The following is a 60,948-nucleotide window of genomic DNA, read 5'->3' as shown; positions in this document are numbered from 1 at the left end:
TCTGGGACCTTAGGCAACTGACTTTACTTCTCAGCACCTCAGTTCCCTTAACTGTAAAATGGGACTAATAATAGTATATACGAGGGTACCTTCAAAAAGTTTGTGGATTGATCCCTGTACCAGCCAGTTTCCAGGAAAAAAAGTCTGAGGAAAAATGGAATTGAAAGATAATATGAATCTTTCTGTGAACTTTTTGAAGTACCCATGTATATATGTATGTGCATACCCATATATCGCTAAAAGCTCACACAAGATGGTGCAACCAATTTGGAAAACAATTTGCCAGTTCCTCAAAAGGTTAAACAGAGTTACCATATGACCCACAAATTCCACTCCTAGGTATCTACCCAAGAGAAATGAAAATATATGTCCAGGGCCGGCCCGTGGCTCACTCGGGAGAGTACGGTGCTGATAACACCAAGGCCCCGGGTTCGGATCCCATATACGGATGGCCGGTTTGCTCACTGGCTGAGCGTGGTGCTCACAACACCAAGTCAAGGGTTAAGATCCCCTTACCGGTCATCTTTTAAAAAAATAAATTAATTAATTAATTAATTAATTAAAAAAAAAAAAAAGAAAATATATGTCCACACAAAAGCGGACACCCAAATATTCCTCACTGACAAACAGATAAACAAAATGTGGTATACCCACACAAAAGAATATTATTCAGCCATAAAAAAGAATAAAGCACTGATACGTAGTACATTTGTTGATGAACCTCGAAAATATTAAAGAGAAAGAAGCTGGACAGAAAACCATGTATTGTATGATTCCATATATGAAATGTCTAGAAAAGGCAAATCCATTGACACAGAAAGTAGACTAGTGGTTGCCAGGGACTGGGAGAGGGAGTGACTGCTAATGGGTAAGTTTCTTTTTGGGGTGATGAAAATGTTCTAAAATTAAGGCCTGGCCTCTGGCTCACTTGGGAGTGTGGTGCTGATAACACTAAGGCTAGGGGTTCGGATCTCTATATAGGGATGGCCGGTTTGCTCACCTGGGAGAGCGTGGTGCTGACAACACCAAGTCAAGGGTTAGATCCCCTTACCGGTCATCTTTGAAAAAAAGAAAAGAAAAGAAAATGTTCTAAAATTAGATTACGGAGATGGTTGCCCAACTCTGTAAATATGCTAAAAAATCGTTGGATTGCGAATTTATGGTACATTAATTATATCTCAGTAAAGCTGTCGGGAAAATAACGATTACAAAAGAAAGCAGGTAGAGCTTAGGGCAGTGCGTAGCTCAATAAACTTTGGTCATTATTCTTACTAATTGGGTCCACCACCAGCTAATTTAAAGCCCCAGAAGCAGTGAGCGGGGGGATCGGGTTGCCAAACTTTTAGCTCAGGCTGGGCCTTCAAGCTGCTCTGTGTCCCTGGGAGAGTACCTGAAGACATGAGTCTCCTTGGAGTTCCTCATCAATGAATGGATGAAAAAATCCCCACCCACACCCCTTGGGTCTCGCGAGAAGCGAGGCTCAAGAGGCTGATGCGGAATCCCAAGCGGAAGCCCTCGGTCTCCTGCCTGCGCGTAGCTGCAGGTGACAGGTCCGGCCCCGGGCCAACCCGGAAAGGAGGGGGGAGCTTGTCCAGGTGAATTCTTGTGATTGGCAGCCCGGTGGGGGGGGCCTCCTAGTGACGGCTACCCCGCCCCCTCAAGTCCAGCCTGTTGGCGCCAGCCTGGGAGAGATGGGCGGAGCCTGGGGGAGGGGGGGGGGGGGGTCCGCGGTCCGCGGCGCCCATTGGGTGTGGGGTAGCTCGGGCCTAAAGACCCGCCCCCGGCTTTGCGGCGGCCAATGGGCGCTGCGCGCGGGCGGGGCGGCGGCGGGGTTGGCGGCTGCCGGGCGACTGAGGCGGCTGAGGCGGCTGAGGTGGCCGCTGGGGCTCGGGCGGCGGGCGCGGCCGGGATGGCGAAGAGCAGCGGAGAGAATGGGCCGCGCGCGCCCGCGACCGGAGGGAGCCTGTCGGGGACCCGAGAGAGCCTGGCTCAGGGCCCCGACGCCACAGCCGCCGACGAGCTCAGCTCTCTAGGCTCTGACTCGGAAGCCAACGGCTTCGCGGAGCGCCGCATCGACAAGTTCGGCTTCATCGTGGGCTCGCAGGACGCCGAGGGCGCGTGAGTGTCGCCGGGGCTCGAGACCGGGCGCGGGACCCGCGCGGGTGGGGCCTGGACTTGGACAAAATCCCCCTGAGGACCGACCGACATGTCTCACTCTCAACCAGGGACAACCGACCCCTTCCCTCTCCTGCCCCACCCCCACTTCCCCCATTGCCCCACAGACCCGCCCCCCCATCCTACTTCCGACCTAGAGACAGGCCAACACCTCCTCTCCCCTACCCCCACCCCGCAGCCAAACTAACCCGTCCTCTCCCCCCCAAGGATGGACTGTTGCCCTCCTCTCAACTGTGGGACAGAACAGACATTTTTCCCAAAACCACAGCTGCCACCCTGGGCTTAGGGCTGATTGACTTTGCCACCCCCCTGACAGGCTCACAGATGACTGGCGGTCCCCCACCCAACAGAAAGATATTCTCCATCTCTCCCTCTCTCCCTCATAGATGTCCTTGTCTCATCACCCCCTCACCAGGAGATCTTAAGCAGACTTCAAAAGGACTGACTGCCCCACCTCCACCCTATTCCAGGACAGACTGATCCTTACCTGAAGGCACACAGATCTCTGGATGAACTGACACCCAGTCATCTGGATGTGAGGGTCAGCTCCCTCACAGACAGTCCCATCCTGGAACAGACAGTTCTTTACCCTCATGGGAGGGTCAGAGAGTGTTCTCCTCCCCCCTCAAAGGCACCTTTCTCCATTGTCACTGGCAACTGGTGGGCAGACGCTCCCTTCCCAGTACCTACAGAGTGACAGTGCCTCACCTCCAGAACAGACTGTCAGCTCCAACAGCCACACAAGCCAGCAGGCAGACTCTGTGTGTGCTGTGGGAACATGTACCTCCTCCCAAAACGCAGATCTGGGTGGGGGCAGGCAGGGAGACAGCAGGGTCCCTGCTTATATAGCACACCCAGATGCCCCATCCTAGAGCACCCAGGCACCCAGCTGGCAGGCGGAGAAATGTGAGGCAGTGGAGTAGCCCCTCCCTCCAAGCTGTGCAAGCTGGGCAGCCACACTGCCACACAGGACCCCCAAGCCTAATCTTCACAGAGATCAATGTATGGGCTGGAAAAATGGACTCTAGGCTCCACTCCCATCCCAGCTGTCCTGTCACAGGATACCAGTGCTGTGCACAGAACCAACAAGCCTCCCTTCTGATGTGCCTCCCATTCGACAGAGATAGCCCCTCACAATCACCAGTGGGGCCCATGGGGCCCAGTCATGCCCCTATTCTAGAGGCTGTTTTTCCTCTTCTTCTTTGACCAGTCGTGACTGCACAAGGCTCCCCCAGCCTCTCATGACTTATGGAGGTAACTTGACTATCTAAGAACCCTACCCCACACAAGCAGCCCCATAAAGGTCACTTCCAGGATTTTCCCCAGCCCCAAAGCCTTTTATTCACCAGGCCTCCTTTTGCCTTGGAAAAATCTAGGCCCTTCCCCTAAGGGGAGTTCCTATCCTCTGTCTCCTCCAGCCCCTCCCCAGTTGCTCACAGAAGGCTAAGCCTAGTCCAGTCCAGGACTGAGAGAGCACCTCTGATTCTAATTCCTCACCCTGATTTAATGCTTTGTCACAGTTTCCAAGTGATTACTTGTGGGAACCCAAAGGGGAGTTAGGGTTTTTTTTGTACTGGGGAGCAGTCACCAGGGATCAGGGCCCAGAGAGGGGTGGGGTCTTAAAAACTGGGAAAGTAGTTCACAGTTGCATTTGTGGGGTCTTGGAAGGAAGAGCTCAGATTTGTTGGCAAATTCTAGGGCATGAGAATTTCTACTACAATCTTATCAGGCAGTTTACCTCAGAGTGTAGAGAGCAGTGTGCTATAGTGGGAAAAGGCTGGACTTTGGAATCACACTTGCTGTCTGTGTGACCTTGGGCAAGATCCTGAATCTCTGAGCCTGTTTATTCATTGTAAAGGGCAAAAATAACACCTATTTCCAACATTACTGTGGGGATAAAATGAGATCTGGTATGTGGAGGTGCCTAGCACAAATAGTGGCCCAGAAAATGTTAGTTTCTTTTCTTTTCCTTCTAAGGGTCTGAGAATTGAGGAGAAAAATGAGGGCAAACCTCTGGTATTTGTGGGCAGAGAGAGGCCCCGGTGGGAGCACCTCCCTTTGGCTGTAGTCCTCAACCAGGCAGCCAGACATCTGTCTTCCCCACCCCTCAACCACAAACCCGGGATGTGGCTCTGCAGATGCCCTCTACATCACTGGTGTCTGTAGGGCTGGGGCTGCGGTAGAATCCCAGAACCACTCCTCTCACCCTCCCACTTTCTTGAGCCTATCGGTAAACCTAAAATCTCTGGTATCTGAAAGCTTGGATGTTCCCTGCTTTGTTTATCTTGTGGTTCCAAAAAAGCCAAGAGTAAGTCCCTGCCCAAAGCCATAAGAGGAGAAGTTATGGGAAGTTTCAGGGTAACTGCCCTGAACACAGTCTCGTGGTTGAGGGCTAGGAGTCCATGTGCTGTCACAGAGAAGTGAAACATTAGCACTAATGGTTGCAGTAGAGATGGAAGAGACTCTTGCTCGAGATTAAGGTCCATTTCAGCCAGCGTGGGCCAAAAGTTTCCTCAAAAAGGTCAGTTTTGGTAATTGCTGGGGGCTAGGGGTATGGAAGGAAAGCAGATCAGAGATCTCAGGTGGTTGTTAGGTACCTGACATGAGTAGATCATAAAATCATAGACCGTTTGAGCTGGAAGGGATCTTAAGAGATTGACCAGCTTAGCCCTTATTTATTATACACATGAAGAAATTGAGGCCCAGAGAAGAGAGTAACTTGCTAAAGATAACTAGCATATCAGTGGCAGAACTAGGACTTGAAGCTAGGGTTTCTGACTCCCAGGTCAGGACCGTTTCCACTGCCTTCACCATCCGTAAATATGGCCTGTGGCCCCAGCAGGAAATCAGGTGTCAAACAGGTGGAACAGAAGGTTACTTAGCAGGAACTTGCCTACCCTCACCTTCCCTGGCTTAGCTCAGCACTTTTGACTCTCCCAGCAGTGTAGGAGGCTAACAGGGATAGCCCAGAAGGGTAAGAGTGTGTTGTCATTAGCAGTTCATTAGACTGATCAGGTTCAGGACTGGACCAGGCTTAGTCACCTTTTTCTCCTCAGGCCTGCAGTGGTGTACATGCTCAACTAATATTTATTTACTGAATGATTTACTGATAGACGTTCCAAGTCAGAAAACAGAAAGTGACCTTAGAGTTGGCCATCATCATACAGATAGGTAAATGGAGGCCTGAGAGAAGTGGTTAGCCTCCCCTCTTCAGTCTATTAGGAGCAAAGCTGGGAATTAAACCCAGAATTCCTCATTCCCAGTCCTATGCCTTTCCACTTCTTCACCTTATCTGTCTTTTGAGCCTATTCTGCAGGGAACCTTTGGGGAGGACTGAGGTGGTGCCTGCCTGTTCTTGAGCAGTACGGGCAAGAAAGCAGCCAGCAGTGTCCCTGTGGGTGGTGTAGGCACAGACAGGGTTGCTGGCAGCATTAGTTCTGGCTTAGCTGGAGAATAAGCTGGACTTTGAAGCCCAGGAAAGACCAGATGAGGGAAAGAAGTGATCTCAGCAGGGAAGGGTGGGAGAAGTGATGTCAACCATTTCTATCATCTTGGGTTAGAAATGTTCGGTGTCCCTTGTGCAGCACAGAGGAGGTGGTCATGAGGAGAAAGGAGGATACAAGTTGTATACCAGGTCTCCCGGACTGAGAGAGAAGGCGTGAGAAAGGTGGGTCCCTGGGCTTGTTCTTTTTTTCCCGTGTGATTGTCAGGACTGGCCCCCTGAAGCTGGAATTTCCCACCCAGCCTAAGTCTGCTCAGTCTGTAGGCCAGATGAGGTGAGGAGCTATGCTCTGTAAAATCCCGTGGGCGTTGGCTTCCTGTTAGGGGAATGAGAGATCTGAGCTGGGCCCAGGGAGAAACATCTGGAACAGCAGTGTTGCCTTCTTCAGTTACCCTGTTCCCTGGACCTTGCACTACTAGCCAACTATGGCAGCCTTACGACTCTGGAAATCATAGAACTGGCTTAATTGGCATCTATGTAGTTTGAGCTGTGCCAGTTTTTGTTGGGGTAAGGCCAGGGCCCTCCTGGCAGGTCAGAGCCTGCCTCCCTGACTTGCCACCACCTCTCTAGTTTCTAAGTTCAAAGCATCCACTTTTCCTGATCCCAGGGGCTGGCAATGGTGTGGTGTCTGGGTGGCCCATCTGGAAGGAGGCAGCTACACATATGGGGCCCTGGTCTGTGACTCTAGACCACAGGCCCTCCCATTTTCTCTCCTCCTTCCCTTCTCTTAGTTTCAAAGGAAAATCCGGTTTGGTGGCCCTGTGGGTATTATAGGGACGCAGACAAGACCTGACTTGGTAAAGGAAGGGGCCAGCACACCAGTTGCTGCCCTGGGAAGGTACCTGTGTGTCTGCCTGCTAGGAAACCCTAAGCTGTGGGAAAGAGATAAGGCGGTGGGGCCTGCTTGATGTTTTGTCCTCCCAGTATCTGGGTCTGAAACAGGAGCTCCAGAGGGGTAGTGAGGCCTGGCTCTGGTCCAGCCACCCAATCTGCTTACATGGAGGTGGGGGAAAGAAGGTGCTCTGTCCTCCCTCCTTACACAAGCTCTGAAGCCTGGCTGTCTGTGTGACCTTGGACATGTTGCTTCATTTCTTTGAGCCTCAGTTTCTCATCTGCAAAATGGTTATGATAATACTGACTTTGCAGGATTGTTGTGAGGTTAAAATGAACTGATGTTTGAAAAGAGGCTAGCACAGAGTAGGTGTTCAGTGAGTGTTCTTCCCCCTTTAAACACTGGAGTAGCCAGTGGTCCTATCTTTTCATTTTCTGCTTCCCGTCTCTGGCTGTGATGAAGAGTGTCAGAGAGGCCCACCCACTTTGGGCAGGAATGAACCCTAACCCAGTGACCCCTCACTTCTCCTAAGAGGGTGGTTATCCCCAATCTGTAGATGAGCACACAGAAGACCTGAGAAGAAAGGGCCCAAGGTTTGCCAGCTGGTAAATGGCAGAACTGGGACTAGAACCTGTTTCTTGACGCTGAATCCAGTGACTAAGTCTGCTAAGGTGGCAACAGACAAGCGGCCAGGTGCTCATTAGTTCCTAAGGTCCTCACACCCAGGGCAGGAGTTAGCAGGAACCTGGCTACCTCCCCATCCTAGTGTGGAAGGTAAGGCAAGTCTCAGTACCATTAAAATTCATGGCCATCCAAGTAGGAGAAAGGTCCAGGGAGGAAGATCCTTGGAGACACCCTGGAAGCTTGGCCAGATCAGTCCTGGCATAGCCTTCCTATAGGTCAGAGTCCATACTGCATTGGTCTTGACTCCAGAATGTTGCATAATGACCATCTGACTTTGATATCCAGTCTGTGCCTTTTGGAAGAAGCATTTCTTTGTAGGTTAGGTAGGTGAGGAATCAGAAGCTTGAGATCACTTGAGGATAGTTAACAGTCAAGCCAGATCAGAGAAGGATCCCAGGTCTCCCATCTCTCCACCCAGTGCTCCTCCAGCTACATGGCATTGCCCATTCTCTCCCTCACTGTCAAGCCAGTTGAGCCTCCAGGCCCAGGATGTATTGCCCACCAGAGCAGAGCCCTGCCATCACCTACCCCTTGTCAGTACCCTAGCTGATCACTTTCTTTATCCTGCAGGCAGCACACTGGAGGGGGATGAGACCTTTAGCTGATTAGTCTGTGCCTGGTAAATCTGCTGCCATCCTGGGCCCAGGGACCTTCTCTGGCAGGGGAAAAACTGTCCTGGCCGCCCCACTGGCAAACCAACACTCCTGTTGCTTAACCTGCTTAGAAGTCCCCTATCCAGGATTTCAGGGCAGTTGCCAACTTTGGCTTTCTCTTTCCCATCTTTCCCTTCCCTGTCTCTCTTACTTCCACCCACCCTACTTCATTCCATGCCCCGTCCAGCTCCTCAGAAGCTGTCCCATCTTAGCTCTTTGCTCCTCAGCAGCCTGGGAGAGCAAGCCAAGGCTTACTTTTGCCAGCTTATCCATCTTAGCAGTGAGCTTATTTACCAAACATTTATTGAGCACCCACTCTGCCAGACCCAGTGATTGGGACAAGGGATACAGAACTGAACAAGATGTCTGTCTTTTTGCCCTCAAGAGGTTCACAGGCTGGTTGGAAAATATAACCACAAACAAATCTTTACAATGTTGAGTGATAAAGGCTGTAATTAAGGTGCATGGTTGCTCTGCAAATATATAGCAAGAAGCAGCCAGCTTCACCTACAGGATTCTAGAAAGAAGTGGCATTTGATCCAGGCCTCAGAAGGGGCAAAAAAGGGCATTCCATTGGATGGGAAGGGACCCCTGTGCAAATTCCCTCCAAAAGCCAGCAGTTTGAGAAACGTAGTGTGTGCCTAGAGCAGAGGTAACAAGAAAAGTGGGAAGCAGGACAATGACATGAAGCAAGGGTAGGCTAGGAAAGTAGATCGGGCAGACCCAGTCTAGCCTTGAATGTCAGGCTGTATTTTGTAAAGGTTAGTCTGGATCTGGCGTGGAAGATGGCATAAAGAGGAACCTAACTGCAGGCAATGAGACCTGTTGGGAGAATCCAGGACAGCCCAAAAGGGCTCTGGTTAAGCCTGGTAGAGGTCTGGAGCTATGAGGATGAAGAGACTTATAAGTCATTAGGGCTTGGTTTGTGACTGGCTGTGTGGACTGACGGGGATATGGAAAGGCTCCAGGCAACCTGAAGTGGACTGACCTCTTACAGAGCCCAGGGCCTTCTGGCTCCAGGGAGGCAAGGCCAGCTGTGGCCTTCCTCTGAAGTGGGCAGTGGGCTGCTGCTGACTTTGCTTTATCACAGCCCTGGGCTCCCCAAGGTGCCTGGCATGGCTGGCATGCCCAGGGCACATCAAGAGGTTCTCTCCTTCCAGCAGAAGAGTGGGTTAGCTGACCTGGTTGGGGAAGGAGTGGTTCTGAGTTGTGTGGGCTCTGCCTGGTAAACATATTGGATTGCAAGGAAGGCTGCAAGGAGAGCCAGGCTCCTCTCCAAGGGGAGAGTAGTGAAGACTGAAGGCTTGGAAAACCTGCCTTAGGGTGGCATGGCAGTTGGGTGTGTAGGTTTGGGCCTTTGGGTGCAGCATAAATCGATCAAGAGGAGGCAGATGGCAGCTGAGAGCTGGCTTGACCTCACCTAAGGTCTTTATTCTGTTCTTGGAGCTGGTGCCTTGGCTGGGACAGGTGGAAATAAGTCTAGCACCTACAGGAAAGCAAACTCCTCTGTGCTTAGGGGCTCTACCAGCAGCTCTTGGAGGTGAGAGATTCTGGCTGGAAATGTGAATTTAGGCCAGCATGTGGCCAGCCTCTGAACAGGCACAGGGGCTAGGGTGCTGGTGCTGGCTTTATCACTGACCTTTGCAGTTTGTGACTTAGGCACATTTCTTCACCCAACCATGGGGCTAATGCTCCCTGTTTTTCCTCCAGCACTACTATGTGTGCAGCCCTCTGCTAGGCTTAGGATATAGACCTGGTCCTGCCCTCACAGGACTTACAGCCTAGTAGGGAATTCAGACATTAAACAAGTAGTTCCAGGTGTGGCTGTGTACAAAGGATTGTGAGGATCAAACAAGATAACTGGATTAGGAGCATAGCGTAAACAAAGACTGCTGAACAGGGATTATGAGACCCGAATCCTGGGCCTCACTGAGTCATTAACCAGTTGTGTGACCTTGAGAAAGTAGTTTAATATTTCTAAACCTCAGTTGCCCCCACATGTAAAACAAGGCAGTTTTAATGGGACAATGTCTATTTCTAACATTCTGAGACTGACGTTGGAGTATATGAAAATTGCTTTGAGAAGTAAGTGGTACCACACGTGCAAGGGGTCATACAGCACATGCCACAGAAGCCAGTGCTTCCAGCATGCTCTGTTCCTCTTGTAAGAGGACCTCTCTTTGTGTGCAGGACCAGTGACCCTCATGTCTTTGGGGGCTTAATCAAATCAAAGGATACTTTGATTTGTCTAGCACTTTAGTCTGCAAAGTGCTTTCAATTCCCATTGCCTTGCAGTAACCCTTATAGGAGTAATGGGAAATTGGTAGGGGAAGTGTTATTTTACCCTGTTCACAGACAAGGAAAACCAAGGCTGAGCAAGTGATGGATCAGGGCCTAGAACCCAGGATTCCTCCTTTCCAATTTCCCATCTTGCCAAAGCTTCTAGCCACATGTGGCCTCTTCTCCCCTCCCTGCCCCAGTCTTAGGACTTCAAGTGTCTGTACTTCTCCTAACAGGCTTCTCAGTTTTATGTTTTGTTTTGTTTTGTTTTGCAGTTGGCTGGTAAGGGATCTGAACCCTTGACCTGGGTGTTATAACACCATGCTCTAACCAACTGAGCTAACCGGCCAGCCCCCTTGGATTATTTTTGTTGCTGAGTTGTTATGATGGACAGCACAACTCCTGTCCCATACACAGCCCCTCACGTGTACCCCAAGACAAGACAGGAGCAGTTGGATCGTGAAGGGCCCAGTGAGGGAGCATAAGTGTGGAGAACTCTTGTTTCTCCTCAGTGCACTCCGGGCTCTGGACGCTGTGTCCAGAAGCAATCCTTCCCAGGCAGCCACTTTTGGAGGATGCAGCTTCTTTCCCTTCCCTCTCCACCTTGGCTTCACAAGAAAAGAAAACCTAAACTTGGGCTTGGGAGAGCCCAGGTACAAGACACCAGCAGATCTGTTGAATCCTGGCTCTGTCACTTTCCAGGCATGTGACCTCTCTGAATCTGTAAATGGGGGGCCAGTGGTAGCTTCCGGGGAGGGGGGCGGTATTACGAGGATTAAGGGAGATGATACTGGTAAAGCACTTAGCACAGTGTCTGCCACGAGGTAAGAGCTCCATGGAACTTGGTGGCTCTCACAATCTGAGTGTGAATTACCTTCTAAGATCTCACTTTAGGCCCTTAGGTGAGGGAGCAAGGCAGCATGGGTGTAAAGATCTGGCTTCCCTCACATGCTCTTCCCCCCTCCCCCACATCAGGGACTTGGGGGTACAGTAGGAGCCAGTCCCACTCAGCTTGTGGTCTGGAGCTTCCTGGCCTGCCAGGGCAGGTTGGGAATCTCCCCATCACTTCCTCACTGAGTCACTTGGAGCAGGTCCCTCAGGCGACCCTGACTCTGACGGCCTGATCTTCCATCTCCTTGGCCTGTGAAAATAAAGCAGAAGTGAGAGCAGAGGTGGGCCTGCAGAAAGATTCAACTCAAAGCATGCAACCATAGCGCTGCCTGGGGCCTCTGCCCTCCTGGGTAGTGTCAGTCACTTAGGGAAGGAGTCTGAGTTTATTTCATAATTGCCACCACCTGCCTTCTGTGTTCGTTGTAGACTTTCATCCTGGGCTTCCTGTCCTGCCTCTGAGTGATCTGCTCCATCCTCCCATCATAGTCATGATGATGCCATTTCACAGAGGAGCCTGTATGATGGACCAGACTTCCACCTACACCACCTCATTTAATTCTGTGAGGTGTAGTCATTATCATAATCCCCATTTTACAGAGGCAGAAACCAAATCCCAGAGAGATAGAGTGACTTGCCCAGCATCATGCAGTTTGTGGCTCTTAGTCCACTGATCTCCAAGCTCCCCTGCAGCAAAGCTTATGTGCACCCAGCCTCATGGGCAGCACTCAATGCTAGAGTTAAGTGAGAGTAAGAGAAGAGCAGGGCCTGGATTCATTTCCCAGTGACATCTCCTGCTTGCCGTGGACCTTAGCCAGGTACTAGCTTGCTGAAAACCTGATTTTCCTCATCTGCAAAAGAAGGTTGATAATTAGAGGACCTGTCTTCATGGGCCTGTTGTCAGGATTAAATGAAATAATGTAAGTTAAGTGTTGAGCACAGTGTCTGCTACATAGCAAGTGCCTGCTAACTGTTGTAACAGATATTCAATTAAGTTAATTGAATGTTATTGAATTGTAATGTTGTAAAAGGCTGTTGTCAAGCAGATCTGTGCTCAACCCTATGCTGGCCTTCAAGAAAGATCTAGAGCTGGTATCAGGCCAGAGAGGGAGTGCCCTTTATCAGGCTCTTTACCCACCTGATCTCAAGGTAGAGGACAATATTTCCACCTCACTCCTGAGGAAACTTTGTGTCTGCTTTCACAGAGCTATTGAATTGGTCAGTACACATTTATTGAGGGCCAGCTAGGTACCAGGCACTGTTCTAGGCCCGGGACACACTGTAGAGAATGAGACTGTCAGAGCCCCTGCCTCTAGGAGCACACCTTCTCAGGGAATGCTGCCTCAGCAGAGTGGACAGTTGGGTAGAGAAACTGTACCCGCTTTACTGGGCTGCTTACATTCCCCAAACAAGCCTTGCCCTTTCCTATTAACTCGAACTTGCACATACTGGGCCTTCTGCCTGGTGTGTCCTTTCACCTTTCTCAGCCTGGCCACTTCCTGTCACCCTTCAAATCCCAATTCAAAAGTCAGCTCCCCTTTAAAGCTTTCCCTGAACATCCCCTGCCCTTATCCTGGGGACTTATTGGAGTCTCCTAGCACCTCTTACACGCTTCTGTGATAGCACTTCTATGTATACTGATTATTTACCTATCCATGTGTCCTCTTTGCCAGATTGACCTCAAGGGCAGGACTGCATTTTATTTATCTTTGTAGATTCAGGGCCTGGAACAGAGGCTCTAGAGAGATATGTGTGGAATAAAATGAGGTGCTGATTGTGCTCTGTCCCTGGAATAGTTAGAGGAAAGGCTTTGTAGAGATGAGAGGGAGTTCTGAACAAGGCCTCCCAAGATGAGTGGCACTGAATTAGAGTTGGTGGGAGGGCAGGTTTGGGGAGGGATGACTAGGGATAGGACTAGGGGAGAAAGGAGGGATGTGCAGGGAACAGGGGGTCCTGAAAGCCAGAGCCTGAGGCTTCTGTTGGACCAAGAGGGTAGTAGGGAGCCATGAAAGAGTCTGGGCAGAGGAAGAGCCTTATATGAACAGTGAGCCAGGACTCATTTTGGTAAGATCTATCAATAAGATCAAGTAATTTGGTAAGGATGGGTGAGGGGGCATACATGAGTCAGGGTGGCTCCTGGGTACCTTTGGTGAGATTATGATCCAAGAACCCTGTCACTAGCAGGGAATTTCAAGTACCACTCTGCATGGTAGGTGTTGGGTTTGGGAAAGGGATGTCTTCTATTACAAATAGTCTCTATACCTTTCTGCAGTTGTCAGGGAGAGCTGCTCTGGGGGAGCTGCTCTGGGGGTTTCTGATGTGGTCTGTGCTCTTCCCTTGCTGAATGGGCTGGAGGAGGGGGACTGCTTGCTTTTTCTAGCCAGCAAGACTGGTGCTTAAAGGAACCATTTCTTCCTTCTCATAGTAAGCAAGGTGGAGCTAAGCAGAGTGGAGAGCTGGGCAGAGGCCCAGGGCACCAAGGCCAGTGAAGGGTGGAGAGAAACCTGTTTACCATTGTGCACTGACCCAGGGCTAGAAGGAGCAGAGCCAGGGAATTCCTCATGGGAAAGAGAGGCAGGCCCAGAACTGGCCTGCACTGGGAGTGAGGGAGAGTAAAGCAAGCCAGACTCTCTCACCCATATAGGGATACTGGACACTTCCAGCCAGCTCCAAGGCGGGAGTGGCCTGGTCGTGAGAGGGAGTGCCAAGCTGCTGCAGACCATCTTCCTTTTCCACACAACTCACAGCGTGAACTTGCACAGATTACTATCCTCAGGGCCACAGGCCTCCCTGGCTGTCTGGGGAGGGGGTGGACTCACTGGGTGATCTCACAGCCTCCCAGTCCTGTCAAGCAGCCATTTGCACACCACCAACCTACCCTCTCTCAGACTCTGGTTTTCCATCATCACTTCTTATAGAACTGGTCTAAAAGCTATTTATACTTTTCAGTCATTCCCACCTCTTAGGGTAATGAACTCCAGAGGTTGTTACTCAGCCTGCAAAGTAGGTCAGCCTTTTGTTTATACTCACTTCTCTTTCGAGCTCTGTGTGGAAGAGGGAAACTCCTCCACCCTCATCTCTGGATCTGTGATTGACTGTGCTCTCTCTGTATATCCACTCCCTGATTTTCCACACTTTGGTGGGACTCCTCCCACTGCCTCCTCACTGTCCTGGAGACCCAAATGTGAGAGGCCACTTTTATGTTATTCACTCCTGCCCTTCTCAGCACAGAAGTCACCTTTACCATTGCTCTCTGAGGAGATGGTGAAGAAAAGGGAAGGGAATGTGACAGGGATTGAGGCCCTGTCATGTGTGGGATGCTTTATATGTATTGCATAAATTATTCTCAAGTGGCAGCTTCTAATTCCAAGCTGTGTAACCTTGGGCAGTTTACTCAACTGTGCTGAATCTTAGTGTTCTTCTATTAAATGGAGATAATAAAAGCTACCTCCTTGGGGAATTGTGTGCCTCTGCAGTCCTTGGCAGAGCTAGTACACAGGCAGTACTTAAAATGTGTCAGCTCTTATCCCTCACTTTATTTTACCACTGCTCTCTGAGGAGGTGGCATTGCCCCCATGTTATAGACAAGGGGAGTGGAGCAGCTTGCCTCATTTTACACAGCTGTAAAGTAGTAGAGCTGGGGTCAGAGGCCGGGAGTTATAGTTGTGTGTCACTGAGCAAACTACGTAATCTCTGGGAGCCACAATTGCTTCATGGGTAAAACAGGAACAATCTTGCCCTGCCTACTTCAAAGGTCTGTGCATGGGGACCAGTCAGATGAGAAAAGGGATGTGAAAGTGGCTTGGTGAACTACAACTACCAGCCACCTAATAGCTACCATTTGCTGGCCACCTGCCAGGCTGGGCCCTTGTACACATTTATTCCTCATTGCAGCCCCATATACGTGAGGTGTGTATTATGGTCGCACTTAAGGATGAGGAAGTTGAGGCTTAGGAGGTCTAGTGTTTTGCCCATGGTCTCCCAGGTAGTAGATGGAGGAACTAGAATAGATACCTAGGTTGGTTGGCTTCAAAGTCCCCACTCTGTTTATTCTCCCCCACGCCTCACTTGACCTTCCCAATGGGTGAGATGGGGAGGATCTATCCTGTGGTCTATGATGGCAAACTTTCTGCTTCGGGTGTGCTTCTTTTCGTTTGGGCCGGTTTGGTGAGTGAGGTTTGGAGGTGGGGGGGGGGTAGTTTGGCTCCTTGGGAGCAAGTTTATCTTCCACCATAATATAAAGGGGACATAAGCATAGGCACCACCCCTGCTAAGTCTACCAAGCTGGAGGGGCTGAGATCTGGTTTGGTAGAAAGCAGAGGTCTGGAAGGACAAGGGGGAGAGAGGGGCCTAGCCTTTCGTCTCAGTAGCCTTGGGAACTGGTCTTGTCCCTCTGAGCTTTTGAAAGCCTCTAGCTTCTGGGTTTCAGGAAAAGGCTAGGGAATGAGGAGCCTGCAGAGAATGGGGTCAGCAGAGTGTCACTGCCACCTTTGTCCATGACATGGCACAGCACGGCGAAGCCTAGCTCAACCGGGGAGCCTGACGTGATCTGTGATTAGGCTCCATCTTTGTCTCCTTAGCAAACGGGAGATTGCCTAAGCTTACCATCTCCAACTGACGTTGTGCTTACAAGCTATGCCCATCTAGCATATTGGCCTCACCAAGCATTACTAGGTATGGGCAGACCTCTCACTGGGGCAAACTCTAGAGGAGAGGGTCAGACTGTCTCCAGGGACTTGGGGGCCAGAGATCAAGCCACACAGTGGCAACTGGAGAATGGTTTGATTTCCACACATCCTTCCCCAGGGAAGTCAGAAGCTGCACACCAGTCACTGTGGCAGAGGGGAAGCCTTGGTTCAGCCACTTACTAGTTTTGTCACTTTGCCCAAGTCATACAACCTCTCTGATCAGGTCCAGTCTCTCATGGGCCAAATGGAAATAGTAATTAATCTATGAGGGCTCCACCTCACTGCACTATTAGAGGAACAGAATTGCTGTAGGAAGTGGCTTGCAGCCCCTGAATGCAGTGCAGATGAAAGTAATGATGTCATGGAGGCAGGTACCTGTTGAGAACCTGTGAGGTATGTGGTGGGAGTTATAGAAGTTCCAGACCTCCTCCAATTAGTGGGGAACCACGCTGAGCCATATGAGCCAGTTGTAATGAAGTGCTCACTTCAAACTTCATGTTTTGACCCATTCGTGAATTGGTGCTGAAATCAGTTTCAGGGGATGGTGACCAGAATTAAAATAATAAATAAGTAGAATAGAATAATATAAAATTCAACTGAAAATATCAGAGTGCATTATTAGTACGTGTAAGAGCAACTTGTTTCATAAAATGTGTATTTCGGTTGATGTGTGTAAAGTCATTATAAAATGTATTTCTTACTGTGGCTCTCAGTTTTAAATGTGAGAAATGATGTTCTAAGCCAGAGTGAAGGTCTTTAGGTTGGAGGACAGTTAATGAGATCAGGGCAGGCAGGCCTGCAGGCTGTGTGGAGGCTGAAGGTTTGGCCTCTGGAGGCAGAAGAGTGTAGTGCAAGGGTCAAGAGCATGGGTTGTGGAGTCACACAGGCCTGAGTTTGAGTCCCAGCTCTGCCACTTAAACTACATGGTCCTAGGGCTGGCCCATGGCTCACTTGGGAGAGTGTGGTGCTAATAACACCAAGGCCACGGGTTCGGATCCCTATATAGGGATGGCTGGTTAGCTCACTTGGGAGAGCGTGGTGCTGACAGCATCAAGTCAAGGGTAATCTTTAAAAAAAAAAATTAAAAAAAAAAAACCGGAAAAAACCTACATGGTCCTAAACAAGACACTTAACCTTACTTAGTCTTCGATTCTACTGTAAAATGGGGAGAATAATATTATGGTAGGGAGATTATGAAATGTACATGTGATAGAAATTGGTAAGTAGTAAACAACGTACATATGGTCACTGCTATTACTGATGCTATTATTGTTGTTGTAGTTGTGGGGTTTTTGGGTTTTTTTTTTGTTCGGGGATTATAGTTGTGGTGTTTAATGTTATATTGGGGCTGAAGGGTTACTGTGACTTGGAGAGGGTAGAAGGAAGGGCATTCCAGGTAGAGATAGACAAGAAGATGACAAGGGATGAGCATGTATGTGCTTGCTATGAGAGGGGCTGAGAATTGTGTAGAAGGGATTCCTGTCTCAGACAGCAGTTGGATCAGGTGCTTTCTGAGATCCTGAATGACTCAATTGAAGGATAAGTGAAACTTCTGATTTGTAAAAAATGAATAGCCTACAATTTTTCAGGAACACATCCTGTGCAGAAAGAGATGTCTAGCTGCAGTTATAAAGCATGTGGTATGCTGAGTGGTGGGTACAGCCGGACTCCAGTGTTATCCTTTTCACCATCCTGAGGTAGATTAAAGTCCTCTGCAGTTGAAGGAGAGCCATTCAAATGACCATATTTCCTGAAATTTTCTCCAATTTAAGGTTTGAAAAATCAAAATGGATCTTTCAATTGACAAGTACATTTAAAGCAGTAGATCAGATAAGGGGCATAAAGAATAAGTATGTTTTGTAACAATGAATATGCTAATAAAAAAATTTTTTTAAAAAGGAGTAGGGTTTTTTGTTTGTTTCTGAGATCTTGCCAAATCAGTGATGTAGCTTAAAATCCATGGTGTCTTAGAATATAGGAAATATGGTCACTTGTTTTATGCCCTATTGAAATTCCAGTGTGAGGTTTGATGTTGGGGCTCTGAAACTGCCAAAGCTGTCATCTGGCATAAGTTAAAAGAACTCTCAACTTAATGTGTTTCTCTGTGTATCTTCAGTTGGGAGAGTGGGTGTCTCTGAGGTCCTGCAGTCGGATTTTATCAATAAAGCCAGACCCTAGTGTTGAGGTGTCAAATGGACATGTATTTATTTATTTTCTTTTTCACCATGCTGCACAAAGGCAAACAAATGAGCATGTATTTAATCACATGAGAATTCTTTGGAAACTGGTCGTCTCAGGTGAAAGCCTTGCCCTCTGTGAGCCTCAGTTTCCTCATCTGCTCAACGGGGGGATTGGATCAGATATTATCTTCATACATAAATTCCTGTTGACTCAGTGTGGGCACCCTTCCGTTTAGTTAACTAGAAGGCCCATACCCTGCCTTGCTGCATGAACGAGTGCATTGTGGGTAGTGAAACGTGTCATGGCCTGGGATGTGTGGGCCCTTGGTTTCTGCTTCCTGGGTGTTTGAGTGTTGCCTGGAGAGGTGGGTCCCTTTGTAAATTACCTGACCTAAAGGCTTGGTCCCTGCTTTTCTCTTATCAGGGAAAGAAGGGAAGGGAGTGTCCTTGTGTCCTAGTTCTGCCTCTTATGTGGTGAAAGAGGCAGCAGTTGGGAGGGGGGGACAGGGGAGAGGTGACACGTCAGTGTGTTGAGGGGGCTTGGTTTGCCCCAGGCTGTAGTCTCTCAGCTGTTCAGCTCCAAAGCCTAGGCAGTTCCCCAGATCGAGTGCACTGAAAAAGAGAACCTGCCCTTTTGGGTCTGAGAGACCTCAGCTCTGCCAGGGCCCCTCCCTCTGTTCTTCCAACCAGTAAAAGTCATAGCAGCACATTTCCTTCCAGCAGAGAGAGAATCAAAGACTGGAGGGCTGGGCCAAGCCCTAGCCTCACTGTGTCCTGTTCCTGGGAGCCTCCTCTGAGCTGGGTGCCCTGAGTGCCTCCACCCTGTGCTTTCTGGGAGGTCAGGCAAGACTGAGTGCTGGCTCGTGGCTAGAATCTGACTTGGATTTGACTTCGGGTTTGTCCACTGATTTGCTGTTTTTGCTGATTGACTCTGAGCAAGATACCCTCCCTGGGTATCTTATCTCTCTGAGCCTCTGTTTCCTCAATTGTCATTAATATATCTATATCTATATCTATATCTATATCAATATATCTATATAGATACAGATTCTTTTTTTTTTGCGGCTGGCCGGTACCTGGTGGAACCCTAGACCCTTGGTGTTATAAGCACCATGCTCTAACCACCTGAACTAACCAACCAGCCTAATATTTTATTTTGTTAATACCATCAAGTACTTTTTTTAATTGGGGAAAAAAAACCCCACCAGAAGCACAAGAAAGAAATGTAAAAAGTCTGCAATCCAGGGCTGGCCCAGGGCTCACTTGGGAGAGTGTGGTGCTGATAACACCAAGGCCACAGGTTCGGATTCTGTATAGGGATGAATGGTTAGCTCACTGGGTGAGCGTGGTGTTGACAACACCAAGTCAAGGATTAAGATCCCCTTACCAGTCATCTTTAAAAAACAAACAAACAAACAAAAAAACCCTGCAATCCACCACTTTAAAGTAACTTTAAGAAAAGAGTGTGTGTATGTGGAGAGATGCAACACACACACACACACACACATACACACATACATACATATGTACACACACACCTATATGTATTTTTTACCAATATTGCTCTGCAGGCTAAACGAGAAATCATGTATAGAATGCCTAGCCTACAGATGTTGATCTGCTTCTTCTCTTTGCTCCTCAGAGTGATGTGAACTTATGAATTCCTGGGGACCTGCTCCTTGCAGGAAGCTCACTCAATTGATTTACCCTCTGGCTAAGCTAGGGATTCGTGCCCCAGCCCACCTCTGCCTGCTTTGGTGCAGGTCTGCTGCCTGTGGTGGGTTTCAATGCTGAGGGGTTTTCCCCACATTCAGGGCCCACCAGAACGTCAGCTCCAGGAGAATCGGGACTTTGTTCTAGTCACAGGAACACATCCGTACAGCCTGCTCTTACCCTAGAACAATGCCAGCACAGTTGTGATAGCTGCTCAGTCATTAGATGTTGCAAGAATATAAAAGGTAGTGTCTGATGGGCTTTGAAGTATATGTAGGATTTTAATAGGTGGAGACAACTTGGGGAACATTCCGGCAAAGGGACTGGCATGAGTGAAGGTTGAGAGGTAAGAAAAGGCCAAAGCGTAATTGGGGAAACTCTGAGTAACTAGTTTGGCTTGAGTGAAGAGGTGAGTATGTTATTTCTGTACTTGTTTGACTAGTTTTTGCATCCAACACTGCACCTTGCACAAAGGCCCTCTAAAGAGGTTTATTTACTGAGGCAGACCCAGCACAAGAATGCATTGCTTTGGTACACAGATGCAGACACTTGTCCTCTGCTCCAGAGAGGCACAGTGACTCCTGGCCCCATGACACATTGGGAGAGTAGGCACTTGAACCTGGTGTCTCTCTGGCCTCTGCCTTCCAGGGAGGGGGGCAGTGTTCCCTTTCATCTGCAATAGGGCATTCATGAGTTAGTGGCCCCAAAGGGAATGGCAGGATGGAGGGCAAGGGAAGTGGGGTCCAACCAGGCTAGTGGCTGGGCTGAAGCCAGGGCCTTTGCTTCTCTTGGCACATCTGATGGGCCCTGCCCTCTGCTCTACAGGCTGGAGGAAGTCCCCCTGGAGGTGCTGAGGCAGAGGGAGTCCAAGTGGCTGGACATGCTCAACAACTGGGACAAATGGATGGCCAAGAAGCACAAAAAGGTGAGGGGTGGGGCCTTGGGCCTTGGGCTGGGAGTTGGCAGCCTGGGGAGGAGGAGGAAGAGGGAGGAACTTCATCAGCTTGGGACAGCAGGGGCTTCTCCAACCGCTAGACTGTCTTAGATGTCCTCCGTCTGCTAGATGGGGAGCAAAAGCTGGCTGGAAGGCAGGGTGAAGGTTGGGCCCTCACAGATGACTTCAGATTCACACAGTACTTTGTCCTGGAGTTAAACTTCAAAGCTGCTCTTAGCCACTAGTAGCCCTTGGCAGCTTTCCTCTAGCCCTTCTGGCAGAAGGCCTTAAGTGCTGCTCACTACCTATCAGGGAGGCCTTTATAATTACCAATAAGAGCTAACAGGTATGGAACCTGTGCAGCGTGCTGGGCACTTGACTTGGTTAATCCTTATAACATGCCAATGAGGTTAGTAGTAGTAGTACTATCTCCACTTTGCAGATGACCTGCAGAATGAAGATTTGAACCCAGGAAGTGTAACTTTAGCACCTGCCCTCTAAACCATCACAGTAAGGGGCCTTCTTCACCCTCTAGATTAATTTGATGACTCCCCTCTTGCCTCCTGGCTGAAGCAAAAAGAAGGAATAGAAACCTCACAGTTTACAAATGGTCCCCATAAAAATGAAAACAGTTAGTGATCCTTTTCTTGTAAGGCTATCTTTAGGCACTAGCTCTCTCACCCTGTGGGAACGTCCTTGCCCACCCGTGTAAAGTGTGTGTGCTGATGTCCTCAGCCGTCCTTGGCTGCCCTCAGCCTAGAGTAGGACTGTCCAGAGCCTCACAGCTGGTGTCTCTGCACAAGTTCCCAGTCCACAAAGTGGACTTCTGTTGCCTCAGCAGTGGCCACACCAGGCCTTGCCCTGGGAGCTCTTCCTGCCTGCCTGTGGAGACTTGGACTCTCCCTATGGTCAGGAAGTCACAGCACAGGAAAGGCAATACCTGTTTCAGGAAGTGGGCTCAGACTCAACACTTCTATACTCATCCCAAGTCCTGGTGACAGCTGAGCATTGTTTGCTGTCATCAGCTGGCACATTGGTGTGGTCTAGGCTGGCACAGTTGGCTGCGAGGCCTAGCAAAAAGCTCAGGATGAAGTCAGGTATGAGCTTGGGCCCAGCTCCACTCACTTCTTCTCTTCATGCCTGTGGCTAGCTGTGTAACTTGAGGCAAGTCACTTCACCCTCTCAGCCTCAGTTTCTCTGGTGAAGTGGTAGTGATAATCCTGTTGTGAGGCTCCCACGAGGTGGTGACTATCAGTGCTTTACAGAGGTTAAAGCCCTGTGCCATGGGAGGAGAGGCTCACCCAGGCATGGGCTTTCTTGTTATTCCATGTGGGCTTTGGGATACTCTTTTTTTGCTTATTAGAAAACCTTTTTCTCTTTCTCTCTTTTAAAAAAAAAAAAAATTAAAGGCAGTTATTCCTCAGCTGCTTCCTGCTTGACTCTGGTCTTTTTTTCTGCCTCATCACCCCCCAGGCTCTTGCTTGACTCTGTGGTCTTTTTTTCTGCCTCATCACCCCCCAGGCTCTTGCCCTGAGCTGTGGCTTGGTCTCCACCTGTCTGATGTAGTGATGGGTAGTTGGCAGGGACAGTGGCTCTGGCCTTCTTGCCTCAGCCTCCTTGCAAAGGGAGGTTCCAGAGGGGAGCCTTGAGGAGCTCCTCTCAGCAGAGCAGCCAGCAGCACTTCCTCTTCCCTGGTGCTTCCCTGGCACTGTGGTTAGAGTCTGAGGGCTGCCCCTGCCCAGCAGAGGCCTCCACAGGATTGCTTCAACCCACCCTCCCCAGAAGCCTAATCCACTGCTCCGCTCCAGATGAGAGCCAATACATGGTACTCCTCCTGCTGCCTAAGGTGTGACCACACTGACCCTGCCCTGGTAGCTCTTCCTGCCCGCCTATGGAGGCTTGGGCTCTTCTCTGGTCAGGAAGTCATGGCACAGGAAGGACAATACCTGTTTCAGGAAGTGGGCTCAGACTCAACACTTCTAGACTCATCTGAGTTCTGCTGAGAGCTGCCTTCCTTCCCCCTCTGCCAGCTGTGTCCAGAACAGAATTCTGGGCCTGCAGGGAGGCAGGGCTGTGACTGGAATGCTTTCTTCCCCTGTAGGGCCCTGCCCTGGGGGTCTACCCTGCCCTCCCAGAGTTCATCAGGCAAGGGTATAGCCTCACTATTGTCATGGAGATCTCCTTTCCCAGCATTGTCTCAGAGAATGCTAATCTTTTGTGCTTTCTGGGAGCACTTTCTCATGCTTTATCCTTACTGATCCCTACCATCCTCCCTAAGGCAGGCAGGTAGAGATTACCATCTTCAGAACCTTTGTGCTGAGGAAGACAGTGGAGGCCAGAGTGAGAAAGGCTAGCTATACTCCTGGCTGTCTGTCCCCAGCTCCCCAGCCCCGCAGCCTCGGGCCTGTAGTGAGAGCGGGGCCTCTCTGGGAAACTTAGTGGACTGAAAGTGTTCCAGGGCTCTTCTGGAGCAAGCCAAGTATGATAGGGGCTGTGATGATGGGGGGCCTGCCTCATGCTGAGCTTGGCCCTGGGGGCAGCTTGAAGGGCCTGTGACTCTGGGCTGTACTAGATCCCTTTGCCAAAGCCTGCCCAAAGTGGCTTCCTTAAGGAGACCGTTGTCCCACAGCAGTGGGGAACTGTTCCCAGGGTTTGGAGCAGTTCCCTTCTGCTCCCTTCCTCTTCCCCCTGTCCCAGAAGGGCTAGCTTGGCTCCTCTGACCAGCCATTGCTGCTCTCTCTGCTCTGCCCTCAGCCTGCCTGCCTGTCTCCTTCCTGGTTCTTGACCCTCTCTGACCCTTGGAAAGTTTTCTCTTGTTTGCACTGGTCTTCAGGAAGGCCAGGGTTCTGTGTCTCCCTCCTCTTAAGAGCTCCCAGAGGGACTGTTTGAGGGGGTTTCCAGGTGAGGGGAAGTTAGGTGTGAACCAAGGCCCTGGAGCTTCCATGTCAGGCAACCTCGTGGGATGGAGGGGTGGAGAGGAAGCCATCACTTACTGAACACAGACTATGTGTCAGGTCCCACGCTAAGCACGTTTTTCATCCTTCTAATGGAATCCTTTCAACAGCTCTGCAGAGTAGTAGGAATTATCATTCTAACCTTACAGTTGATGAGAAGTGATGGGCTCAAGGTCAGTGCTGGATTCAAGCCCACATCCAGGTGCTTTTCTCATGCCCTGAGCACCCATCTCCTTTATCCCAGGCCAGGCTGCTTAGTGCAGGGGCTGAGGGAGTGTCATTGACCAACCCCTCCAAAATCCCCCCCAGCATTCCATAGGAGTGGTGCCTCTGCCTTTGCCCTCACTCTCCTTGACGGGTCAGGGCATCTGCCTTCAGAGCCTCATTCTGGTCCCAAGCCCAGGGGGAGCCCCCTCCCCGTCCATCTCTGAGAGACCAGTGAAGTAGAAGTGCACGGGGCTGGATCCCTGGGTCTCTGACTGTGTGACCTCAACTTTTCCCACTCTGTGTCAGTTTCTGCATTTGTAAAAGACACGATAGTTTTTCAAACTGGGTTTTGGCAACAGCAGACTTTTTCTGATAAAAACAGCTAGCCTGAATTGAGCATAACTCTGAGTCATGAGCTACCTCAAACACTTCCTCCCTTATTTCTCCCATTTTGTGAGTGGCAGGGACGACCTGGGCCATTTTAGCAAGGGCCCTCGATCAGGACTCACACCCAGGCCAGCTGCCTCTGCCCCAGGCTGGTGACCTCGGGAGCTCTGGTTCAAGAAGAGGAGAAGAGAGGAGATTCTTGACCAAAACAAAGAGGGAGCCATTTTAGCAGCTCCTCTCTTTCTTCTGAATTCTGCTGAGGTTTCTTCCCTCCAGGCTGGCTGTGTCCTGCCACAGGGCTGCTTAAACCAGCGCCCTACACAGTGAAGATCCTCTCCTGGGGAGAAATTGTGGGGCTTGCCCAACTTGTATGGTTCCTTTTTGATTCAGAAAATAGTGTGGGGGTTTGGAATTCTATGGAATGCCTGTGTTGTCGCTGGACCAGGAGATGTGAGACTCTGCCCTTACCTTGTGGCAGCATATCTAATTGCAGTCACCCCCCATACCTCCACATAGGATCTGCATTATTGCAACATTAGGAGAGAGAGTCCTCTTTTCTCCCCTTTCCACTCTTGCTGATGTGCTCTTGCACTTGCAGAGGGGCTGGCCTGAGAGGATGCATGGGCACAGCTGTCCTTTTGACTTTCAGATCCGTCTGCGGTGCCAGAAGGGCATCCCACCTTCTCTACGGGGCCGTGCTTGGCAGTACCTGTCAGGAGGCAAGGTCAAGCTACAGCAGAACCCTGGAAAGTTTGACGTGAGTTTCCCTTCCTTTACTCTGCCCTTTTTTCCATGTCTCTCAGAGTCCTCCTCATGACAGCGATCCTCCGTATGCTTACCTGGACCTCGGCAGGATGAGCAGTCAATGGAACCTTCAGTCATATACCTGACTGTCCAGGCCCTGGGAGGCCAGACTGGCCCAGTCCTGGGTACCTGTAACCCCTGGAGGCTCTGCTCATCTGAGGCTCCAGCCCTGAGCAGACCTCAATGGAATGGACAGATTTGTTACCCCTCATTCTAGCTCTTTCTCTTGACAGCCACTCAAGTTTACTTTCTTGGGCTCAGTGGGCTACATCCCAATGCTTGGTCATCAGGAGAGGGCACTCAGACCACTTCTCTGATTGCCTTGGGTTCTGCACTCTGGGTCTTTGAGGGTTTGCCCAACAGGACCACAGGACCCTGAACATTTTCTGGCCTCCCATTCTCTACCTTTCTAATGCCTCACCCATACCCAGCCAGACACAGTCCACCTGGGTTGCTCGTAGGGTTGTCAGCCCTGGGCGTGGCAGAGCCAAAACAGTATCGCCAGGGGTCAGAAGCCAGTCAGTGGACAGAGAGGGTGCCCTTTGCTGCCATGCCTTCCTCTGCCCTGCAGCTGGCTAGAGTAAAATACTCCTCCATTCATTCACTGAGCTGGGCAGCTCCTCTAACTTGCTCCCCTAGGGAACTATGGGGAGGCAGTTGGCCAGCTCTTTGTTAACATACTTCATACTGTCTTCATTCCTGTCTTGTCAAACCTGTTCTCTTGGAAGGGTAGGTGGGGGCAGGGCAGCCTAGAGTTTCTGCTATTGACCTGGAGAGGGCAAGAACTGTTAGCTGACAGCACTTGGATGGTGGGGGGAAGGGGGGGTTCTGGGGTGGGCAAAAGGATAGGGCCTTGGTGGAGAATCTGGTTGGGGGCATCTCTGATTTGGGGTGACTGTATTATCCCACAGAGCACCAATACCAGGCCCCACTAGAGCAGCCTCTCGACTCCAGAGTTTTCCTCCCAGTGGCTACATCTCTTCCATTTCAAAGGACTGTGTCCTGGGCAGAGTGGGAGGCTCAGGGTGGGAGCCCCATTTCAAATCTGTAGCTTACATCAGCCTGCCAGAGCCCAGGCATGGGTGGCACAGTTCAGCAGATGTGAGCGCATCCATAGTGTGCAGAGTACAGAGGGTGTGTGTGTGTGTGTGTGTGTGTGTGTGTGTGTGTGTGTGTCAGAGAGGAATCAGAGGGTGTGTGTGTGTGTGTGTGTGTGTGTCAGAGAGGAATCAGCCACCCCCATCAGGTCTGGAAGTTTGCTTGTGGAAGAAGGTAGATTTGCCAGGAAAGGCCTTCAGTGCACGGAAGCTAAGTGGTGAGTCCATGCAGCAGTCCTAGGGGCTGGAAGAGTGGTTTGCACATACATGTGGAAGGACTTTGCCTGTAGGTGACCCAGAGGAAGCAGACAAGGATGAGAAACTCCCTCTGGCTGCTGTGGGTATGTGAGCCAAGGCAGGGTACAGTGAGGGCCCTGTGGTGGCAGCATACCACCACTCCCACCCCGGGGCCCTCTGTTTAACTCTGCAGCCCTGGTGGCCGACCCCGACCGCAGAAGTCAGGGCAGGTTCTATAGGCTTTAGCGGCTCCACCTTCTCCTGCACTTACTATTTCTTCCTCCTTCCTTGGGCAGGCAGGTCCTTCCTGTCCTTTTTTACCTGATTTTCTTCTCTGGCTTCACCTCATGATGGCACCTGCGCCTCTCAGGCTCATGGAGGCTGCAGGCCCATACCTGCCAGCAGCCTGCACCTGCCTTTGATTCCCAGTGCCCTTTTTCCCTGAAGGCCCCTTCTCCTTTCTCACCAACCATGTGCAGTTGAGTGCCTTGGGCCGCTGAGGTACCAGATGAACACATTCGAGGAACTGACTTCTGAAGTTCTCAGGACCCCACCTCATAGGAACCACCAGGAGAATTTGTGGGGCCCTCCTCCCTTTTCTGTTGAAAGCAAACCTCCATTGTCCTCAGACAGTGCCTAGGGGTGCATTGGAAACACACAGGCCCTTGTCTTGGGGGTATACTGGGCTACAGAGGGTGTGTACCCACCTATTTCTCTGTGTACCCACCTACTTCGCTGTGTGCCTGCTCCAGGACCCTCTGTGGAGGCCCTGGCCCCTCCCTACACTCTCCAGCCTTGAGCACTCTGTCAGCCTTTCATCTCAGTAATGATGCTCCAGTCAAGTTCCTGGCACCCTATGTTCTTTAGCTTAATGCAGGGATACCCTCCCTGATGGGCACAGAGGGAAAGGGGCTTGTATGATGTCACCTGCTGGTCAGGGCTATGGTCTGGGTTTGTGCCCACATGGTGTGTGTGCTGAGGCCCTGGCTTCCATCCTGAGGGCCTTCCCTGGTGCTGCTCCTGCCCTGCAGGCAACTTGTGCTTGCTCTGCTTACCTGCTCAGCCCTCTGGGTTTCCTTCTTATCAATTTTTTCTTTGTTTCTTTTTTTAATTGAGGTAAGAATTTACATAGAGTAAAACACACAGATCTTGAGTGTGCCATTCATTGAGTTTTGACAACTAATATATGTCCATGTAACCAACATGCAAATTAAGACCAAGAATGTTTCAAAGAATCAAGAAAAGATTTTTCTTTTTGTATAACTTTGTTTTTATAAAGGAGCACATGCTATAAGATATTCATGGAAGTTCAAAGAAAAGAAAACGTTGAAACTTCAGCACCTAGAAAAGCATCTGAGGTTAATAGTTTGACAAATGTCACATCCTTCCAGACAGCATTCTGTGTATATCACACACACACACAGATACCTTCCTGAATAGGTGACATCACCTGCACAGGGAGATGAGTAGCAGAGGAGTTGGGTTGATGGCTCTGAGTCAGACTTGGCTTCCAGTCCTAGCTCCACCGTTTTTCTAGCCACAAGGCCTTGGGCAAGTGACTTTTCTTTCACCCTGAGTTTCCTCATCTGTGAACAGGACCTGTCCTTGGGAGTTGAGAAGAGTCAGTGAGGCCCACAGGTGATCCATGCTCAGCTCAGCACCTGGTGCAGAGCGGTGGTAACAGGTGGTAGCTATTGCTTTGATATAAGTAGCCTTCCATCTTAAGGATGTGACATAATGTATCTAAGTCTTGAATGTAGGGCATAGAGGTCATTCCAGCCACACCTGGGATGGATTCTCTGCCTACAAGAGATGCTAGAGCCAGGATGCCCCTTCAGGGTTTCCAGAGCCCTTCCCTCCTTGCCCCTTTGCCCCTGCCCAGGCTTCCTTACCTGTCTTCAGGGAGGCCTGGTCCTGTGATGGGAATGGGATTGGGTGAGCATTGCCCCTGGTGGAGGGCTCTTCCAAAACCTGGGACAGCTGTATCCTGTCAGGAGTGCCCTCTCCACCCTCCCCAGCCCCTAACGTGTGCCCTTGTTCTTGTTTCCAGGAGCTGGACATGTCCCCTGGGGACCCCAAGTGGCTGGATGTGATTGAGCGTGACCTGCACCGGCAGTTCCCTTTCCATGAGATGTTTGTGTCCCGGGGGGGCCATGGGTGAGCAGGCTGGGCCTTCTGGGCTGGAGGTGGCTCTTGGCTGCCTCCCTCAGGGCACAGAGGAGGTACAATGAGTTTGGGAGTACCTCCAGGGCCTAGAAGCTTGGTGCCCTCACCCAGCACTCTTAGCATTTCCGTTTTTTGGTTTGAGTCTGATGGGTGCTCTTAGCGTCTCCTTTTACCTCTGGGGCAGCTTTCATCACTTACTCCCTAGAGTGCTAGGGCTTGCCCAACCTGGCCCTCTTCTGGGAACAGGTTTTGTGTGGGAGAAAGAGGGTTAGAGGGAATTGGGTAGGCAGGGGGTATGCAAGAAAGAAGAGCAGGCCTGGGAGAAAGCTGGCCTGGCCGAGGGGCCACAGCTGCTGAAGGAGGGGCCCCCACTTCCAGCCCTGACACATCCTCACCCTGTATCTGGCTGGCCTCCTGCCCTGGCCCTGCTCCCTGCTTTCTTTTTGAGTATCTTTCCTCACCTGTTGTGGGGGAGCCCCTCCCTGCTTTCCTCCTCTGGGCGTGTGAGAGTCCATATGCTGCAGTGGGAGATTGACCCCTTGGTGACCACAAGCAGGTCACCTCCCACTCCAGGGAAGTATAGATTTTTAGGTCTGGTCCAGTGGGGCACAGGTGAGGACAGTGGGTAGCAGAGTCACACCTGTCATCACTACCCCACTTGGCCTCTCCACAGTCAGCAGGACCTATTCCGTGTGCTGAAGGCCTACACACTGTACCGACCTGAGGAGGGCTACTGCCAGGCCCAGGCACCCATTGCTGCCGTTCTGCTCATGCACATGCCTGCTGAGGTAGCATCAGACCCTGGGGAAGCGGGCAGGAGGGTGGGCAGGGAACCCCCAGCAGCAAGGCCTCACGTCTGTCTCTCCTACAGCAAGCCTTCTGGTGCCTGGTACAGATCTGTGAGAAGTACCTGCCCGGCTACTACAGTGAGAAACTGGTGAGTCTTGCCTGGCCTGAACTGCACAGTCTAGATGCTCTCTGTGGCTCCTCCAGGCCCTTATCTCCACAGTCACTCCTGCCTAGGTTAAAACCATTCCAGTATTGGGCTGAGCCCGTGGCGCACTCGGTAGCGTGCTGCGCTAGCAGCGCGGCGTCACTCCCGCCGCCGCGGGTTCGGATCCTATATAAGGATGACCGGTGCACTCACTGGCTGAGCGCCGGTCACGGGAAAAAAAAAAAAAAACCATTCCAGTATCTGTTGCCTTCAGGCTGAAGGCTCAAGTCCCAGGCTCCAACGTCATTAGTTCCACACTTGCCTCCATCTCTGCCTCCAGCTGCTCTGGCCTCTTGCTGGGATCAAAGTTCTTCCAGGGCACCAAGTTCCTCCCTGCCCTGACATAGGCTTAAACTTCTGCTTGGAAGCTCCTTTCCTTCCTCTTTCCCCTCAGCTTTCAGCCCTCAGGGAACTTTCCTTGATCCTGACAGGTGGGACCCTTCAGCACAGGCACACTGAACATTCCTGTTCCTGCCATGTTGTGGGCACTCAATTCCATCTCCTTCATGCTCATGTGCTCCTTTTCACTATAAGCTCTGTGAGGGGGACCAGCCATGTTTGGTTTGCTCATTGTTGGATCCCAGCACCCCACAGAGGCTTCCACCCTACAGGCAGCAGCTGCCTGAGGAATGAATGAATGAGTGCATGCCTGGTACTGGGCACTGGGGCGAGTCCCTGCCCTGGCTCCTGTGGGCCATAGTCATGGCCCTATGGCTTCAATGTCCCCCACAGGAGGCAATCCAGCTAGATGGGGAGATCCTGTTCTCGCTGCTGCAGAAGGTGTCACCTGTGGCCTACAAGCACCTCAACCAGCAGAAGATCGACCCACTGCTCTACATGACAGAGTGGTTCATGTGCGCCTTCGCTCGCACCCTGCCCTGGAGCTCTGTGCTGCGCGTCTGGGATATGTTCTTCTGCGAAGGTATCAGCTCAGCCCAGCCCACCCAACAGGGAGCCTGTATTTCTGTTGAAATCCCCTAAAGGCCCTTTGAACTCACTGCTTGCCCCCATGCAGGAGTCAAGATCATCTTCCGGGTGGGGCTGGTGCTGCTGAAGCATGCATTGGGCTCCCCTGAGAAGGTCAAAGCCTGCCAGGGCCAGTACGAGACCATCGAGCGACTGCGGAGCCTCAGTCCCAAGATCATGCAGGAGGCCTTCCTGGTCCAGGAGGTGCGGCCCACACCTGCCCCTCGCCACTGGGAAGGGAGGGGGAGATGGTGGGGGCTTTGCAGAAGGGAGCCTGCTCTCTGCCCCTGAGGGTGGGTCACCTGGACCAGGCCTGCTGCTTAGGAGCCCAGGACAGTGTGGGGAGCCTCATCCTCCTGTCTGAATGAGGCAAGTGGGGCACAGAGAGGCCTAGCTTTGGGGCCTTCCTTATCTGAGCCACTTGGGAACAGAGTAGCTGCAACCCATAACCTTCTCTTCTTCCCTGGTACCATGTTCACGGCCTTCGCTTTGTTTTCCTTTTTCTTTCTTTGTGGATACATGTCTCTCAAGGGCTGCAGTGAGGTGATGTGTATATGGCTAGCTTCTCTGGGTTGAGTGAGCACCAGGCTGGGGGCATGGCTGATGCCAGTGTGTGGGGCAGAAGCAGAAGAACAGTGTCCATTTTTGCACCTGCTTCTCCCAACAGCTGCTGAGGGCTGTGGCTTTATCCCCATTTTACACATGAGACAACGGAGGCTCACAGAGGCAGGATCTTAAAGCAGCTCCCCCAAAGTCACCAGAAGGTGGTGAAGCTGGAACTTGAGCCCAGGCAGTCTCCCCCAGGCAGTGGAGGTGGGGGACATGTTGGCAGAGAGTAGGTTTTACCTATTTGAGTAGGTTTTACCCCTTCTGCCCCATAGTTGGGCAAGAGGACTTATGAGTTGTGGGCAGCTTTCTCCTCTGAGACACCTTTCTCCTTTGCTCACCTGGCAAACAGCTCTGGGACTTGGGACCATACCTGCATCCTTCCTGGTCAGCATTTAGCAGCCAGGGCTAGGGCTGCTGATGGAGAGTGGGGGCACAGGCTGGGAGGCAGACGGGGGATGTCCTTCTTCCTGGTGCCCACCTGCCCATCACTGCCTCTGCAGGTGGTAGAGTTGCCTGTGACAGAGCGCCAGATTGAGCGTGAGCACCTCATCCAGCTGCGGCGCTGGCAGGAGACCCGGGGTGAGTTGCAATGCCGTTCCCCACCCAGGCTGCACGGCGCCAAGGCCATCCTGGATGCAGAGCCTGGCCCCCGGCCCACCCTGCAACCTTCACCGTCCATCCGCCTGCCTCCAGATGCCCCCCTCCCTGGCTCCAAAGCCAAGCCCAAGCTGCCCAAGCAAGTCCAGAAAGAGCAGTGGAGGCGGACAAAGGCGAGTGGGCAACCAGACAAGCCTCCAGCCCCAAATCAAGCTGTGGTGGTGGCTGCTGCAGGAGATGCATGTCCCCCACTGGATGTGCCTCCGAAGGACCTGGCCCCCCAGGACTCAACCCCCCAGGACTCAGCTCCCCAGGACTCAGCCCACCACCACTCCCAGGAGAGCCTGACATCCCAGGAGAGTGAGGACACCTACTTGTAACCTCAGGCTGCTGGGGTGCGGTCTTCACACACCTATTTTGTTCACAGACTGACACTCCAGGGCCTGCCCACCCTCTGAGAGGCCACCTGCCTGGCCACTGGGCCAGGACAGAGTCTGGCTGGCCTGGCACAGATTCTGCCTGAGCCTCCTTATTTATTTTTTCTAGAGTAGACCTCGGGCTGGCCCAGCCAGGGCAGGCAGAAGCTAGGGCCAAGTGGTCAGGGCCTCACTCAGCCCCCTTTTCCTGGGGGGGTGCTCTCCAGGGCTAGGACAGTGACATGAGGGGACAGTGTGGGGTGTTCTTTGTGTAAAATAGAAACATGGTTTTGTACAGAAATAAACAGGCTTGTGTAAAGAGCTGGTGTATAGCTAGGGAGTGGGAGGGAGGGGGTGCCACCCTGATGTTCAGCATCTCTCCTCCACGTCCTACAGAACCCCCCATCCTGGGCCCCCAACCTAGCACCAGAGGCTTTCTGAGAAGTATCTTTGCCAGAGGAGATGCCAAGTCCAGGGCCACCCTCTGTTCTTGGCCCCCATTTTCTCTCCATCCCCATTGTCCCACGTCCACCTCTTCCATGGATGAGGGATATCAGGGCTGGAGCCCAGTGCTGGGGCAGAGCGGGGCATGCTCCCCAGGTCTACCTATCACTGAGGGGGAGGAGGCTCCTTAAGGAGATGTTTCAGTGTCTTCCTCCAAGGCCTGGCCTGGATGCCACCTCAGGCCCCAGTGAGTTCATTCTGGGTTGGGGGCTGGCACCATGAATGTCCTCACAGGCTTAGCTCAGCCCTCCCTCAGAGGCAGAGGGGAAGAAGTCTGGGTCCTCGATAAAATGCCACTTTCTATTTATTGAGCACTTACCATATACCAGGCTGGACTCGTGTCATGTGCCTGATCAGATAGGCTCTGTTTTGTACAGACAAAAAAACAGCAGCTCACATTGTACAGATGAGGAAACAGGAGCTGAGTCAGTGGGAAAGGAACCTCCCTGCCCCACAGAGGAAAGTCAACTTAGATTTGAACCCAGAGCCTCTTACTTGGCTCCCCCTCCTGACCAGGGTTCCAAGAGACCTGACTATGCCATTGAGAGCTGAGACACTGCAGTCACAACCTGATGACTGGCAAGGGTGAGGACAGGGTGTCCCCGAGTGAGGCCCCCCCTTCTGCTGAGGAAGCAGCTTTTCCAGTTAAACAATAGTGGCTGTTCCTGGCAGGCAACCAAGCTGGGCCAGGCCATAGGGGAGGGGTCAGAGGAGGGAGGAGCAGAGCCTCCCTGGGAGCTTTCAGTCATCGCCTCCACCTGGAACATCTTGTCCTGGTACAGCTGGGGATACTGAGGCCTAGGGAGGTGAAGGGTCACATGAGAGTATCAGGGTAGGCCACCCACTTCCTGTTTCCTACCTGTCACCCCTATGGTTTCCCAGCCCATCTGCACCTGCCATTGATGGGTTCAAGCCTTTGAGAAACACTCCTTCCCCCCAGTCCTCCAGGGGACAGGCCAGGATGTGGTAGCTGCACAGTATTCCACAGGAACCTGCCAATCCCAACAGTCCAGGGAGGATGTTTAGCCCAGCTTCCATCTGCCTATGGTAGAGGCTCCAGAGCAGGCAGAAGGCCTGCTCAGGCCTGCTGGATCCCAATCAGGCCTGAAGCCTGCTTTAAAAACTACTTGGTTTAAAGCCTCAGATCCAAGGTCTGAGCATCCGCAAGCCAGACACGGGACCCTGGAGCATGCTGGAACCTGCTATGGCACCAACCTGGGCATGTGGATGCCTGCTCACCCTTGGGATCTTAGACTTGTGGAAACTTGATAAGATCTGGGGTGTCTGCCAGTGTTGGGGGCCTCCTTGGACCTGAAGCAAGTTTAGATGTGCTCGGGCCAGTTGGGTTCTGTTAATGGTCACAGGCTTTGGGGAGGCTTTAGCAGAGCTCAAGTCTCAGGCCTGAGGTCAGTCCCAGTGAGCCTCACCTGCGTGGGTCCCCCAACGTCTGAGCCCTGGGCATTCCTGGCCCTAGCATCTCAGGGCTTGGTTTGTATTGAAGTATCACAAACCTTAGGCCCGGGCCACTTTCAGTCCCCCACCCCACAGTATATTGCTCTAGCAGAAGTAGCTAGGACTCTCCTTATCTCTGTGCCCTGGAGGACAAGTCGGGCCACCCAGGCCAGGTTTCACCTGGTCAGCCCACTCGCAAAGCTGGGAAGGGTGTGTATCAATACTAATCCTGAGCAGCCCTTGCCGGGGGATGGGTGGAATGGAGAACTTTCGGCATCACCGCCCCAGTCAGCTCTGGCGGCCCTGTCCTCTGCCGAGCCTTGAGAGGAAAGAGAGATGCGCCCGGAGAGTTGGTAGGGAATCACAGGGTCGCCTGGGCTGCACAGTGGACCTCTGTCCTCCCACGCTCCAGAGGTTTGAGGACAGCATTCTGGTCTCAGCCGAGCTCTGGTTCGTCTCGCGGCCCTTCCGAAACTCAATGACCTTAATCATAAGACCCACGTGTCGGCCTGAAGGACAGAAAGGACCCCATGCCTCTGCGACGCTCCCAATCCCTTACGCTGTAGGCGTCCGCAAAAAGGGCGGAATCTGGGGAGGAGGTGGGACAGGGGCAGAACTGGAGGACTAGAAGGGGGTGGGGTTAGGCGATGATCCCGGAACTAGCGCTGAAGGGGCGGAGCCATCTGGGGCGGGGCTCAGCGGACTGGAAGGAGCCGGGTGAGGGCCTGGCGTTAGAAGAAGGCGTGGCTACCCCGGGATAGGCCTCGCATTCCGCGGGGCGTGTTGGTCAAGGAACGGGACGCTGCAGCGCAGAGGCTCCTTTAAGTCCATGGTGCCACCCCCGCCGCCCCGCCTCCCGCGCGGCCTGGGTCTAGTTGGCTGCGAAGTCCGGTGCGTGCGATCCGCGATGGAGCTGCACATCCTAGAACACCGGGTGCGGGTGCTGAGCCTCGCTCGTCCCGGTCTCTGGCTCTACACCCACCCGCTCATCAAGCTGCTGTTCCTGCCGCGCCGCAGCCGGTGCGCGCCCGGGTTCGGGGGCGCGGATGGGGTTTGCGGGTTCTGCTGTTGCTCCGGGACAGGGTCGGAGGATTAGGATCGCCGCGAGGCGGGCGGGAACGGGTGGGAAGGGCTCTCGCCCTCCGGCCGTCATCCGGCCTGGGCCTACCCTTCCTGGGACCTCCGCCTATCCGGCCCCTTGAGGCCCCCTCCCAGGGCCAGTCAAGGCGCAAACAGCCTGGGGTGGGCAATGCTTAACCACGAGTGGTGTCAAATGGGGGCATTCCTATCTGGCCACTGCGGGAGCTCCTTCCAGATGCCTCCTTTCAGGTCCAAGGGCCGGACTAGGGGACCCAAGGTCCGACGACCCAGGGGCTGTCGCCGCGGCTGTGAGCCTCTCGCTCCCCGAATAGAGGGGACGGAGGGCTCCTGGGGGGGTCGGGAGGCGGAAAACAGCCCGCGATCCCGGAGATGGGGCCCACACTCCATTGCTCTGGAGAGGTCATTGAGGCCTGAGAGGGCAGGAAAGTGCCCGGCGGGGAGTCTTTCAGGGCGGGTGGAGCAAAGTTCACCCACCCTGTTACCCTGGGAATTCTCCACCCCAAGCTGAAGATGCTCCCAATCCCCAACCAGGTGCAAGTTCTTCAGCCTGACCGAGACCCCCGAGGATTACACGCTCATGGTGGACGAAGAGGGCTTTAAAGGTGGGGGCTGGTCCGGTCTGGGAAGGGGGAGCACGGGAGGGCTTTTCGCTCTCCCCTCTTTGCAGGATTCTCACCAGATGCTGGGATCCAGCGTCCCAAGAGCTTGGGCCTTAAAAGAAGATGGATCTGGGTTTGAATCCTACTCCATCATTCACTGGCTATATGCCTTCAGCAAATCTCTTCCCCTCTCTAAGCTGTTTATTCTTATGTAAAATAGGTATAGTTATGGTTCTGATATAATAGGGTCCCATGAGGGATTTATAAACTTAAAACCCATGAGGGGGCTGTGTGTGAGGGGCACTTAGCAGTCTTAGGCCAGCAGCTGGGCCTCAGTTATGGTTCTGGGCAAGAAGCAGGGGTTCCTGCAGCTGTTATAGCCCCTTGGGTATTATTTCAGCCTGGACTTATCCCCCTGGTTTGGGTCACCTCCTCCCCTGCTGGTCTGCGAACTTGAGGAGTCTGAGAGTTGCAGAAGGAATGCAAGGATCAGGCAGCCATCCCAGGGCAGGGTCCTCCTGGCTGTGCTTGGGTGAACAGCAGCCACCCAGGCACTGGTCCCTGCTCAGGACTGGACTCCAGCCTGGTTACTCCCTGGGCCCTGGAGCTGGCTCCTACTCCTGCTGTCCTGGCCCATGCAGACAGGCCTGGAGCTTCAGGCCAGCCAACTGGAGCTTGGCCCATCCCCCACTGCTCAGGCCTTAGTTTCCCTGTTTGTAATTTCAGGGAGGTCTGGGTCTGCAGAAGGAAAAGGGCATCCCCAGCCAACCTGATCTCCTGGCACCCCCTGGTGGTGCCATGTGAAGTAAAGCCACTGTTAAGCTACAGATCATCATGGCATAAATAACAGTTGTCCCTTGGTATCAGCATGGGATTGGTTCCAGGAACCTCTTGCCCGCCTCTGCAGATGCTAAAGTCCCTGATATAAAATGGCATAGTATCTGCATATAACCTATGCATCTTCCCATATACTTCAGATGATAATCTAGATTACTTATAATACCTAATTCAACGTAAATTTTATGTAAATAGTTGATAAGCTGTATTTTCAAGTGTTATTTTTTATTGTGGGTGTTTTTTATTTTTTATTTTTCCCCAAATATTTTGGATCCACAGTTGGTTGAATCCGTGGATGTGGAACCCACAGATACAGAGGGATTGTCACCCCATTTTACAGATGAGGAAACTGAGACTCAAATCACTTGCCCCAGGTCACACATCAAGTAAAAAGCAAAGCTGTAGTTTGAACCCAAGTCTGTCTGAATCTGAAGCTCTGATCTTAACTGGGAATTTTGGATCCCCAGCAGGCCAGCACCTGAAGCACTTCTCATTCTTTGCATACATTCGGACTTTGCGAGCGGAACTGGGGAGAGACAGCCCCTGTCTCCAGACCTGCTCTTACCTCCAATGTACAGACAGGGACGTTGAGGCTCAGAGAGGGGCAAGGGTCAGCCCTACAGGCCCTGACTGAACATGTACCCCCTACCCACAGAGCTGCCTCCATCTGAGTTCTTGCAAGTGGCTGAAGCCACGTGGCTGGTGCTGAATGTGTCATCTCACAGTGGTGCAGCAGTGCAGGCCGCTGGGGTCACCAAGATCGCCCGCTCGGTCATCGCGCCACTGGCTGAGCACCATGTGTCTGTGTTGATGTTGTCCACTTACCAGACGGACTTTATCCTGGTGAGTTTCCCGCAGGTGCTGGGGCAGGGAGGGGTAGACATGGGTACCTATTGACCCTTGTGATGTGCCCTTGCCTGTGGCCCAGGTACGGGAGCAGGACCTGTCCGTGGTGATCCACACACTGGCCCAGGAGTTTGACATTTACCGTGAGGTGGGCGGGGAGCCTGTGCCTGTTTCCAGGGATGATTCCAGCAATGGCTTTCCCCGTGCCCAGCATGGTGAGGACTGCCCCATGACACCTAGACTTAGGTGGGGCCTTGTCTTCCCACTGGGGTCCTTCCCTTCTGGGTATGGGTCTGTGGGCGTGGGGACACCAGTTGACCCTGACTACCTCACAAGATGAGGAGGTGGGGGCCCAAGGACCCAGGTTGGTTCCTGGAGAGCGTGACCTATAACCAGCCCAGACCCCTCCCTGACTGGCCACCAGAGGGCGCCCGAGCCTACTGGCGCCCTTCACCAGCTGCCCATCCTGCCTGAGCAGGGCCCAGCCCCACGGTGCACCCCATCCAGAGCCCGCAAAATCGCTTCTGTGTCCTCACGCTGGACCCTGAGACACTGCCTGCCATTGCCACCATCCTCATTGATGTCCTCTTCTACTCACACAGGTGGGCCTTGTTTGCATTCTATCTCTGTCCTCCTACCGTGTTCCCTATGCTCGGTACCACCCTCTTCCTCCCTTTTGTCAGTTCTGTAACTCTGTGCCCTGTCCTGTGTCACGGGGTTCCTGGCAGCCTGTAACCCTCTCATGTCCTTCACTGATGTTTGGGGAAGGTCCCAGCCCCACAGTTGGAGTCCTATCCTGTGGAGCCCTTCCTTTTTGGCAAGGGCAGGGTTCAGTGTCCTGCTCCATCTCCATGTGAGGAGGTCGGGACCCAGGGACAGGGGACTGGAGACAGAAGGGCCTTCCCAGGGGTCTGGAGGCTGACTGGGAGAAGATGGAATGGCTGGGTGCCCAGCAGGGCCCCTGAACCTCCCATCCCTCCCCAGTGCCCCCAAGGAGGCAGCCTCTGGTAGTCCTGAACACAGCTCCATCACATTCTTTGCCTTTTCCCTCATCGAGGGCTACATCTCCATCGTCATGGATGCTGAGACACAGAAAAAGTATGTGACTCCTGACCCCAGGTGGGAGGAGAGGGAGGAGTTGGGGTGTCAGAGGCTGAGGTCAGCAGGCTGACCTGCCCTAGGGGCTCATAATGGATGGGGTGGATGGGGGTGCCCTGCTCACCACCCGCCTGCCTCTTCAGGTTCCCCAGTGACCTCCTGCTGACCAGCTCCTCGGGGGAGCTGTGGAGGATGGTGCGCATCGGCGGACAGCCCCTGGGCTTCGGTGAGGGCCACTCCCTGTGCTGGGGGAAAGGGCCTGTGGGGTGACCCGGGTGAGCCACATGTACCCCTCCTCAATTCTCAGATGAATGTGGGATTGTGGCCCAGATTGCCGGTCCCCTGGCTGCTGCCGACATCTCTGCCTACTATATCAGTACCTTCAACTTTGACCATGCCCTGGTAAGCACCATGCGCTGGGGTGGGGGGTGTCTCATAGAGGGAGACTGAGGCCCAAAAGGATAGGAGGGCAGGAAGTCCAGCTGGGCTAGGAAGTTGGGACAGCCCTGGCCAGCATCAACCATGACCCCTCCCTCCCACCCACCTGCCCGCAGGTGCCCGAGGATGGCATCGGCAACGTCATCAAGGTCCTCCAGCGACGACAAGAGGGCCTGGCTTCCTGAGGTCTATGGGGAACAGAGACTCCCTGCTCTCCTGTTGCTCCCCAGGCTTCTGGACACTTCTCTAAGCTATTTCCTAAGCTCTGGGATGAGCACCTCATTCCTGCTGGGGGACCCTTCATTCCATTCTCTGTATGTAAGCTGCATGCAGGCACCGGCTCTCATGTGGACACGTGCGCGCACCCACAGGTGGAATGCGCTAGCCCAACCATGTATCTGCCCACACAGGGGAACACGGTGCTCGGGGCAGAAGCCCCCACCCCATTGTGCCCTGCGCAGTCTCGGCATTTGCACAGTCCCTGCCTGAGGCCCGAGCCATCCCTCTCTCAGCTCCCCTGGGGCCAGCTGCCCCCTGGACAGGGCCCCCATCTCCGTTCTGCCTCTGGTTGGGTTGCTTTTCCTGGCCAGGTCAGTCCTGACAGTGCCTTCCCCTCCTGGGGCCTCCAAGGAAAGTATTTTTACATCTCTCTCTCTTCTTTTTTTATCACCTGTTAATAAAGGACTTTGTAGTGCCTGGGCTGGACTGTGGTCCTTGGGTGTCATCTGGGACTGAGTATTGGCCATGGTGCCACCTCGCAGCCCCTCTGTCCAGGGTCCTGGTGTCTCCCCATGTAGCTGCTCTAGGCCAGGCTTGCCTCAGGCACTCACTGCTCACCGCAGCTTCTTGAGCAGTATGTGAACCATCACCATTTTCTAGATGAGGAACCAAAGCTTTGAGAGGGGACGTGACTTAGCCAAGCTCACATGAGTCCATCCAGAGCTGCCTACCTCTAAAGTCTGGACTCTTTCTTCATTCCTTGCTTCTTCCACAATAGCCCAGAAGGTTCTGAACATGGATAGAGACTCCCAGACCCCCCTGCCTGGGGGTTCCTCAGCCTTCCCTGCCACTGTGGGTATGACTGGCCTGCATCAAGGAGGGCCCCAAAGCACCTTTCTTCAAAGCTGCTGCTTGCTTTCTTTTGGGCCACGCCTGAGATTTGGCTGTCCCTAAGAGATCAGTCAGTTCTTGCCACCAGGGCTGTCCTGGAGTAGTGGGAGGAGGTCCTACACACTGGGCTTCTCCCTGCAGAGGTGCAGGGCCAGGAGGACAGGACAGGGGCCTGGAAGCCACCTGGAGCTTGCTCTGTCCCTGAGGACTATGTACCTGGGCACATCTGGGCCTGAATTTTCCTGTTGCAAGGGCTGCCTCCCTGCTCAGCGAGGCTGGGATTCCGTTTTGGCCTGATAGGGCCCCATGGATACACTGAGAGGTTATCAGGTGCCCTCAGCCCAGACCCGCCTACACTCAGTAAGGAGAGAAGGGTGTGACTTCTGTGTACTCAGAGGTTGAGATGCTCCCCGGAAAAGCCAGAACAGGGGCCAAGCCTCTGGCATTGCGCCTGCCCTGCCCCTGGGGACTGGGGGGCTGGGACCTCCAGCTGCAGATCAGAGCAACCAAGAGTGCAGCCCAGGCCTTTTGAGTGAGCAGTAGGGGACCTGGACCAGCCCCTTCCCTTCAGCCTCAGTTTCCCCATATGCATGGAGACCTAGGAGGCAAGTCTTTCAGGAACCCTGGGAGAGGGACATTTCTTTGAGGGGTGGGGAAGTCCAGGTTTATCTCTTTGGAGGGCTCGGTCTGGGCCCTGGCTTGGGGGATGTCCTGGGCTTGAGGTGGGGGCTTCAAAATCAGAATTCTTGGGGCTGCTTAAACCTGCAGCTAGAGAACTCCTGGCCCCATGTCTAGCTCTGGGGATCTGAACATCTGTCTGCTTGTGAGTCACTGCCTGATTTGAGTATTTTTGGCACACTGGCTCTCCAAGGGCCTCAGGTCTAGCCTGGGTCCCTCAAACCACGTCTCGATGTGGCTTTGGCTAGTTCTTGAGACTACGCTTGGGACTGGCCTGGGTGAGGGGCCACAGGTACACCCCAGCAGACTGGTCTCACTTGGACCCAGGCCTACAGGTTGGCATGCCCACGTGTGTCTCTTTGCCACATACCTGAGTGTGTCTGTGGAGGGTTTTCAGTTCCCAGGGCATTAGGGTCCTTGGGGGTCACTGGGCCAGCTCTCGGCCTCCAGCAGGTTACAGATACGGAGATGTGCTCTGGGAGTGCTGGGGAAACCCTGACACCCAGGGCTTGGGAGGTGCCCTGGGGACACAGCTGAGAAGGGGAGCATCTCCCAGGGACATGACCCTGGACCTCACACATGGTTGATGCTCTGGATCCGGTCAGACCGATTGGCCTTGGGCTTCCCCAGGCTGATGGTTGGGCTCTGCGTGGGTCATTCATAACTGGGGTTGGGTGCACTCACTGGGACGCAGCCCACATCAACCTTTCAGCCCTGTAGCCCCCATTCACCTGACCACATCAGCACAGACTGGGAGCCGAAGTGCTCAACCGCATAAAGATGGCAGCCTGCTGCCTGGGAAGAGGCTCTGCTGGGAGGACGCTGGTCTGGGTGGGTGGAGACAGAAGAGGAGGAAAGCTCAGCCAGGGAGAGTCAGTGGCTTATCTCCACCCTTTCTGATCTTTGTGCTGATGCATAGGAAGCATTAAGTCCTCTTCAGAGACGTTGTAGCAGAAATCCGGGGTTTAAGGTCCCCATCTCTATCCCTGCCAGGCATGGCATGGCCACCTGGTCCTAGGCTTGACAAGTTGCTTCACAGGTGCTTTCTTGATCCTCTGTAAGAGGTGAGAGAACAAGCTGCACATCCTCTTGAGGTTCCTCCCGGCCCCAGGGTCCTGTCCAGTGGGAAGGGCCCAAGCAGGGGGCAGGAGAAAGGGGCAGAGGGGGACGGTGAGCCACGTCTGCAGTGGCTTACAGTGTGAGCACAGGGGAGCTGCTTCCCTCATTCGCATCTGCACATGTCTGTACAGGGAGGCAGGGAGTATGCTCCAGTAGATAATTCATATACGGTCATAAGATTTTAAAAAGTTAACTGTAAGACAGCCTCAGGCAGGTCCTTCAGGAGGTATTCCAGAAGGCATTGTTACCATAGGAGACCTTCCAGTGAGACAAGATGTGGAGGTGGAAGACAGTGATATTGATGATCCTGATCCTGTGTAGGCCCAGGCTAATGTGTATGTTTGTGTCTTAATTTTTAACAGAAAAGTTAAAAAAAAAAAAAAAGCTTATAGAATAAGGATATAAAGAAAGAAGTTTTTTGTACAGTTGTACAATGTGTTTGTGTTTTCAGCTGTGTCAAAAAGTTTTTAAAAATTTAAAAGGTTATAAAGTAAAAAAATGAAAGTAAGTTTAGGTTAATTTATTATTAAATGAAGAAAAAAAATAATATAAATTTAGCGTAGCCTGAGTGTATAGTGTTTATAAGGTCTACAGTGTGGGCAGTAACGTCCCAGGCCTTCACGTTCACTCATTACTCATTCCTGACACACCCAGAGCAACTCCCAGTCCTGCAAGCCCCATTCATAGTAAGTGCCCTACACAGGTGTGACTTTTTCATCTTAATTATAGCATATTTTTACTCTACCTTTTCTATGTTTAGATATGTTTAGCTGCACAAATACTGACCATTGTATTACAATTGCCTACAGTATTCAGTACAGTAACATGCTGTACAGGTTTGTAGCCTAGGAGCAACAGGATGTACCATAGAGCCTAGGTGTGTAGTAGGCTAGGACATCTAGGTTTGTGTAAGTGCACTCTGTGATGTTTGCATGACAATGAAATTGCCTGACGATGCATTTCTCATATCCCCATCAAGTGATGCACGACTGCACATGTATTCATATATACATGCTTCGTTATCCCCATTATATGTGTGCTTTTGTTATCCCCATTTTATACAGGTGGAAATGAAGCACAGAGAGATAAGGTGACTTGCCCAAGGTCACACAGCTGAGCATGGCAGAACCAGAATTCCAAAGGAAGGTTAAATATGCCCACAGGAGCCTGGGGAGTTTCCCTGGGGGAAGAGACACTTTAGCTGAACCCTGAAGGACGGGGAAGATTTTGCAAGATCCCTTGCAATCCCAGCTGTCTGCGTCGGTGGCTGGGTGTCTGCTACCGGTAGCAACGGATGCATAGGCAGGCACGCGAGGCCTGGCCCCGGCTCCTCTGACCCTAGGCTGGACAGGGTGGGTGTGTTGGGCAATGGCTGTGGTTTGTCTCACTTTCCCAGGCAGGCCCTAGTGCTGGGGTTCCAGAGCCAAGGCAGCCTCTATGGGGGTGCCCAGAGCTTCCTTCCCAGGGGGTTGGTCATGTTGCCATGTGGATATGCCTGCTGCGTGGGTGTATGTGGACAGAATTACACTCACAATCAGTGCAGGACTCTGTATGTGCGTCTCTACTAATGAGTCTGTTTTGGCAGGAAAGAGTGTGTGTGTGTGTGTGTGTGTGTGTGTGTGTGTGTGTGTGTGTGTGTGACAGTCCACACATGTGTACAAATGACAGTGTGTTCCAGTGTGGCTGTGTGCTTGGACCTCCTGTGTTGGAGGTCTGGACGTCTGTGGCTGCATGTGCATCTGTTTATGTATGAAAGTCAGCTGTGGGCCCGGGCCTGTCTCTGCGTGTGTGCCTACATGTGTAAGTGCATCTGTGCGTGTGTGTGCACATGTGAGCATTGGGGGGGCTGTGTTTCTGTATGTCTGTTTTTGTATGTGGCTGGGGCTGGTTTTGTATGTTTGTGTGAGTGTGTGAGCATGTGTTGGCATCTTTCATGTTCACACGTGTGCATGTGTGTACCCTCCAGTCCACATCTCTTCCCTGGACCCACCTCCCCTCAGGCCTCCCTGCCTCTCCCTGATCAGGGGACAGGTTTGCTGCTGCACTGCTACTTCCCCAGCACTGGCCCCAGGACCCAGCTTCCCAAAGCCCCAGCTCCCCTGCAGTCACCAGGGTGACCTTTCCCCACCCCCGTCCCCTTCACCCTCCTCACCTGGCAGCCTCGGCCTCAGCCTCTCTGGTTTCCCTCTTACCTCTCCACCCACTCCTCCTCTGTCCCCCTTTTCTGTCTGCAGCCTGAAGCAAGCCTGCTCCTGCTTTTAGCACCCCTGTGCCCAGCACTGCTCAGCCTGGGCTCCCCACCCTGACCCAAAGACCCTCCACTGGCTCTCCAGCCCGCTGCATCTCCCAGCCCAGGATGCCACACTTTCTAGGGCTCCAGTTCAGCCCAGGGTTGTTGCCTCTGTTGCTGCCCCAGACTCCAGGCTGGTCCCTCTGCCTCAGTCTCCCTCTCATCTGGCTGCACAAGTGAGTTTTCCCCAGTGCACTCCCTCCTGCCTGATTACAGCACCCTGCTCATGAGGTCTTCCTCTGAGACCTCTGGCCTGCACCAGCTTCCCTGGCCGCCTGCCGCACAGTCCTTCCCCCTAGGCTTGCTCTCCCCCAAAGCCAAGAGCCTCCCCTCCGGGCCGCCATCAGGCCCTGTCCTGAGCTGGCATGCCCTGGCCTTTGAAATCTAAGTTAACCTTTTTCTAAGTCCGTAAGTAAGTGCCTCAGACAAGAGCTAAATAAGCAGTAAAACAGGAAGGGCCACGGGAGGCCCAGCGCCCTTCTCTTGCGTCTGCAGCAGAGCTCACTGCTTTCCAGCCCCCTCGGTTTTCCTGGGTTGTTGTGTTTTTAATATGAAGAGGATATTGACTAAGAAGTTATTAATGAGATAGAAATAAAACACGTGTATTTCGCAGGGCAAAAGTCCTTAGTGTAAAAGGCCAAAGCCTGTAGGTTAGAGGACCAAAGTCCTTACTTTAGGAGGCCAAAGCCTCTAGTTTAGGGGGCCAAAGCCCAACCATTTAGGAAAACATGTAGAAATGCTAAGATTAAGCAAGACCAGAAAACTTTCACAGGACTAAAGCCTTTGATTTAGCTAAGAGAATTGAAGCACAGTGAAAAGTGATTGCTCTGGGAGCAGTTGCTCTTGATGCAGCTAAACCTAAATGCTGGGAAAGTATGTGAGCTAAAATCTTCAAGGAAGGGCCGGCCTGTGGCTCACTTGGGAGAGTGTGGTGCTGATAATACCAAGGCCATGGGGTCGGATCCCTATATAGGGACGGCCGGTTGGCTCACTTGGGAGAGCGTGGTGCTGACAACACCAAGCCAAGGGTTAAGATCCCCTTGCCGGTCATCTTTTTTTTTTAAAAAAATAATAATAATAAATAAATTAAATTAAAGCTGCAAGGATATTCTGCTAGTTAGTGCTTGGGGGACGTTCCACATCTTGCCCTAAGCTGTTTCTTTGAGTTTCTTGCGGAGTTAAGCACTTTGGAGATTATCTCAGTTTCCTTTTGTTCATCACATAGTTTAGCTTTATGATTCCTTTTGATGGTAAATTGCTTAAACTATTTTAAATTACACCTGCTTTAATGAAGATTGTCACGTAGCCAGTTTATGTTTTCACTGTGATTGATTAACCACCTGTTTTTCTTCTGTAACTTTGTCTTTACAATAAAAACTGAAGCAAAAACTGACTCAGGGTGTGCCTGGGCTCTCCTCTCCTGAAGGAGTTTTCCTCGGTGCAGTCCCATTGGGCTTCTCATTGCTCTGAATACATGGGCTCTGAGTAATCTTTTGCGTCTCCATCACTCTTCAAGAGGTGACACTGACCTTTAAAAAATTTTTATTTTCAGGGCTGAGCCCGTCCCGCCGTGGGTTCGGATCCTATATAGGAATGGCCGGTGCACTCACTGGCTGAGTGCCGGTCACGAAAAAGACAAAAAAAAAAAAAAAAAAAAAAATTTATTTTTATTAAGGTGAAATTCACACAGTATAAAACTAACCATTTTAGGGCTGGCCGGTGGCTCACTTGGGAGAGTGTGTTGCTGACAAAACCAAGTCGAGTGTTAAGATCCCCTTACTGGTCATCTTTAAAATTAATAAAAATAAATAAATAAAAAAATAAAAATAAAAATAAATAAACAAATAAAATAAAACTAACCATTTTAAAGTGAACAATTTAGTTGTATCAGGCATATTCACGATGTTGTGCAATCATCATCTCTTTCTAGTTCCAAAACATTTTCAGCACCCCAAAAGAAAACCCCATACCCATTAAATAGTTGCTCCCCATTTCTCCCTTCCCCAGCCCTTAGCAACCACCAGTCTATGTTCTGTCTGTGGATTTGCCTACCCCAGGTATTTCCTGGAAATCGAGTCTTACATTATGTGACTTTTTGCACCTCGCTTCTTTCACTTGGCATGTTTTGAAGGTTCGATCATGTTGTAGCACATGTCACTACTTCATTCTTTTTTATGGCTGAATAATATTCCACTGTATGATTAGACCACAGTTTGTTTACCCATTGCTGGGTTGATTCCACCCCTTGGCTATTAAGCTCTGCTTTCTTGGCTGTGGGAGCTGCCCAGCATTTGCATTTAATGCCATATTGTTCTGCTTTCCTTCCTTACACGTTCATTCTGCGGACAAGGTGACCTGGCCTCAGCTGGTCACACCCCATTACCCATTGAATGGCCCTTGGATAGAGCAAGCTTTGATGGCCTTCTCTCTCTGTGGAACTGCAGGATTTGTTTCTCTATTTCGTGTCAAGATAAATGCCCAGAGTTTCCTTGGAGTTTCCCCAAGAACAAGAGGGGGCAGAAGGCAACCCTTCCACAGCACTGGTTCCAGGTCATTTCTTCTGAAGGTGATCAGCATTCCCGCAAGCAAGTTGCACCTCTGTGTTCCAGACTTCCCCTTGGGATCGGGGCTGTTGTTTCTACAGCTCTGAAGAAGGGGACCTTGGCCTCTTCCCACTGTCTTTCTCCGGTTTTGCCTTTTCTGTTGTGCAAAGGCTCTGGCCTTCTGCTGCACGTTCTGTGCCCATGCAGCTGTCACCAAGAGAAGTCTCCAAGCCCATCCTACTTCCTCCCTCTGTGCCTTTCACCCCTCCTGCCCCCATCCTACTTGTGCAGGATGGAGGACTCTCAGCTCCAAGTGCCTGAAAACCAGCTCATCTAGCAGAGAGACCTGCATCTTATCCCTTGTGGCTGGGACATGCCATGTGGTTGGCCCTGGCTTCAGCAGGCATCAGGGGTCAGAGACATGATGGCCTCCCTGGCTGTGCCGGCTATGGTCTTGCCCACTCAGCAGGACCCTCACCCTTGCCTGTGGGATTGGAAAAGGTAGCTTTCCATAGAAGCCAACTGGTGACATCCTGACTCAGAACCCCCAGCCACGTGACAGAGATGTGCTTCCCGTGTCTGACATGAGTCCCAGGGAAGGATTCTGATTGGTCCTGCTCAGGAGGCAGGTGCATTGCTAGACTCTGGGGACCATGAAGGCCAGGTTGGGTTGCGTGCTGCCTCCTTGTGGCCTGGGGTGAGAAATGGGCTGACTGACAAATGGGTTTTCCAGGCCCTTCCACATGCTGGGTGGTAGTGCATGTATGTGCATGTGCAAGCATGTGTGTTTATTCATCCTTCAAAGCCTGGATATAAAAAGATATTCATAGAAAAATCACTTGGCTGTCAGCCTTCTCTTTCTTGCTGATTTATCTCCCACACCCAGCTGGGGCCCAGCACATACAGTGGGTATTTAAATATAGGTCGAATGAGGGACTGAAAAGACCCTGTGATTTGTCTGTTTTTACAAAATGTAGGATTGCCCCCTTCCAGGAAGACTGGCCTCTTTCTATAACCATGAGGTGCCACTTATGTGGAATTTGTTCTGAAGTGAATTCTTTAAAAGAAGCATTAGTGGCTTTTTCTTTTTTAGTTCACTTTTCAGAAAAGTGTTGAAATCTGCAGTGGGTGAAAGGGCAGAATTTGAATTTGCTTTTTAAAAATTTGTCATAGAGGAAAAAGTCAGCGTCTTTCAAATTGAGGCTGCCCAGAAATGGGCACGTGCCTTTGTGTGTTGTGAATGATAGAATGCTGATTTCCTTGAAAGGGGACCAGAGAGCTTGTGGAAAAAAAGCTGTAGGAGAAGCTGCTGCCACCTAGGAGCGAGGTGGCCCTGCACTTTGAGAGGCCTGGCTGCAGGTGCACCATATGTGGGACAGGGGCACACTGGGTCCTGCAGCCTGGGAGCCGCAGCTCACTTTCCTGGGGCTTCTGCAGATGGCCACATCCACATGGTCGTGCATTTATCCACGCCCCAAGGATTTCTTGAGCACCTACTACATTCCAGGGCCTTCGCTATGCTCTGGAGAGACGACGGGGAGCCGCAACCAGTGCACAAGCTCTTGGAATTTACATTCTGGCTGAAGAGACAACCCATAATTGTAAAAATTCACACCTCTGAAGAGTGCTACACACAGGAAACACAGTATTTCGAGAGGGTCACAGGGTCAGGGACCAACCTGGGGCAAAGGAAGGTCAGAAGGGCTTCCCCAAAGAGGCAAAGCTTAGACTGGACTTTGATGTCTGGGTGGCATTAGATAGAGTGTTCGGGAAGTTCAAACAGCGTTTGCAAAGGCCCTGTGGTGAGAGCTCAGCTTCCCTGAGGGACTGAAGAAGGCCAGAGAAGGCGTGGGGCAAGAAAGGTACGAGCGGTGCTGGGGAGACGAGCAGGGTCTGGTGGCTGTGGTAATGATGTTGGCCTTATCTGAATGGCAATGGGAAGCCAGGGAAGCGTTCTAAGCAGCGGGTACGAGCGGGCTGTGTTGTATATGCCCCTCCCCAGGGGCAATGGGTGCCAAGCCCAGCGAGATGTGGGTGACCCCCTCCTTCCTTGATGTCCTCCCTCCCTGTCAGACTTCCAGCCACTCCTAGCTTTCCCTGAACTGGTCCTGCGCCATCCAGCTTACCGCCCAGGACAGCCTCCCCCGGAGAAGTAGATCTCCCCTTTCCCCACTGTGAGAGCCATTATTTTCACTTTCTTTGAGCCGCTTGACAACATCATTCCAGACAATCCACTGGGAATGCCGATCGATCTCATGGCCCTAGGAAGGCTGCCTGGGCCCAAATTGCCGTTGCTCCCTCCCAGGACTCTTCCTCTCAGTCCTCAGTTTCCTCATTTGCAGGGGGGAGGCAATGATACTGCCTCATAAGGTGGACACAAGGATTCAATGAAGTGGCCCACGTGAAATTCTTAGAACTGGGCCCTGCACACACTGGGGCCCCGCACAAATGTGCCGATTATTGCCACTGGGCCATAATGTTTGGGTGCCTGGGGCATCCAAATATTTTTGACTAGAATGTGATATTTCAAAGCATGCATTGTATGTCATCATCATGACAAGTCAGGACTCAATTGGGTGACATTTCAGTGCTTAGAGCCACTAAGGGGCTCTGTCTGGCCATGTAGGATGATGGGCTCTCTGCAGTCATCTTGCCTGTCTCCTCATCTCACAGACAGGACCCTGGGCTCAGGGAGGGCGGTGGGGGGTATTCCAGACTAGCCAGAGAGTGGACAGCAGGGCAGCACCCTCATCTCCTGCCACCCCAGTCAGCATCATTGTGGGCATCCCATCTATACCTTTCCCTCAATCTGGGGGTCCCCAGTGCCAGGGCCTAGTCTGAGGACCTGTGGATACAGCCGGTGTGAGGCTGACAGTAGGCTACTGAACAGAAGAGAGTTCCTTTTCTCTGCTGTACTTCCCTGAATAGGTGTTCAGGCCCCTGGAAGGGGGTCAGTTACCCAATTTGGGGGAGCCACTGGACTCAGGGGACACATGGTTTCCTACAACTGTGGACATGCCAGAAGAACTCTGTGGCAGGTTGTGAGCCTAGGGATCCCCCCAGCCCAGGGTGACCTCACTAACCTCCTGGGGAGGGCATTTGGTAGATCCCGGCTCACCCAGGGTTATGTAACATGCCTTTCCCAACTGCCCTCAAAGCCGCCCTGTGACATAAGCAGATGTGTGCCTTCGTCTGCCCCAGTGGCTGGGGGTAAGTGCTCATCGAGCACTTGCTACGGGTCAGTGTTCACGTGCATCATCTCACTGAATTACGCCAACCGTCCTAGGAGGTAGCGTCTCCCACTGCATTTAAAAAATTCAGCTACAATTCACATACCATCACACTGATCATTTTAACGTGTGTGGTTCAGTGTTTTAGTACATTCACAAGGTTGTGCAAATATCACCACTATGTAATTCCAGAGCATTTTCATCAGCCCCCCCCAAAAAAAACCCCAAACCATTAACTGTGACTCCCCATCCCTATTCTACCCAGTCCCTGGCAAACACTAATCTACTCTCTGTGTCTCTGGATGTGCCTATTCTGGACATTTCATATAAATGGAATCATACAATACGTGGCCTTTTGTGACTAGCTTCTTCCACTTGGTGTGATGTTTTCAAGGCTCATCCATGTTGTAGCATGTATCAGTGCTCTTTTCATTTTTATGGCTGAATAATATCACATTATATGGATAGAACACACTTTGTTTATCCATGTTCTGTTGACAGACATTTGGGTTGTTTCTGCTTTGGGACTGTTGTAAATAATTGCTCCTATGAACATTTGCAAGTTTTTGTGTGGATGTATGTTTTCAATTTTCTTGGGTATATATCTAGGAGTAGAATTGTTGGTCATATGATATTTTTATATTTAGCTGTTTAGAAACTGCCAGACTCTTTTCCAACCTGGCTGCACCATTCTGCATGCCCACCAGCAGTGTATGAGTGTTTTGATTTTTCTACATCCTCATCAACACTTTTATCGTCTGTCTTTGACTGTACTCACTCTAGCGGGTGTGAAGTGGTATCTTGTCATGGTTTATATTTCCCTGATGGCTAATGATGTTGAGCACATTTCCTGTGGTTATTGGCCATTTGTATATCTTTTGTGGAGAAATGTCTATTCGTCTATTCTTTTCTTTTCTCTCTTTCTTTCTTTCTTTTTTTTTTTTTAGAAAGCCGGCTTTTATATTTCTAAATCTCTGCCATAAATTTCTAGCAGATGCCAATGGTCACCTGCCACACTCGCACCAGGCTGTCTGTGTAGCCAGCAAAGAGTCTGGACATCAGCAGACCAGGCCAGAGAGGTGCACTGGGGTGGCCCTGCTTTGCTGCTGGTACTGATAACTTCTTGATGCTGGGGCCTGTGGTGGCACAGAGCCAATAGTGGTTGGGGCTGAAGCACAGAGCATTGATAAAGTCCCCACCATCTAGTGTGTAAAGGTACTTGCCTTCATGGAGATCAAGATAGCATGGCCTGGCCATCCTTGCCTCTAGAAGCACAGAGGGATCCATCTGGAGAGACAGTCACAGTGTTCAGACAGCCTGTGTGGCCATCGTGGTAGGCCTTCAGCTTGCTGTTCAGCCAGATTCCATACTTTGACTGTCTTGTCCCAGCCACAGGAGATGATGGTAGTTTTGCTGCTGTTGGGCAAGAAGTGGACACAAGACACCCACTCTGAGTGGCTCTCCTCCTGGACAGTGTATTTGCATACACCCAGAGTATTCCATAACTTGATGGTTTTATCTCACGATCCAGACACAATCTGCTGTTGTCAGAGGAGAAGGCCGCACTCAGCACATCCTTGGTATGGCCTACAAATCGTCTTGTGGTGGTGCCTGCTGTGAGATCCCAGAGGCACAGGGTTCCATCCCAGGAGCCTGAGGGGGCAATATGGCCATCTGAGGAGATGACCATGTCTCTAACAAACTGGAAGTGACCCCACAGAGCATGCTGTGGGATGCCATAGCTGGTCTCACCCCTGGTCAGCTTCCACATGATGATGGTCTTATCTCGAGAGGAGGACAGTCACGTCCAGGAACTGTGGGGTGATAGCAATCTGGGCTACCCAGCCATTGTGGCCCATGAGGGTACCACGGAAGGTCATCTGTTCCATCATGGCAGCAGCGGGTGCAGGTGTCACCTCAGGGACAAGGATGGCACCAGAGAGCTCAGGGAGACGAGCACCACAGATGCCCCCAGCACGGCCCTGCTGAGAAAGAGCAAGAAATGTCTATTCAAACCCTTTGCCCCTTTTTTAACTGGATAGTTCGTCTTTTTGTTGTTGTTGTGTCACTGCAGTTTACAGAGGGGAAACTGAGGCTCAGAGAGGGGATGTGACTGGGTCCAGAACACTGAACCCACACTCAGATTGAGACTTGGGTGGTCTCCACCTTTGACCCAGCAGGTGGGAGCCACCTTCTCTCTACCCAGTGGAGTGGCCCATTGCCTCCAGTTCTGACTCAACTACCCCCCAAGACCATCCTGGATCCTGTCCTTGCAGTTAAAGCAGCAGGGCCCCCACAGCCAGAGGGTGGGCCGGAAAGGCGAGAACACTGCAGTTCTGAGGAACCAAGCCGGTCCTCTCTTCCTCTCCAAATCACGCGGACCAGGCTGACGTGGCCCGGGAAGAGGGGACAGCCGAGGCCCTGTGGTTGGGGAGCCTATTTATACTGGCTGGGCCATGTTGCAAGCTTTTCCTGCTGGCGAGAGGGACGTCACTGGATTCTGACCTCACCAGAAACGCTGACGCATCTTCCCTCATGCTCCCCTCAGACGGTGGGACGACTGGGCCATTCCCCGTCCTCCTGAGCATCACCTAGCTCTCAACCCTCCACTGGCATCCCCACTCCCTGCAGCCCTCCAACCATGACTCCTCTTGCAAGCTGTTATGGGCTAAAGTGTGCCACCCCCTCCACCCCATTCACATATTGAAGTGACTATATCTGGAGATAGGGCCTTTACAAGATCACTAAGGTAAAAAACAAGGTCATTGGGGGGGTCCCTAATCCAGTATGACTGGCATCCTTATAAGGAGAGATTAGGACACAGATGACACTTATAGCAAGAGATGACCATGTGAAGACACAGCAAGATGTGACAGAGGCCTTGCAAGGAACCAATCCCAACAACTTAACTCAGATTTGCACCCTTCAGAAATGTGAAAAAATAAATTTCTGTTGTTTAGGCCACCCAATCTGTGGTACCTGGTTATGCCAGCCCGAGCAAACTACTATACAAGCTCTCCTTGCCTTTGGTGACCCTGGTCCCAGGGCACCCTGATTAGTCATGTGCTAACAGCCTGGTCTTCTAAATTAGGCAGGCCTGGTTTGAAGGCCCGGCTCCTCTTGACTGTTCGCAGGGTAATGACCTCAGGCAAAGCAATCTTCCTCTCTGGGTCTCGGAGGCCACTTTAAACTGAGGAGATAATACGGCCTCCCTGGACCATGGTTAAAGGCACATGGCTGTCCCCAAGAGTGGCAGTCAGTCAGCAGTAGCTGAGAGGAGCAAGGAATTCTGAGCCAGATCCGGCTCTCCTGCCTTGAGTCAGCCCCTGAACTTCTTGAAGCTTCTGTCCCTGCCTGGCTGCCCTCCCTCCTGGGGCTGCTGCAAGATGAAATCAGGGATGTGAAATGGAGAAGGATCCCAGCTTGGCATGGGCCACAGGAAACGATATTGCGGGGGTGGGCAGAGATGAGGGATTTAGTGGAAGCGACATTCTCAGGATGAGAATCCAGAACTGGCCCACGGGGGTGGCGATGGTGAGGTATTGGGTCTGGCGCAGTGAGCGTGGGGGCTTCCTAGTTTTGCCTGCTGCGGCCCCTCAGCACCTGGGAGTGACCAGCACACAGTGGGGCCACAACAAATTTGCTGAATGAACAAGTGAGTGATTCTGGCCACGTCTACAGAGGTGGAGAGTGGATGGGAACAGCCTCAGTCTGGCTGCCTCCGCTTTCCTTGTCCAGCTTTGCAGACCAACACTCCCTCCAGCTGGAGCAGCTCCGGACCCCCTGACAGCCCCCACGGGCCCCACCCTGACTTCCCAGCCCCCTGAGGGCCTCCTCGCAGCCAGACTTCTCAGGTGCAGGCCAAGGACCCTCTTCTGGGCCTGGTAGATGTGCTGGGGTTGTCAAGCATAGCCTGCAGGCCTTGGCCAGTCCCTCCACCTCCTTGTCTGCCCTTGCCCGGGCCTCAGTTTACCCCACAGTAAAGTAGCATGTTGACTAGAGCCCCTTCACTCTCGTGTTCAGACGTCTTGAGAAGTGGAGGAACAACCCACGATCACTATCTTTCAGAGAAAGTGAAACCTGGTCCCCAACCGTCACCACGGCAACTCCCCCTCCCCGGCTTCCCCTCTGAGCTCACAGTTTCCCCATCTCCTCCACCGCCCATCCCACCCCCCGACAGCTAGTACCTGGAATTAGACTTTCATCTCTTCTTTTTCTTTCAAAGGCATTTTGCCTTTTATGTCCATGACAGCAGAGCCCTGTGAAGTGGGCCGGGAAATGCTTTTCTCCTCATTCGACAGGTGGGGCCTCTGAGGCCTAGGGAGGTTAAGTGACTTGCCTCAGGTCACACAGCATGTTTGCAGGCTTGAACCCTGGTCTCCTGTTTCTCTTACTCCAACTGTCCAGTTCTCCCCAGAGGACCTTGTCTGCAGAGAAAGTGCCTGGTTATGGGCATGGACCTGGCTGGGGAAAGTTGGCAGGGCGTCCGTGATGGTGGAGAGGGCGGCCAGGAGCCGTGCTGGGGAATGCTGGTCTGGGGGCCAGAACCACAATCTTGGGGCTGCCAGCATGGGTCTGGCTCTGTGCCCAGAGCCCGGTGGTTTCCGCTCACAGATGTCCCAACAGCCCCGGCGAGAGGGCGGGAAGGGCACTCAAGAAGGAAGATGTCTCGCTCCCCTCAGCCCTAAACCAGTGGGTCCTGTGAGTTCAATGGCTCCTGGGCCGAGACTGGTCTGGAGCCTCCAGAGGCCCAGATCACAGTCCTTCCCTCCTACCCCAGGTCCAGCCTCCTGAAGATGGCATGAACCCCCTTGCTCCCCGCTCGCCCCAAGAAGGCTGAGGCTGCGGTTTGCATCATCCTTGGGCATGGGGCGGACCTCGAAGAATGAATTCGAAGAAAACAGGAGGAGGAGCGGGTATTCCACCGCGCCCAGCGCCCATTGGCCGCCTGTGGAAACTTTGGTTTTTGGGGTCATGTTCCCAGAAGGCCTGCCCTCTCCCCTCCCCCTCCCCACCCACCTCACGAGGTGTTGGCCAATCACCCCAGCGGGCATAAAGTGGCTGCCAGCCCGCAGGGCTCCCAGCCAGGAGGTGTCACCCCCAGCAGGCGCGGGCCGGAGCGCAGGCACCCAGCATGCGGGCGCAGCTCACACGGAGGACGCTGCTCGGTAAGCACTTCCTTCCTCCCGCCAGCACCGCTTGCTGTGCCCACAGGTGCCAGCGGAGAGCAGGGCACCCTCTGCCCTTGGGGAGCCAGGGAGCCTGGGTGCCAGGCAGAGGATGCTGAGAAGGGGAGAGAGCCAGGAGTCAGGCACAGAGAGGGGTCCACGGAGAACGCAGCATCCCCACACGTGGGAAGGGCCATCCCTGGAAGACTTCCAGGGGGAGGTGATGTAGAGGCAATTCTGGGAGCAAGGGAGTGAGGGAAGAGGATGGATTGGGAAGCGGCCAGGGACGCTGGAGGGAGGTGGGAGATGTCCTTGGCAGAGGAACAGGCTGTAGGAGGGACAGGGAAGTGGCAATGTGTGGAGGGGCCGTGGGGCCTCCTCCTGCCCCAATTCCCAGGGTCTGGGATGGATGGAAAGTCAGCTAGGCCCAGGGGCCCTAGAACCCATACAATCACACAGCATACATGGCCACACCCACATGGTGACACACACGCAGAACTACATGATGTCACACAGAGCTCTCTATCTAACCAACCTGGGAACTCCCACATGCAGACCAGGACCCCCATGGAGACTGGAGCAGGTGTTCCCTAACGCCTCACACAGACCTGGATGCACACCCTGTAGATGCCCTAGTCCCACGTGCACACTGTCACACACACACAGGACCCCACCAGATACCCCAGCAGCAGATACCTGGGGAGGCAGTGAGGGCACCCTGTGGCCACTGCAACTGGGTGCCCAGCCCTTCAGCCCTCCCCAGCAGCCTGTCTTCCCCAGGGAGCCGACGGTTCTGAGGAAGGGAGCGATGGTGTCACTGCCTTCCGGGCCATTGCGCCACCGGCCCTTCCGACCACGTGGCTGCCGGTGGAAGGGGTGGGGGGAGCAGGGAGTGGTAACTGTGCCCACCCCAGGACCTTCTGATGGGCTCACGGGGGCGGGGAAGGGAAGCACAAGAGGTCAGGGGAGAGCACTGGCCTTGTGTGACCTGGGAAAGCCCTTTTCCTGCGACTCGGTTTATCTGTCAGTAAAATGGGGGCATGGACTGAATGTTCTCCCACATCCTTTCCATGTTGAGCCTTCAGATGGAAAGGCAGCCTCTCCTGGTTCTGCAGACAGAGCTCAGGGCACTGGGCTGTTCCCGGGCTGCCCATCCCAAAGCCCTCTCAAGCCTGTCTGCATAGAAAGCTGGGGTCTGTTACAGGGGGCCCAGAGTGGCTGACAGGTCAGGGTCCTGGGACAGTGGGAACCCTTAACCCAGAGGTCTTGGGAAGAGCTGGTCCCACCTGGGCTGCACAGTGTCAGCTCCTGAGGTTAGTGCTGTGATGCAGGCGGGATTGAGCCTGGCACTGCAACCTCCACTTAAAGACCTACTTGGTAAATTGCAGCCACTGTCCTGGTCCTTTCCACCCCCATTTCAGGTCCTGGGCAGTAACTCACTGGGGAGGTGGTGATGGCCTTAATGGGTATTCCTGTGCATACCCAGCACCCCATGGCACCGAGCCCCTGCCTTCAACTGCACAAAGCCCAGGTTGAGGGGATGCACCCTCTGAGGCCCTTTTGAGCCCCTTCCCCACGGGACGCTTGGCTTTCTTGCCAAGTCAGGTGACACCCTCCTTCTCTGCCCCAGGTCTGGTCCTCGGACTCCTGATCCCAAGCATGGCAGCTATGGGCAACTGCTCCTCATACCGAGTGCTCCTTCATCAACTCCAGAGGCAGGCAGATCTCATGCAGGACACCAGCACCCTCCTGGACTACTATGTAAGCACCTGGCCCTTTGTGTCATCTGAGTCTCAGAGAACTGCTGGGTTTAGGAAGGGAGTGAGCCACAGGGAGGACAAGGCCAATCCCACTCAAGATGAGTCAGGTGGGGAAACTGAGTCCTTGTGTTATTCCAGCCCTAACCCCAAGAAGCTAAGGAGAGTATACAGCTTCCCTGGCTCCGTGGGCCTGGAGTGAGTCCCAGCCCCACTGCCTCATTCATCTGCTTGTCCAGCATGTGTTTATGACACACCTGCCAGGTGCTTTGTTCTAGGCACTGGGACATAGCAGTGAGCAAAACAGGGTCCAGCCCTCCTTAAGCTCCCACTCCCCACTGACATCTCCACACTACAATCGTCACCTGTGCAGTCACCCCCAGCAGTCCTTCTGATTCTGCCTGCAGTGATCTCCAAGTCCTCTCCCCTCTCGGGCCTCAGTTCCTGGATCTGTACAATGGGAGGATCAGAGGTCTAGCATTTGAAGGCTGACCAGAGCAGACTCTGTGGGTGTGTGGATGGGTGGCTACAGAGCTCACCCCCTGACTGCTGTTCCCCCAGATCCACATCCAAGGCCTGGACACACCCATACTGAGAGGGCACTGCAAAGAGCGTCCTGGGGCCTTCCCCAGCGAAGGCACCCTGAGGGGGCTGGGCAAGCGGGGCTTCCTGCGGACCCTCAGCGCTACACTGAACCGTGTCCTGCACAGACTGGCTGCCTTCCAGCGGCGTTCCCCCAAGGCCCAGTACTCGGAGAAGCTACAGATGGCGAGGCTCTACATCCAAGGGCTCAGGAACAACATCTACTGCATTTCCCAGCAGCTCGACGACTCCTCGGAGACAGCTGAGCCCACTCAGTTGGGCCCGGGGGCCTCGCCGCCATCTACCCCCACCCCGGACACCTTTGAGAGCAAGTTGGAGGACTGCAGGTTCCTGCATGGCTACCATCGCTTCATGCGCTCCGTGGGGAGGGTTTTCAGTGAGTGGGAGGAGAGTCGGAGCCAGACACACAGCCCCCAGCAGGCCCTGAGCATGGGGGCCCGCAGGGCCAGACTATCCAGCGGGGACAACAGACTAATGCCCAGGGGGCAGCTTCCCCGGTAGCCTTAGGGGCACCCCGTGCAGGTGAAGGACGCAGCAGGTGCTCTGTTCGTGGGAGGAGCTGCAGTGGGCTGGTGCCTCCCTGGGGTCTCAAACCTGCTCCCTGCATTCCCCGACTCTCAGAAGTGTGCTTTAAGGGATGGGAGCTGGGTAGGCCCCTCCTACCTCCTCTGGGCTTGGGGGACCGATAGTCAGGCAGTTGCGCCCCCCAGCCCCGAGTTCCCCAGTCGTGGTGGGGTGGCAGGGTCAGGCCATGCGGGACCTACTTTCCATTGATTCAGGGATCTGATGACATAGGCTGACTCACAGCTGGGCTGACTGCCCCCCTGCTTTGCTCCCGGAGGCCTGCCGGTCCTTCCCTCTCATGACTTGCAGGGCTGTTGCCCCCAGACTTCCTCCTTTCTGTGGCGGCATGGTTCCGAGGGGGAGGTCACAGACTGAGCTGGCCTCCTATGCCTCATCACGTCTCAGGCCAGACACCTGGATGTCTGGGTGACCTCACTTTAGGCAGCTGTAACAGGGGCAGGGTATCTTAGCAGGAGCACTGATCTGAGAGTCCAGGGAACAGGGCTCAGGACCCAAGCAGGCCCCTAAATCACTGTGTGACCTCAGGCAGGTCACTTCACCTCTCTGGAACTCAGTTTTCTCCTTATGAAGCCATGGGGTTGGGGACTGTGTCAGGCCCTGTCTGCCCATCAGTTGATGGCACTCCATGACATAGAGTGGATATCAAATTCTCTGTAAATTGGGACAGGCAGTGCAAATGGCCATGGGGCAGTACAGACTGCGTTCTCTTTGTAGGAGACCTCCCAGCGTCTGGAAGCGCCCACTCTCGGGTCCTCGCAGCTGGCTGCTCCCCCTGGTGGTGTGTCATGGAATTTTCTCACACTGAACCCAGTGCCCTCCTGGAGGGGGTCCCAGCAGCTGCTGGGCTAATTCCTAGGAGCGACGTGACTAATTTATCAATTTTTATCAGTTTCGTATTTATAAAGCTTATTTATGATGTGTATTTAATGTTAATATTGTACCAACATATATTTAAAACTTTCTTGGTTTCTAAAGACCCTGTGTCTCTCTGTTGCCTTGTGGGAGAGGATTTGAGAGGAGTGGTGGTGGCAGCCTCTTGGGGAGAGTCCCTAGGTGGCAAAACCACAAGCATTCATGCCCTGGTGGGGGGGGGGGGCTGGACGTCCTTGCTCTGTCCAGGAAGGGAAGTCACATGCCCCAGCTAACCCGGGGCTTTGACTATGGGGACATCTCAAACATAGACAAGGTGTCTACTATGGCTGAACAGGTCTCCCCTGAGACACTGCAGATGAAGGTATCGGGGTGGGAGAGAAAGAGTGGAGGAAGGAAGGCTGGAGTGCCTGGGTTCCTATGTGGTTGGGGTGACTGGACTGATGTGTTGTGTTTGTATTTTTCTTGCCTCCTCTTGAAGCCTGGGTGTTAGTATCCTAATGGGTGCTTATGTCTGTAAGTATCTTGTTTATGCGTGTGTGTGCATGTGCATGGATATCCGAGGGTGTTTCAGCACATATGTTCATGTGTGTGCAAGTGGAGTTTTTTGCCAATGTGTCCTCTCATATGTATACACTCATGGATCACCCCGGAGGGACAAGGGCATATCCAGCACCTGGAACACAGTAGGTGCCCTAAGCTCGTGTAGAATGAATCAACCCCTGAGCTCACAGCCCCACCCCTGCCCTCCACAGTCTGCCCATGCACAGTGGCCACATGGCAGACACCCACAAAGAGATGGCTGTGTGCACAGAGTACAGGGGAGGTGGTAGCAAGACACTTGAGCCAGACAGACTTGGCTGGGTTCAAAACCCTGTCTCAGCCCTGTCTCATCTACCTGGGTGACCTTGGCCAAATTACTTAATGCTTCTGAGCCTTGGTTTCCTCATCTTTGAAATGGACAAGAGAACAACAGATCCTGCTTCAGACAGCGCCTGTGACCTGTTATGTGCTTAAAACTACTTCCTGAAGGGGCCCAAGTGGTTAGGGTTTCTCTGACCCTCAGAAAATTGGGCTCCCTCCCAAATGCCCAAGGTCCCTCCTAGGGAGGGGCACCTATAGGCTGATGACATGCTGAGGCAAGAGCTACAGAGGAAGGGCTAACAGAAACAGATGATCTTGACCTGGGTCAGTCCCTGGTCACCCCACTTCCTGAAATGGCATGTAGAGGTGGGAACAGGATGGGAACAGGACTTGACTTCACAGTGGAGGACAGCCCGGTGTGGGACTCCCAGCAACAGATAGGGTCCATTTCACAGATGAGAAGACTGAGGCTCAGAGAGTTTGAGTGGTCTACCCACCTCCTCAGAGCAAATTAACTGGGCTGGGCACAGTTTGAATTTAGGCCCACTGGCCTCCAGGGCGGGAGAATCTTCCTGGAACCCCTCTGCCTCTGTAAGTTGGCTGACAATTTCACGAGTCCCTGAGGGCACAGAGCTCTGGGGCAAGGGACAGACAGACAGTAGACAAGCAAAAGGAACATCTAAGATTGTGGTATATGCTCGGCAGAAATAAAACCGGATGATGTAATAGAGAGCCAGAGTCAGGCGAAGTGCTTGGTCGGGATGGTGTCTGGAGAGGTGACGTCTGTGCTGTGGTCCGAATGACATGCAGAAGGCGTGGCAGGAACAGCTAGGGCAAAGGCTCTGAGCATTCAAGGATTAGAGTATAGTGAGGGAAGGCATCATGATTTATCAGAAAGGCCCCGAGAGTGGAACCATCTTGCTCAAGATCACAGAGTGAGGGCTGGGGCTAGAACCCCGGGCCCCTGACACCCACCTAGCAGTCTTCTCCGGCAGCTGCTCAATCTATTCCAGGCTATTTCCAAGAACCTAGTAAGGGCCCTCTGCTGCCCCCTCTGGGCTGCCCTCGCCCTCCAGGTCCTGTCACGGTGGTCACCTTTTGGCTCCTGAAATGTCCGGGGCTCCCTCCTTCCACAAGGTCTGCCTGTGCTGTTCCACTATCTGGAATGCTGTTCCTTGTCCCTTTTTTTTATCAAGTTAATTCTCCACCTTGCCAGATCTCAGCTCAAGGGTGCATCCTCTGCAGCTCTTCCCCACCCATCCTGTGGTCTGGGTCCAGCACCTTGGTTATACG

General features: G+C 52.6%; 3 protein-coding genes and 1 pseudogene across 3 annotated transcripts; 3 read left to right on the top strand and 1 right to left on the bottom strand.

Annotated features, from left to right (window-relative positions):
- Positions 1–1,894: 1,894 nt before the first annotated feature.
- On the top strand, positions 1,895–32,268 carry TBC1D10A (TBC1 domain family member 10A). Its single transcript, XM_063087065.1, has 9 exons — positions 1,895–2,118; positions 20,421–20,520; positions 24,727–24,834; positions 28,266–28,372; positions 29,055–29,169; positions 29,253–29,318; positions 30,108–30,297; positions 30,391–30,545; positions 31,451–32,268. Exons 1-9 carry the CDS (start codon positions 1,910–1,912, stop codon positions 31,925–31,927), a joined length of 1,527 nt encoding a protein of 508 aa, XP_062943135.1. The 5' UTR covers positions 1,895–1,909; the 3' UTR covers positions 31,928–32,268.
- Positions 32,269–34,772: 2,504 nt separating this feature from the next.
- Positions 34,773–39,496, top strand: CASTOR1 (cytosolic arginine sensor for mTORC1 subunit 1). The gene is made up of 9 exons (XM_063087476.1): positions 34,773–34,939; positions 35,552–35,622; positions 37,112–37,299; positions 37,385–37,517; positions 37,781–37,904; positions 38,287–38,400; positions 38,544–38,626; positions 38,708–38,802; positions 38,955–39,496. The coding sequence occupies exons 1-9, from the start codon at positions 34,827–34,829 to the stop codon at positions 39,021–39,023; spliced, it is 990 nt and encodes a 329-aa protein (XP_062943546.1). The 5' UTR covers positions 34,773–34,826; the 3' UTR covers positions 39,024–39,496.
- An 11,299-nt stretch (positions 39,497–50,795) lies between these two features.
- On the bottom strand, positions 50,796–51,700 carry LOC134370751 (small ribosomal subunit protein RACK1-like; annotated as a pseudogene).
- Positions 51,701–54,942: 3,242 nt separating this feature from the next.
- On the top strand, positions 54,943–57,837 carry OSM (oncostatin M). The gene is made up of 3 exons (XM_063083681.1): positions 54,943–54,976; positions 56,607–56,737; positions 57,295–57,837. The coding sequence occupies exons 1-3, from the start codon at positions 54,943–54,945 to the stop codon at positions 57,835–57,837; spliced, it is 708 nt and encodes a 235-aa protein (XP_062939751.1).
- Positions 57,838–60,948: the final 3,111 nt, after the last annotated feature.

Source organism: Cynocephalus volans, chromosome 2 (genome assembly GCF_027409185.1).
Source record: "Cynocephalus volans isolate mCynVol1 chromosome 2, mCynVol1.pri, whole genome shotgun sequence".
NCBI classification, from domain to species: Eukaryota; Metazoa; Chordata; class Mammalia; order Dermoptera; family Cynocephalidae; genus Cynocephalus; species Cynocephalus volans.
Note: the sequence above shows the minus strand (reverse complement) of the source record. Positions and strands in the feature narration are given on the sequence as shown.

Excerpts from the sequence above, each read along its gene's own strand:
- TBC1D10A (XM_063087065.1), top strand. The coding sequence starts at position 1,910 with ATGGCGAAGAGCAGCGGAGAGAATGGGCCGCGCGCGCCCGCGACCGGA. Across the intron at positions 2,119-20,420 it reads TCGCAGGACGCCGAGGGCGC|GCTGGAGGAAGTCCCCCTGG; the intron begins GTGAGTGTCGCC and ends TCTGCTCTACAG. Across the intron at positions 20,521-24,726 it reads TGGCCAAGAAGCACAAAAAG|ATCCGTCTGCGGTGCCAGAA; the intron begins GTGAGGGGTGGG and ends TTTGACTTTCAG.
- CASTOR1 (XM_063087476.1), top strand. The coding sequence starts at position 34,827 with ATGGAGCTGCACATCCTAGAACACCGGGTGCGGGTGCTGAGCCTCGCT. Across the intron at positions 34,940-35,551 it reads TTCCTGCCGCGCCGCAGCCG|GTGCAAGTTCTTCAGCCTGA; the intron begins GTGCGCGCCCGG and ends ATCCCCAACCAG. Across the intron at positions 38,401-38,543 it reads GATGCTGAGACACAGAAAAA|GTTCCCCAGTGACCTCCTGC; the intron begins GTATGTGACTCC and ends CTGCCTCTTCAG.
- OSM (XM_063083681.1), top strand. The coding sequence starts at position 54,943 with ATGCGGGCGCAGCTCACACGGAGGACGCTGCTCG. Across the intron at positions 54,977-56,606 it reads CACACGGAGGACGCTGCTCG|GTCTGGTCCTCGGACTCCTG; the intron begins GTAAGCACTTCC and ends TCTCTGCCCCAG. Across the intron at positions 56,738-57,294 it reads GCACCCTCCTGGACTACTAT|ATCCACATCCAAGGCCTGGA; the intron begins GTAAGCACCTGG and ends CTGTTCCCCCAG.